At 31.8% G+C, this 60948-nt stretch overlaps 4 protein-coding genes and 1 long non-coding RNA gene across 5 annotated transcripts; 2 read left to right on the top strand and 3 right to left on the bottom strand.

Moving 5' to 3' along the window:
• Window positions 1-16223: 16223 nt before the first annotated feature.
• LOC11428860 (nudix hydrolase 1) lies at window positions 16224-17239 on the bottom strand. Its single transcript, XM_003614972.4, has 2 exons — window positions 17043-17239; window positions 16224-16959 (listed from the first exon to the last, which is right to left on the bottom strand). The coding sequence occupies exons 1-2, from the start codon at window positions 17197-17199 to the stop codon at window positions 16655-16657; spliced, it is 462 nt and encodes a 153-aa protein (XP_003615020.1). The 5' UTR covers window positions 17200-17239; the 3' UTR covers window positions 16224-16654.
• Window positions 17240-18983: 1744 nt separating this feature from the next.
• Window positions 18984-24502, bottom strand: LOC11427355 (probable beta-D-xylosidase 7). The gene is made up of 6 exons (XM_024783815.2): window positions 23982-24502; window positions 23169-23471; window positions 22398-22567; window positions 22190-22287; window positions 20114-20881; window positions 18984-19649 (listed from the first exon to the last, which is right to left on the bottom strand). Exons 1-6 carry the CDS (start codon window positions 24408-24410, stop codon window positions 19060-19062), a joined length of 2358 nt encoding a protein of 785 aa, XP_024639583.2. The 5' UTR covers window positions 24411-24502; the 3' UTR covers window positions 18984-19059.
• A 2839-nt stretch (window positions 24503-27341) lies between these two features.
• Window positions 27342-28748, top strand: LOC11436088 (uncharacterized). Its single transcript, XR_003012216.2, has 3 exons — window positions 27342-27502; window positions 27613-28227; window positions 28336-28748. It is a non-coding gene; the product is annotated as an uncharacterized lncRNA (long non-coding RNA).
• A 3169-nt stretch (window positions 28749-31917) lies between these two features.
• Window positions 31918-41094, bottom strand: LOC11431999 (uncharacterized). Its single transcript, XM_039834711.1, has 2 exons — window positions 41004-41094; window positions 31918-32195 (listed from the first exon to the last, which is right to left on the bottom strand). Exons 1-2 carry the CDS (start codon window positions 41077-41079, stop codon window positions 32089-32091), a joined length of 183 nt encoding a protein of 60 aa, XP_039690645.1. The 5' UTR covers window positions 41080-41094; the 3' UTR covers window positions 31918-32088.
• A 10029-nt stretch (window positions 41095-51123) lies between these two features.
• Window positions 51124-57043, top strand: LOC11436086 (probable beta-D-xylosidase 7). Its single transcript, XM_003614960.4, has 6 exons — window positions 51124-51576; window positions 52136-52438; window positions 53262-53431; window positions 53808-53905; window positions 54787-55551; window positions 56309-57043. The coding sequence occupies exons 1-6, from the start codon at window positions 51154-51156 to the stop codon at window positions 56896-56898; spliced, it is 2349 nt and encodes a 782-aa protein (XP_003615008.2). The 5' UTR covers window positions 51124-51153; the 3' UTR covers window positions 56899-57043.
• The last annotated feature ends 3905 nt before the right edge of the window (window positions 57044-60948 follow it).

Below are 60948 nucleotides of genomic sequence, written 5' to 3'. Positions count from 1 at the left end.
AATCATCAAATGTGTAAAAATTACAAAATCTTCTTCAAAACAAAATAGGATTCCATGCTTGTATCACAAAATAGGAAATTTGATAAAGTAATGAATGCACATTTTTCTTATTTTAATTAGTTGACTTATTTATCACTTTAATAAAGATAAAGCAAAACGATATTCATTCATTCAAATCGATAGAGTATATCAGATGCAAACATCGCTAAAAACGTAAAGGGTGAATCTGCAAACAAACTCACATCACCCAAGTTAATAGCATATAACGGCAAAATGCCTACAAATAATATGATAAAACTTAAGTCACGAAATACCCATGCTTCCGAATCTGCAACTTTGACGCCCAAATCATTGGTTGAATTTGTAGTTGACTGATGTTGATCTTTCAATAGGAACTAAACAAACACCGCGACAAGACGCGAAATTAAACGCCGCACAAGACGACGAACAACACAATACCGCACTTAGACGACGAAACCACAAAAACCACAAAAGGAAAAACTCGATAGATGTTAAAACCACTTATTTAGGTTGAAAACAAAGGGGAAAAAAGATGTAGAAGGGTAATTCCAGGTCAAAAAATGACCTGAAACCACCCATCCTCGATGAACGAAGGAGAAAGAAAGTTTAGAGAGAAGTTGGAGTTTCGCTCACTAGAAAACTAGGGCATTTTTACTTTTTCTTTGGTGGCCGAGGTTTGAACCCCGGACCTTGCATACATTATGCATTGTCTTAATCAATTGAGTTAAGCTCACGAAAACGATAATGTACTTTTCTTTTCAAACACTTTATTTATTTTTTTCTCATATTCAATTTTATGCATTTTACTTCTTGCATTTTACATTTCTGTGCACGTTTTTTTTATTCTGTTCAAATCTTAAACTTCAAGTTTATTACATTGCAAATGTTTTACATCAAAACAATATAATTTTCTGCATTTAAAACCTCCTGCAAAAATTCAAAGATAATTTTGACGTTGTCAATTTAGAGTGTATATGCGAACACTGAATCAACACATTAGATTTATATTTTTGAACTGTACCCACATAAAGTTTACTTTTCAACTTGTCGATATCACACATTTAACATTCTAATTGTTGATGATTGTCGATAGATATTTTTACTTCAATAATATAAAAACTAACAAAAACAAATTGACACGTCCAATGATAATTGTTTGAGTAAATTATATGTTCATAATCAAACATATTTTCATCCTGAGGAATGTTAGTTTTGCACAATTAAGGAACACTCTCATGTTCATTATACTACACTTTATATCTATGACAATAATCAATACTCAATGTTTTTTTTAAGAAGCTAAATTAACCCCATCAAATTGACATAAGAGAGAATCGAACCTGAGACCTTGAGGAGGAGAACACTCCCAAATTCCAAGCCAATATCATCAATACTCAATGTTTAATAAGAATAATTTGTAAAATTGTTACAATATTTTAACCATTTACAATTTTCTTTCAATACATGTACAATCAATTTGAGTGGCACTCAATATGATATTATGTGAAACCTAGCACGGATACAGACACAACACAGACACTGACATGTCAACACGGCTAAAAATTTAAAAAATCACATAATTTAGTGTAGTTATACAAATATCGATGTCGTGTATACGTCTAATCCAAAAAATATCCGTGCTTGTTTTTCATAATTCTTAACACCTTGGTCACTTGTCCAAGCACCATGCAAAGTGATGATGTAAGTCTATCTATTGTGGTAAGTGGGATACGCGTTATTTCCAGAATAACTGATTGTATGTGACGAACACTAATTTGGAGTCATTAATAAACCGTCACTAAAAGGAAAAAAACGGTTCATTTTGTACAGCAGTTATGTGGACTTTGAGTGTGATAAAAGTGTTAATTGGAGTCGTTGGTTGATTGAGAAATATTTAATTGGTGGGGCCTGTATTGATGTCACGGTTACGTATTACTATAAGGGTAGAAGATAGAAGAAAGGAAGCAACTAGGAAGAAAAGAGAGCAATTTTTAATTCTATTTTTATATATAGGAGAGCATTTTTTAGTCTTAATCCAATATAAAAATAAATGGACCCCTATGTGAGAGTAGGAGTGGAAATAAGTCTTGCCAAATCTCTTTTAAATGGAGATTTTAGTGTATCATAAAAAGTTAGAAGGGATTTTGTAGTTTTTTTTTTTTTTTTTAATAAGAAGAAGAATGGATTTTCTAGAGTTGTTTATTTATGGATGGTGATTTTTGTTGAAAAAATGAAAAAGTATAAGGCCTTGTGTTGTTGTTGTTGTTATTATTATTATTATTATTATTATTATTTTTACAACCAATACATTTGTAAATACTAGAGTTTTTTTAAATTAATTTAAAGATTTCACTAATACTTTGGTACTTTTCTTTTTCACATTTATTAAATTTTGATAAAAATTACATTTATAAATCAAAATAAATTAAAAATAAAAAATATTATAACATTAGCTAAGAACAACTATACCAAATTAGTTGATTTTTCAACGGTATCATAGAAATTATATTTTTTAAAAGTCTATTTGATGAAAAATATAAGGTTTTATGTCATCAAAAAACATTTGGTCTTGTTTGTGTAGTTTTTTCATTGGTTTGTAATTTTTTTTTTTTTTTGCCCTTGTCATTCCTATTATGTTTGGATCTTGTTTATTGATGTAATCCAAACTTAAGTTAAGAATTCTTTTATTGTGTGTTTGTGGGAGTCTATCAGAAGTATCGTGTTTTTTTTTTTTAAGAAATTAAACTAACCCATTAAAATTGGTATTAAGGAGAATTAAATATGAGATCTTGAGAAAGAGCGCACCACTATGTCATCCCAAGTGGTCTAATAGCAAAGTTAATTATAATTTAGTTAATTAATAGACAAAATTATATTAGTGATCTTTTAAGGTTGACTCTTATTTTAGATTGGTCATTTAAGTTTTTTTTTTTAATTGATCATATATGTGTCATTCATGGAGTGGTACATGCATAAAAGGCCCGACCCAATTATTTGATGGATCATCCAATAAAAATATGAGATTTACTTTTCCCTAACTGCCGCCTTCTCGCGCGCCCTGTAAAATTTACAAAAATACCCCTGGTTTGGATTATATAATCCGTAGCAGATTGTTAGTGATACCCGGAAAACGAAATCAGGATCAGATGTTATGTGGTTTTTTGTGTCTTTCTTTGATGTCAAGGGTCTCTGTTGACCGTTATATGAACCCCACACAAGCTGCAATGCAATTGCAAGGTTCATATGAACGGTCAACAATGACCGTGACACCACTGACACCCTTAAGAAACTAAAAACATTTGAAGAAAATGGAAGAAAAGAGGTGAAGTGAAGAATGAAGGTGTTGAAGATGGAAGCCTATTTATAACCTAAAACAAGTCCTAAGTCATTACTACAGTCAATGAAAACGTGTTAGTGGTTGTAATCGTCCAAACCTACATTAATGACTCTCTTTCAAAAGAATCCAATGTTGAAGCTTTCCCGATTATACATTCCGGAACTTCCTTAACCCTACAAGAAGTGCCAACTTTTTCCTCGTTCACCATTATCGTATTAATCTGGAAAATATATTCCGGAAAACAAAGGTACATTCCGGATTTTATTTTCCGGACTGCATCAGTGTCATGGCCGGTGGTTTGCACCACATGTTTTTGTCGGTGGTCAAGTCAAAAAACGTGTTTTACCACGTCTTTTTACTACATTTATGACCTCCTAACCGTTTTTGACCCACCCTCCCTTTAAATAGCCTTCCAAACCCCACCATCCTCTCCCACTCTCTTCTTCCTTCAACAACCATGGTTTTCCATCGTTGGCTTTTCATAGATAAGGGCCTCATTGAAAACTTTCAGGGTTTGTATGAACGGTCAATGAGGATGGAACCGCGCTGCAACGAAGTGCGGTTCATCTGGGGGTCATGTGGGTCAGTGTGGTTCTTAACTTGGCATGTCTGGGCGTAAGTTTGAGCACCCCCTACTTCCCTCAGGGGCATTTTTCTCTTCTTACCGCCCTCCTCTTCCCTCCTCCTCTGGTTGCCCTCCAATAGGGAACCTACTGCTATGTCCTATCACATACAAGTAGTTAGGCTCTTAGGAGATTAGAATTAGGCTCTTATGAGATTAGAAATAGATTTAGGATCTTATGTAATAAGCTTAAAAAGCTTGAAAATTATTGTAATGTATTGTTCGTATATTAATAAAATGAGTTGTTTTTATATTTGTGTCTTTTTATTTATGTTTTTTATTTTATTTGCATTTTATTTTACGAATTGTAAAACTTAAAATTGTAAAAGTTCTGGAAAAACACTATTCCGGATTTTAAAATCCAGATACATCTGCAAAATTCTAACAATGCAGTCCGGAAAAAGAAATCCAGACCAGGGGTAAAAATGAAAAAAAAATAGGGTGCGCGAGGAAAGGCATGGGTGGAAAAAGTAAAACTCTAAAAATATAACATGAAATCACACTAAAAGAATCAAATCCAAGTCCACTGAAGTTACCACCCCATCTTATTGCATAATGCATGAAATGAACACAACAACATTGTATCTCAGAACGACGCGCACCATTGGATAAGAATCTTTTGGGCCACCATAGAAACCACCTCGTTCCTACCTCATGAATGATCAAAGTGGTGATGCGCTCCCCCTCCTTGAGTATTAACAAAATTTTGAATAACTACTAGATTGCTCATACTTATAAGGACCTCATACCATCGGATGCATCACTATAAATAGGGGTCTCGCCGCCCAAGTATGATCACACAATAATTATCTCACTCACTCATGTTGTTGCATGCTAGAACTTGGGCATTAGAGTGTCTTTTGTTGGCACACTTCCTGCCACTTAATTGGAGAAGGTGCATATGATCAGACGCAGTGAGTTCGATCATCAACAAAAGGAGTACACCCTCTACTCAGGAGGCAAACTTGTGCATTGGAGTGTCATTTCTCCCATTCTCTTTTCTCTCCTCTAAAATATATTTTGGTCCCTATTTTTCTTATGAATTAAGAGTCAAAAAACTTTTTTAAAATAATCAAAACTTTAAAAATATAGAGTCAAAAACCTTTTTAAAATATTCATATTCTCATCTTTTTATCACATGGAATTTAACTTGATATCTCGAGTTTACAACACTCAAGCACCTTGCATATCACTCACTTGTGATAGACCTCGATGTTTTTTTCTTTGGGTCAGTAGACAAGTCACAATAACCACTTAAAACTAATACAAAATTGCGAAATCTTGGATTCAAATGCAGATGAAGGTGTTCGATTTAATAATATTGACATTTGTCAGTTGAGACAGGCCTTACATACATACCTTAGATTTTATTATTATCACTATTCTTAAATATATGCCTCATTCTCCCTCAAAAGAAAAAAGATATGACTCATTTGAAAAATAATTATTCCTAAATATATATGTCTTGCATGCATAACCTTGCCATTTTTTTTTAATTTCACATATTTATGTAAAAAAAAAAAAAAAACAAGAGGATTCAATTTCATATACAAAATGTACATATTAACTTTAAATTTAATTTATTTTTGGAAGGATTTAAATTTAATTTATTAGGACTTACAATATTTTTTCTGCATAGAGACGAAATAATAATAAATATTGAAAACTTACAAATATAAGTGAAGTAGTTGAGATTCGGATATTGTTCACGGCTCCAATAAGGCACAAATGCACTCATGGTAGATTAAGGGCGGTTGCCCCCACTACCATTCCCGTTATATTCGTTAAATATTTGGTATATTAATTATTATCCCCTCTTAAAATAATAGAATATTGCCCCAACCAAAGGGAAGTTTATACCATAAAAAGAATTTGTCTCATAAATTTTAAAAAATCAAATATGTAAATGCATTTGAGATAAAATTTTGAATGATTTTTTTATTCACATAATATTTTTGATAGAGTTGAAAATGGAAAAAAAAACTACCGTACTTTTTAAATATAAAGACATGTAAAAAATAATTTTAATTTGTATATGTTAAAAAGTATTTGATTTTTCTAATATATAATAGTATAGTGTTGATAAACTCAAGTATTTTGTTCAATGATAATGATGTTATTATAGACTATTTCTTGTTTCCACCCTGCTCTCTACTTGCGAGCCCTATGAATTTCAGATTTTATAATCACAACAATGTAAGCACCCTTCCAAACCCTCTAAAATGCGTTAAAATACCCCCATAAACCCTCAATTTTTTTAGGAATTTATAATTTGAATAAGGTACATGAGGAGTATGGTGGAAAATGAAATAGCTGTTATTATTTTATCATCACTTTTGCATTGCTAAAGATTTTGTATAAATATATAGGCTTAATTACACTTTTGGTCCTCGCATTTAAACCAACGTAACTCACGAAAATGGTCCTGCCTTTTTCAAATCGAACAAAGTAATCCCTATAGTATCATGTTTTTTGCACTGGTCCTTACCCCCATTTTAGTTCTCAAAAACGATGATGTGTCACATTTTTTGGTCTCTTCTCTCTTCTAATAAAAACGTTTTTGGGAGCTAAAATGAGGTAAAGACCAAAAGTGGAAAAACATTGGCGTTATTGGTCCTTACCTCATCAAAAAATGCGACACATCAGCATTTTTGGGAGTTAAAATGAAGTTATGGACCAAAAGTGAAAAAAACATGATAGTATGGGGACTGTTTTGTTCGATTCGAAAAAGGCATGACCAATTTCGTGAGTCGGTCTAAATGCGAGGACAAAAAATACAATTAAACCAAATATTTTATTATATAAAATCTTGCCCTGCAAGTCGAAATTTTTGGATCCATCACTAAGTCCGATATAACGATTTCGATATTTTGATCGACTGTGCTACAATTTGTTGACATTTTGGACATTGATTTATTAATAATGGTACTATGAAATTAATTATTTTTGCTTAGAATGAAAGTTGTAAGAAATATATTTAAGCAAGAGAACGTGGTATGTAATGGCACGTGGGGTGCGAGAAGAATGCTGCAATTGCGGCGCAGTAGGAATCAGGTCCCGATTGCGCCGAAGCGTAATGTTTGCTTCGTTTTAACTTTTATCTTTCGTTCATTTTACGTTCTTCTATTAACATTAGCGCAGACATTGCTGTTTTGCTAGTTAAGTTTGTTTATCAACTTGGTTCAGTCAAGAGAGAATCTCGATGTTACTCTTCACCCATTTTATCGACTTGGTTGAGTGTCCGTGAACATAACTCAGTTAACAATGATAATGTATTTTTATGTATGGAGATTGAGATTCGAACTTCAAACACTTCACCTATTTACGTTGTGAATTTTAGCCAATAAACTATTTGACAAAAAAATATATTTTTATTTCATTATTCGTACCTTGAGTTGTAAAAAAATAACTAAAAATACCATAATATCACTATTCTTATCAACATTTTTTTTAAAGAAATTCTTCTTTTTCTTATAAACATTTATGTGTGCTCCACTTAAGCATTTCATTTAAATAATTAACTATATTCCCTTCACATAAGTTGTTAATGTTCATCTTCCTTTTCCTATAAATTTAATATCAACAATAATAACTAAAGAAATTCAACTACTGCCAGACAATAATTTACTTCTTTGCTTTGACTTTATTTTTGTATATACAGACAGCCAAGCATGGCTATCAACAAATTTCTCACTATGTGTGTTTTTCTTTTTCAAATAAACTAATTTTGAGTAAGAGTGTATTATTAATATAGTCTCCATAATTGTAGTTGACAATGTTAATTTATTCCACAAAGTATTAATATGTCAAAGTAGTCTCTTTATTTTATTTTGTTTTATTGATAGTCTTTTCTATCAACCAATTTAATTTGTGAAATTGTTTACTGGTATTAATGTGATGAAAATTTTAAAATTAATGACTTGTCAAACCAACCTCAATGCCTTATGAACTTAAAATTTCAATAATTTGAGGTATAAAGTTGACAATATTATAGAATTTGAAAAACTAAGGCTTCCCTTATTTGCGAAATTATTTTATGTTTTCATCATCTAAAATATGTGTTCAATTGGACATGTTAATAAGAAAACGTGAAACTCTTAAAAAGAATAACTACGATTGAGAAATGATGAAATGCTAGATTGAAATTCTCTAAAATATGATGCATTTTTAGAAATAATGAAATCAATCTTGTTGGCATTTATATTGTTTCTAATAAATGTACACAATTGTAAATTTCAAAAGTCTCGTATCTCCTTATAACAAAGTAAAATTAACACAAAATAAACAAAATAAACAAGGCTTAAAATTCCAATTCATTGATTAAATTAAAAAAAATACCACTATGCATTTGTAAGATATGAATATTGATTTTAATGACATTTTATTACTACATTATCTATATTGATTTTGATGCCACTCTACATATGGTTAGGTCCTTAATTTCTTGTGTGACCAAAATTTCATAAGCAACCACGATCTCACTTAAAAACAAAGTTTATATATTTATTTTTAAATTTTGCGAATTAACTTGAACACCAGAGTGTTTACACATATATCAACACCATCCGTATATATGCAACGAAAGTTCCTTCCTTGACCTCCAATGTCATATGATCTCTCATAATCTCAACATCGTTAGTATTCATCTATGAAGGTTCATGTTCCCAAACTTTAATTAGCAATTATTAAAATTGTGATATTTAATAATCTAAAAACAAAGCGATTCTAATTAGAAAAAGAAATACTAATGTGATTAATTTTGAAACTAATTAAAATACGCATGATTAACGACATGGCACATGCATGAATATGAACGTGCACTCAATAAATATACATAATTCCAAAGTTTTATTTTTACTATTTTAAAAATAACCAACATGGCACATGTATATATTGAATGAATGAGAGCTGCATTTTTATCCCAAATAAATAAAGAGTTGCATTCACTCAATTATTTTCTATGACAAAGACATTGCGGGAATATCAATTTAACCATTTTACAGAATATTTTTCAAGTATCACACCAATGTGCAATGTAATGGCTTTCGATATCAATATTTTAGTTTATTTTTTTTAAGAGACTATCAATATTTTAGTTGAACCAAATGAAGGTAATAATGTATATATGATTCTCAATACATGTATCATGTATGCACTACCCCACAAAATATACATAGGTTGTGTTCCTCAATTGCTTACATCTCTACGACATAGAGCACATTTTCTTCATTGAAAGTAAAAAAATAACAAGTTCTTTATCTTCACGTCACAAACATGTATATTTTATGTAATCAATTGTATTTTCTTGTTTCTAAGGAATCCCAAACTTTGCTTGTCAAATGCATTTCAAAATCACAATTCATATATATGACGATAAAATGCTATAATTTTTTTTGGTATACGCCAAAAGAACTTTATTGAAGAGAGTAATGAGACAGAAAAACACCCTCCAGCGGTATAAATTCAACATTTTTTATGATTTTTTTTTTACGAGAAAGCTTATAGCATTTTGTTTATAATAATTTGTTAAATACATGTTATAATACTAATAAACAGTTAAACACCAGTTAAGAATGTGATTATTCTAGTTAAATTATGAGTTGCCTTATTAGTTTCTTTGATGAAATCAACATGAAGACTTTTTATAAGAGCATTGCCATTGCTCGTGAGAAATTTTGTCCCAAAAAGATCACGACACGACTATAGCTAAATAGCTTTGTTCCTGTCGAAAAACAAGGGAAGTGTTCTGGACTGGTCAAAGACCTGAGTTTAATTGTTTAGGCCCAATCAAACAAATCAAGTTCAAATGCTGCATCAAATTGGTTCATGATTTTACAAGATGCTTTGATTTTGGTCCCTAAGAATGTAAACATTTCTATTTGATCACCGACTCTCTAAAACGTTTCTCAAGTTCATCATTCTATTAATGTTTGTTATCATACGCCATTAAGATTGATGACATATGTGTAATGTTGACGACAAAAGCAATCCTATTTTTGTAGCAGTCTCAATTTGTTCCATAAAAACATGAACATTTCAATTTAATCCCCCAATCTGTAAAATGTTTCTCAAATTCATTATTCACAATTCTTATGTGTCTTTCCTTCATTTTTCTAATACTTTATCTTCATATTTGTAATTAGGGATGAAAATGGTTTTGCTTTTGAAGAAAACTGAACCGAGCCGAACCAAAGCGTTCCAATAGTTCAAAAAACCAAACTGAACTGTTTGAGGTTTGCGAGGAATCAAATCGAAGTTATGGTTTAATTAACCGTTTTGTTGTCTGCGAATCACACTGAACTGAACCTAAATCAAAATTTTGAATCAAAATGTATTTTCTTATCCTTTTGCGAACCAAATTGTTTTCTTGTCTTATTTCATAAATTGGTATTGTGCTACATGTATTAATAATTTTTATCCTCTCAAAATGTATTAAGACTTTTTATTAATTATATTCAAACTATGGCCAAATGCATTAAACCTTTTTAAAAATTAAATCACATCAATTATTAATTTTTTGTGGTTTTACTAATCTAGCGTTTTAGGAATTTCAACAACAAATTTCAATAATAATGTATGATGAAAGAGAAAATAAAACTTTATTATTAAAATATGAAGTTTGTACTTTACAAATGATTAAGTTTGGTGAAAAAAAGTTTTGTTCGATTCAAAACAATTTAGTTATAATTCAATAACCGTTATTAAATCATTACTTCAATTCAGAGAACACTAAACTGAATTGATTCATTTCAATTTGATTCGACGGTTCAATTTGATATTTGATTTTTTTATACACCTATAATAGTGAGCATTGTGAAGAAAATAATTATTGTTCATTGTTCAATTTGAAGCGATCAAAGAGGGATAAGGATTATCTTCTTTTTAGAATTTAAAGAATAATTGTAAAGTCAAAATTTGTCAAAAAAAAAAAAAATTTAAAGTCAAAATAGAACTTTCAACGCGGTTTCATTCCACTTTTCCCTGAGATATGCACGGTCAACGGGTCCTTTTTTGTTCTGTAGCCGCAAATTTATTACACGAGATTATCATTATTGGTGAGGTCTCTATCCCTTGAGAAATTGGGGATTCTTTTAGCTACAGTTATTTGATATTTCTTTGACAATTTGTTTATATATTATAATTTAGTGATGTATTTTTCTTTAAACCGGTGTGATTTACCTGTTAACCATGTTAGCTCCCTTAAATATAGAGATGATAAATGTTAGCTCCTTTAACCGATGTGACACTATTTTCGTTGGTTGGAAAAGATCTCAAAAAAAGTGGGTTAAACTTAACTGTGATGGAGCATACAGAGATTCGTCAGGTCTTGTTGGTTGTGGTGGACTCTTTAGAAACTAAGATGGCAGATGGATTAAAGGCTATTCGCAAAAAATTGGAACTTGTGACGCTCTTTGTGTTGAAATGTGGGGTGTGTACTTGGGAATGCAGCTTGCTTGGAGACAAGGTTTCCAGAATATTCAAATGGAAAGTGACTCAAAAACTTTGGTTGACATGATCACAATGAAGGTTAAAATTAATGGGAACCCACCCACTTTGATACGCCGCATACAAGACCTTTTAAAGTTGAACTGGCAGGTGCATTTCAATCATACCTGACGGGAGGGAAATAGAAGTGCTGATTGGATGGCTAATTTTAGCTTCTCTTTGGACTCTTTTAACATTCATGAGTGGGATCTTAAGTCTCATTTTTTATGACTTTTCTGGGACTTGCATGCCTAGAAATATTCGTGTAACTCATTAGCGTTTCTTCGTTTTTGGGCGTAAGCCCTCTTTTACTACCAAAAAAATAAATAAATTTAGAGATGATAATGGTTAATATCTCAAGGATGTGGAGCCACAATTTGAAAAATATATACAAATACCTAAATTATGAATATTTTTTAGATACCTTGATTTAGAATCAACCCAATATTGTAAAAATATGAGATATTTTTATCTACATACCAAACCTTTTTTGTTTATAAAAAACTATATGAAAGGTCTCTTCTACAAGGTTTTTGATCTTTGATTTTTTTTTTCTTTTTTGATGTTTTGGGAAAGTTTCAGAGCAATCTGATTAAATATTTCGAAAATCAAATTTTTAACTAGGATACGGTGGAAACAATTAACAACGACATAAAACACAAGGATGGGGTTAAGATGACTAGTATGGTCCTAAAATTGATCATTCATGTTACAAATAGACTCAATATTTGTGCTGATACGGTTCAGATTATATAATTCAAACTGTTTTTTCCCTTGAATTCTTAGCACAAGAGGGGTGTTTAGGGGGCTGTTCGGATTTTATAATCCGAAAAAAGCAAGGAACACATCCTATTTTTTGGGGTATTCGGATTATAAAATCCGAATTGGTGAAAAACTCATTTTTCCATCTCAAAACAAGGAAAAAACTCATTTCGGATTATAGAATCCGAAATTTTCATGGACATTTTCGGAAAAAAATAGGACGCACGAACAATGGATATGATGGAAAAAGTAAAAATCGTTTATTTTTATTTTTATATAATGCATGGCTCTAGTTTTTCCATGGCTGAATACCATAAGCCCATACCTATTTATCTTTGACCAAACAGAGGACCATCCCGAACTCAGGATGGGCTTTATGTGGTTCCATCTGGTATTTAATTCTTATAGGCCCTCCTTGGCCGTGTACATGCATGATTGGATGGATTGTTTAAAGGGTCGTAATAACTAATGTCGTGGATGCACACGTTAAGAAAATAAAAAGGATAACATTTATATTGAAAATAACATATTTTATGTTTTTAAGAGTTTGACTATACAAGTTCAAAGATATCTTTACTATATTTGTTTCTTTAACTAATAACTCGAAAACACTTGTTAGCATTTTCTTTGTTTAATAAACATACCTTTATCCATTTATTGACTATTTAAGTGGTTTAAATGGGTGTATTTAAGTGGTTATTTAATTCTGATGTAAGTTATTTGATCAACCCTTCTGAAAAACTACATGGGACAACCAAGATATACAAGACAATTTGAATACACAACGCTTTTTAATATATTTTTTCTTGCTTTGATTCTCCCTTGCCAATATCTAAATTGCCTCGTATATCTTAGTTGTACCATATAGTCATTCCAAAATATTTGTTGAAATAACATAATTGTTTAATTCTTATAGGCCCTTCTTGATTGAAACCTCATCTCTTGCGGCCAAAAAATAGGTCTACTGAATTAGGATTTCAAAGGATTTTTATTAGACTTTTATGAAGAAAGCCTAAACAGTCATCTCATTAATTGATTCCTAACTATAAACTGTCCCTAACTACAAAAGAGACGAGCAAGCCTAAACAGTCCCTAACTATAAATAGGTCTACTTAATCCAAAACAAAGACCAAATCAATTAATGAGAGACTTTTAGTGGCCCTCTAAATTTCCTTCTTTTCATAATACCTATATATCATGCATCTTCTCTCCTCCTACATTGTGAACCCTTGGACAGACCTAATTTGTATACATGGTCGTCGAACATATCAATGCTATTAAAACTACAGAAAGTTATAAAATGGTCTCAAGAACCAGGATTTAGAAAAGAAAGCATGACTGCAGGTGCAAAATTTACTCCTCTAAATATCTAAATAAGCACCGAAAACACACAAAGTCAATAGTCAAATTTCAGTTTGACTGACCACAATAGGTAATTGCTCCAAATTCATATTCATACAAACATTAAACTTTATTGCATGCATACTATAAAGTTCTGGGTACCACTGCATTTCCTGCAATAAATGGCACAGTAAAGAGGATCAAATGCCACTATATAGCTCTGACACAGCAACAATTTAGAATAAGAGAGACAAAATCTCTGTAATCCACACGATCTAAGGAAGCGAAAAATTGAAATGAAACTCCTTTGAAATCGAGCACAAACCAGAATTCTAATATGTTGAAATCTAGCACATATATGCTAGATATATTCAAGGTTCAAACAGATTCTGAGACAAAGCCATTATAAGTCTAGCAGATACGTGCTCGATTTCAATATATTCAAGGTTGAAACAGATTCTAAGACCAAGCCATAATAAGAGAAGTCAAATTTAAGGTACTTGATAGTTGATAAGAGTGCTAAACAATTAGAATTCAATATACGAGTAAACAATGATTTGTTTGATAAAAGTCAGCAATTTCATTAGATGAAAAGAAAGGCTACAAAATTGGGGGGGCAAAACCAAACCCAATGAAAGAAAGCATACAAAGGAACATGCGAAGCAAACACAAAAACCATCTAATGATTGCAAGAAAACCTAGAGTTAGGCAAGCCTAAACAGTCCCTAACTACAAAAGAGCTAACAAAATTAGGCAAGCTACTCCACCACTGAGCAGCTGTTAAGTTCAGGCCATGCCTAGCAAAAGCGTCCGCTGCATAGTTACCTTCTCTATGAATGTGAGTACAAATGACAGAGAGATTTAGCTACCAGCATGCAATTCCTCCACCTAGCTTGAATCCTCCAAGGAACTGCCACCTTCTCACTGTTGAAAGCACTAACTACAACCTGAGAATCACTCTCGATCCAACGCTTGGACCAATGCATTTCATTAGCTTTCTTTATAGCAAACATAACAGCAAAAAACTCTGCAAACAAAGCGTTAAAATAGCCAATATTCTCAGGAAGAGCACCTATGAGCTCAGCATTATGATCCCTGAAGATTACTCCAATGGCAGCAATGTTAGGTGAACCAATTGATGAGCCATCAGTGTCCACTTTTATCCATCTCCATCTAGAGGCTTCCATCTAACTTCGGTGATTCTATCAGACAATCTAGGCCTGCCAGTAACTTTGAAATGCTACAAAACAAAAAAATCTGACAGAAGCAGACATGACCCCTTTTGAAAGCTGGTCAATCATTCAACAATTGGAGTAATCCATAATATTACTAACAAAAGACACACTTGAGAATATTTTTGTGATTTCGATACATTCAACAATTGGAGTGAATACGCCTCACACGTTTAAAGACTGAAACAACTATTTACTCTACTCTAGTAATTCCTTAAGCTTCTTCCGTATCATGAAGATAGGTAATATTAAGACACTCATTTCATCAAAATAACAGACAATAACAAATAATATAACTGACTGGTGGTGGCTTGATGTCGAATACATATTGAAAACTATATACTCAAAAATAAAATATCGACAAAATATATTACAAACACATCAGGCTTAGTAGCTTATTGGTCAATCAACACTTGAATATATCCTATTCCTACAAAATAGTTCCATCGTTCTTCTAAGTTACGTAGCACTAACACTTTAGATTAAAGGTATGGCTAGTGTCTAACACGTGCCAGTGTCTACGATGCATTGACCAGATACAAACATCAGACACAACACAGACACGACATTGACGACACAAATAAAAATTTGGAAAAATGGAAGTGATTGAATGTAACTAACTACATGTGTCCGTCTCATGTTAAAGTGTGACACCGCCACAGTGCTCGTGATTTATAACACCAATACGACAACAACATATGTGGTTGCGTTGCATGTCTATGTGTTTGGTGTTTGTGCTACACAAAACTGCATTACTTATCGTTGGTTGCATATCAACAAGCTTTGGCTACAACTGCTTTTCCTGTTAAAAAGCTACTGTCAAGGAGATCCTATGCAACTAAATAACTGAGACAGTAATAATTTAGGATTAGAACTTGGTCAAAAAACGATTTAGAATTAGAAAGACAAAATCTCTGCAGTCCGCAGGAACTAAAATAGCAAAAAATTGAAATGAAACTCCTTTGAAATTGAGCAATTGAGCACCAAACAGGTTTCTATTATGTTGAAGTTCAGCACATATGGCCAGTATTTAATATGTTGAAAGTTGAAACCGACTCTAAGAAAAAGGCCAAACAAAGAGAAGTCAAAGTTTATGTACTTGATAGCAGTGCTAAACAGTTTGTACTTGCAGTGAGTACAATAGCAGAATCTAAGGTTTAGACTGTTTCCCGTTTCTCTGCTAGCTTAGGCATTAAGTTACTTGGGCCGAGATAAACATCGAGGCTTCTAGTTGCTTCTAGAAGATTTCGTAGGCGGTGCCCATGTAGAGGGCACCTAAGGCCATTTTGGCCCTTATGAAGGGTGCTAGTCCCATATCTGGATATCTCCGGTCCACAATTAGTATTCAGTATTCTTTAGGCATCTTCCATTTCATCAAAGTGAACAAAAATATAAAGTAACTACAAATAGTGAAGTCCTTAGGTTATACAAAAACCAAAAATACAAGCTATAAGCTATAAGCAATAGCTTATAATAACTTCTAACACACTCTCAACATACATACATATAACTGGCTGGTGGTGGGTTCATATCTAATACATATTGAAAATTATATATTCAAATCAAATAGCCCCAAAATAGATTACAAATACATCAAGTTTAGTTGCAAATTGAGCTATCAAGTACATGAACATGAATATATCCTACAAAATAGTTTCATATTTATATCTAGTCTTTGACACGTATTTAGTCTATGACATGTCAAACTGTGGTCTCATGTTTAATCTAAAGTGTCGGTGCAACATAGATCGATACTACAAATCAACACTGATACAAGTGGTTACATTCTTCGGTCACTTCTATTTTTCAAACTATTACCGACTTCTACATGTCAATGATTTAAAATACATATAATCAATTCAGAAAAGGATCAAAGCCTCCTTTAAGCATCTTTTCCAAAGGCCAAAACAAAGGGTTTGGCAAATTCTCCAATTCAAACCAATCCCAACCATAACACTTATCAGGTTCAACATTCTGAATCACATGCTCCTCTTGTGCATCCAACACCACTCTCATGAAGACAGTAACATAATGAGATTTCTTTGGCTGTTCCAAAAACACATTATTTGTAACAGTTAAAAACTCTATTTTATTTTCACCCAAATCTAACCCTGTTTCTTCTTTCACTTCTCTCGCTGCACATTCCTCAAAACTTTCACCTAAAAAAATTAGCAAAAATAAATATATTTTTATATATTAGAAAATGTTTAGAAAAAAGGGTGGGTAGGTGACTGAGAGATACCGAATTCAAGGTGGCCGCCGGGAAGAGCGAAGGTTGCGTCTCCGACGGAAGCACGACGGCGGCCGAGAAGGAACGATCTACCTTTCAAGAGAAATACGACAACAGCAACTCTAGGTTCCGGTGGCGGCGACACCATTTGCTTTTCTTTGTTCTCCATTTTTTGTTTATGTGTATCATTTTTTTTTCTTATTTATATATATTTGATGAAGTGCTTCCGTACAGTACAACACTGTCTTTTGGGATTTTCTTGGAAGCTGAATGTGCGTTGGCTCCAAGCAACGGTATTTTATTTTAAATTTAACTAGTGTCGTCATGACACATGGCACCGATGTTTTTGTTTTTGAAAGATCATTTTTTTGGAAGAGCATTTCCCATTTTTTTTAAGGGTTAATAGTGCTTTATCCCCTGTAATATAGGTCATTTCCGGGTTTACCCCCTGTAAAATATTTTTTTTGAATTTTATCCTTGAAATTTAAAGATTTTTTTGGTTTTGGACCTTCATGGAAAATTTCATCCCCTGTGATTTGAGCAAATATAGGTTTACCCCCCTTATAATTTGAGAAAAGTTCGGTTTAAACCCCTGTTAATTTGAGCAAATTTCGGTTTACCCCCTGCCATATCTTCGATTTTGTACTATCAAAATTCATGAAGGTCCAAAACCAAAAATCTTCAAATTACAAGGACGAAATCCAAAAAAAATATTTTACAGGGGGTAAAACCGAAAATGACCTATATTACAGGGGGTAAAACACTATTAACCCTTTTTTTTAAAGATGCGTGTCATTGAACAAACATTTGTGTCACAAATTTCGGAACAAATTTAAGTGTTATATACTCCTTCCGTCTTAAAATATAAGCAAAAATATATCATTTTCTTTGTCTCAAAATATAAGCAAAAAATACAAACTTTTATGCTATTTTTATGTTTTTTCAAACAAATCATCTTTTTCAATGTAAAATTAAATGCAAGTCATTTGCATTTAATTTGTTCTACTTTTTATTTTCTCCATAATTTTTAACCAATGAGAATTATTTTTACATCTTTCCATGAAACTTATTCCAAGGAGAACACAAAAAATTATACCTCAAATCACTAAGTGTTAGTTTTCTTAATAAGTGTGAATTATTCTTTTTTGCTTATAAATTAGGACGGAGGGAGTATTAAGTTCAGGTTTTTTTTTTTTTTTTTCAATAACAGTAAACGATATCCATTCATTCAAATTGATAAAGTACATCGATAAAATTTAAATCCAAAATCGCTAAAAATAAAAAGGATAAATCTGCGAAGAAACTCACAACATTCATGTTAATAGCATAAAACGACAAAGTATCTATGCCTACAAATATGACTATATTCAAGTTTCCGGAATATCCATGTCTCCGGATCTACAACGTTGACGACGCAAAAGTCATTGATCAGATCTGCACTTGCTCAAAACTAATCTTTCAACCTGAATCAAATAAACACTGCACTAAGACGAGAAATTAAAAACACAGCGCACAAAGACGAGAAATCAAAACAATCAGAGTCACGACGAAATCACAAAAACAAAGGAAAGAAAACTGAAAAATATGTAGAAATCACTTATTTAATTAGGATATAAGGAAAAACCAACTCGAATGGATGATTCTGGATCAAAATTGACCCTAAATCACCCTCTTTGATAGACAAGAAGAAGAAAGGGCCAACCGTTATGATGTGAGATATTAAGTTCAGAGTGGCTTTTAAATATTACTTAACCCTCTCCAAAAATAAATTGTTATTTCATAAAAAAATAGATTTTTACTAAATATTTTGATGTTAATTCACTCATAACTCAATTGAGGTTAGAAAATGGTAAGTCTCCTACAACATGACTAATAGCCAATGTTTGAATTTTGGATGAGAGTTTGTTTCCATAAAGGATAGAAAAATCTGAAAAAGAGCGGCAAGCTAGTAGAATAGAACAAATCACTTCAATAGCTAGCTAGTTTTTCTTATTTATTGATCGAAAACTCAATACATTTCATCAATTCATCAAAGAGTGATATTTATTGAGTACTCTAACTCTCCCACAAGAAACAAATAACCACCTTCTTCAATCACCTTAACACCACTCTCATTTGCTCTACTAAGATGCTCACAAACACTAACTTCAAATCCAACTTCACCTTTTCCACCCCCTTCTACCGTCACACTCTCAAACCCTACCAACTGTTTTACTGGATTTCCATTTCTACCTTTCTTTGGTTTCACAAACAGCAACACAGGATGTTTCCCAGCCATGCTTCCAGTATTTGTAATTCCCAATGTTACAGAAATTGACATGGTTTTACATGCTTTCTTCCCTAACTCCGAAACAAGTTTGTAATGGATTGTTTGAGATTTTTCGAGTATTGAATAAGTGGTTGATTGGTTGATGTGAAGGTTGTTATTTTTGACGGAAATGAAGTTGTAGGAATAATTTGAGTAGCTTAGACCATAGCCGAATTCGTAGACCTTTGGACCTGTGTAGAAACGGTAGGTTCTACCGGGATAGCCTGATGATGGATCAGCTCTCATTCTCATGTCTGTCATTGGTATTTTGATGAAATCTTTTGGGTACCATGTCATTGGTAGTCTCCCCCCTGCATTGCAGTGATTAATTAACAAAGCATCCCATTAGTTGATTAATAGTAGTTTTAGGAAAATATACTTGGATAAGTATAATTATAAATTTGGCATCAAGAAAAATATTACAGCATTATAATCAAAGTTTCAAATTATGGACCCTTTTTAGTCGCACTGTGATCAATGATATTCCAGAAAACTGTTGTTAAAGATATTTGACATGGCTGGAATCATGGTATAGAAAATAACATTTAGACGATTGCAGACTATTTTTATGGATCTACGTTGTGTGCAATCATAACTCCGTGATAGCTTGCAGTAAGCAACGTCTAGAGTATCCAATCAAGATTTCAAATTTAAACGGTCCACGTCTTAAGATGTTACTGGCTGCGTGTAGTCACACTGCGCACATTCCAAATCCAATTTTTTTTACCACATGCGGGTTTATTTTTTCATGGATAAAGCGTAGAAGAAAACTAACCAGGGTTATAGTCACCAAACACAACCTGAGCCAGAGCCATTCCACCAAGTTCACCAGGATAACCAGCCCACAAAATCCCTCCAATTTTGTCATCAACCTTAGCAAAAGAAATATCAACAGGGCCACCACAGAAAAGTACCAAAATAACCGGTCTTTTAGACGCTTTAGCAACACTATTAATAAGTTCCTGTTGTTTCCCTGGCAACTCTAAGTCATCTCTATCATGTCCTTCACTCTCTTGACTTTGATCCAATCCCATAACCAACACAACATAATCAACTACTTTAGCAACTTCAACAGCTCTGTCAATTTCAGCTGAAACACACTTTGTTCCATCGCTACATCCAGGATGATACAACAAGTTATCAGAATAGTTCTCAAAGCCTTGTAATATTGTTACCAAATTACAAGGACGGCCAAAATAATTTCCTAGAACAACTTGTGATGAAGAATTGGCATTCGGGCCTATAACTACAATGGAATCTGTCGATTTTGGAAGTGGGAGAATTGAGGCAGCGTTTTTTAAAAGTACAATGCCGCTTCTTGCAGCTTCTAGAGCTATGTTTAGGTTTTGTTTTGAACATACTCTATTTGGACCAATTTTACCATATTTCAGTTTGGTTGGATGTCCATCAAATAATCCTAGCCTTATTCTAATGGAGAATAGATTGTGTAGGGCACGGTCGATTTGAGATATTGGTACTTTTTTTTGTAACACTGCTGATTTGGAATGACTTGTGAAGTAATCACCACATTCTACATCCATTCCTGAAAATTGTGATTGCAGCAGAAGTAAATTGTCTCGGTTCATCAAAATTAAAATAGTACTAAATCTACTACATTCTGTTGCAAAATAAAAATAACTAAAGTGATTATAAAGCTTAGAGATAAAGAAGTTTGACATAGACTAAAACTATAACAAATAAAGTGATTGCAAATTTAAAGGTAGTAAACGGCTAAACTGAGTAACGGGGAGACAAGTAACGTGCTCATAAATCTTAGACTGTTCTTCAAAAAAAGAAAACTTAGAGAGTGTGTGTGAATGAATCTTGTTCCGGACTCAAGTTAGTTTGTGTGCTTTAGTTTTTACGCGAGCTCTCATATTTTTCTCCGTAGTTAGAAAATGCCTCAATGAGTTTAGGAGAATTAGTGTTATGAACATAAATTTGAGTCTCAAGTAATGTTAGACTTTTATGCACGCTAAGGCGCTAAATGGCTTGTCAACACTCGTGTGTGGCTTAGATCCTCATTCTAGCATCAATGTTCCGTCCTCATCGTGTTTCTAAGGTATTGCCAACTTTGGTTCTTAATTTATGTTGACCCTAAAAACTTTGTCTTTGGTTAAAAGGCATGTCCATGAGTTAAGGAGAGTGCTCAATTTCTAAGCAATGTCATGGTGTATCAGAACAAATTCTCAAAATACAAAAGAAGAAGGCATTCACAGCTTTAACTAAGTCAGAATTAAAACAACTAAAATAAGTAAAACTTGTATGAAATATTACTCTAATTTTTGGACTGATATTTAATTTGCTAATTGCCAAAAAAGACTATGATGGCCTACAATGACATGAAGATAAGTGGGGACTCTAATAAAAATGTGGGCTAATTTGTTAGTAATATGAAAGAAAAATGCAAGGGAGCTGAAACTTCTCTCATGCCACTATTACTTTGAATGTATACAATTGAAAAATTGTATATTTTGTATTGTTGCAAAATACACTCCTACACAAAATAGATGATCAATCCAAAAACATTTATAGTTTTTTTTTTATTAAAATAAGGAGTATGGAGAAAAAAGTTAATCCTAAAATGTAAACTGACCAAAATTATAAATTAAAAAAGCATCTTTCCTTTGGGAGTATTGACAGCCCTTTGCATTATCATTTTGAAGAAGCATTGTAGAAAATCAAAATAACATTGTCATTTTGATTTCTTTATATAATCATGATTAAATATTAATTAAGTACTATGTGATTATTATATAAACAAAGGACTGATGTTAATTTGAGAGAAAATAGGTTTTAAAAAATTTGAAACATATATATTTATAAAGGTGCAAATGCAATGCAAGTTTACCAGCTTGAAGTACATCTGCTACAGCATCCTCTGGTGCTTTTGCATAACCTTGCCTATCATGTATGATATCTACTGCTGAACAATCCGACGTAATATACCTTTTTTCACAGTCAAAAATGAAACATTTTGGTAAATGGTTGAATTGAAAATTAGTTTACTAAATAGGTGGTTAAATACTTATTTAACAAAAAAACTAATATATATATACCCATTGAAATTCCATTTTTTCCTTGCTGTATTGGTTAACAAATTGTAATCTGCACAGTTTGGAATTCCATTGACACGGTTGTAAGCACACATTATTCCACTAGACCGTCCTTGTACTATGCAACTATGAAATGGGGGTTGATACGTATCTGCCAAATCTTGCAAAGTGACCTAATTTAAATAGAATTAGATTATTCTTAAATAGCATATATCTAAAAGTTTGATAATATAAGAAACACACCAATAGTTAATAAGATTAAAATTAGGGGTTGATACGTATCTGCCAAATCTTGCAAAGTGACCTAATTTGAATAGAATTAGATTATTCTTAAATGACATAAATCCAAAAGTTTGATAATATAAGAAACACACCAATAGTTAATAAGATTAAAATTAGGGGTTGATACGTATCTGCCAAATCTTGCAAAGTGACCTAATTTGAATAGAATTAGATTATTCTTAAATGACATAAATCCAAAAGTTTGATAATATAAGAAACACACCAATAGTTAATAAGATTAAAATTAGGGGTTGATACGTATCTGCCAAATCTTGCAAAGTGACCTAATTTGAATAGAATTAGATTATAATTCTTAATTGGCAAAAATCCAAAAGTTTAACAATATAAGAAACACATCAATAATGAATAAGATTGTATTACAACTCTAAAATAAAAAGTCTTTTGACAACTATATTGCATTTTCTTAATTACGTAAAAATTTAAAATACACTTATTTTAAAACGGATGGAGTAGTTTAGAAAGAAAACTTACATTGGCATCAAAGTCAAAACGATCCACACCTTTCCAATTATCCAAATCATAGGCAGTAAAGTGTTTACAACAAGCAGAAGCTTTAAGACGATCTTCATTAAGTTTCCCACCTTCAAAGGAATCACCTTGAAGACCTCTCACAAAGGAAACAGCATACTTTGCACTTACCAAAGGATCTTCACCAGCTGTCTCTTGCCCTCTTCCCCATCTTGGGTCCCTAAATATGTTTATGTTTGGTGCCCAAAATGTCATCCCCTCTGCTTGTCCAGCATTGTACACTGCCCTTGCTTCGGTTCCAATCACCTTCACACACACAACGTTAACACTTGAAACAAAACTATAATTGCAAATACATGAATATATAGTTGGATAAATTTAATCTAATAAAAGTATCATTCATTATACACTTTTATTTTATTTTTTAAAATGATCAAATTGATCGTCGTAGAACGAAGAGAATATTAATTATTGAAATTACTTTGATATTAACAAAAACACATTTATTTGTCATATTATTTTTCATAGTCAAGTATAATTTTTTCAAATTAAATTAGTAATTATATATCTTAATTTTGATGATTTTCTTCTTCCTACGTATAGAAATAATTAAGGGAGTAAAAAAAAGGAAAAGAACAATAAATTTCAATATACTCAATATATAAGCTTTTACATCAGATAGTTGATAGAAATTTAATTCTAAATTTATTTGTTAAAAATATCCAACATGGGTTAAATTAGTTGAATTTCATCAGAGTATTTCAACCAAACATTTGATAAAATTTCAAACATAAATTTAAAAAGAGAGTGACCAACCTTACTGATCCGGTACCAAAGTTTGGAATCAAAAGAAGCAGCAGTGAGAATAACTTGAGGGAAAATAGTTGCAGCTTTAATAGTTACATTCCCATTCAATCTTATCCCTTTACCATAATCTGCAACACCGTGCAACGCTTCACTCCACCATTGGTAACTATGTATACCGAGTCGAGGAATGGCAGGAGCTGTATTAACGAGTTGAGCAAGTTTCTCATCTAATGTAAGCCGTGACACAATGTCTTTAGCTCTCTGAATGGTGGTAAGGTTGAGATTGCAGAAAGTATAGGATTTTGTAAGTGGGTTGGTGATATCACAAGAGTAAGGGGGAACAAGAGTTGGTGAATCGGCATGAACGAGTTGGTTGTAGCGAGTTAGGAAGAGAAAAATGAAAGAGATGAAAGTAATGGTGATAGGTAAGTAACCCATGTTGAGAGGGAAGGGCAAAAAGTGAAGGTAGTAGAACACTGATGTTTGCCTTGATCCTTGCCTTCACCATGCACCCTCAGGTTTCTGAATGAATACAAGTGTTTGCAAGAGTCTATATTTTATAGGCAAGTTTAGAAGAGTGGTGATACATGCACACTCATAGGTGGCATACACATTTAAACCTCCACACAAACATGTGACATGTGGCCTAGACCCCACAAACACTTTGTCTCTCTTCCTTTTCATCCATCTCTCTCCTCTCAAATATGTAGGGGTGTATGGGTGATATGAAATTATGAGTGGTCTACCAATCATTTTCCAGTTTAGAAGTGGGTTAACAAGTTTTTTCTACATTTTTTTCATTTTCTAATAGTTCTACTAATACCCCACCTTAAACTTAAAATGTTGCAAATTCTACAAAGCAACCCCAAACTTAGTTTCAAACTGCATCAACTACTCTAAAGAAATTAAACATATTTTGTATCAAGGGCTCAAAAGTTGTAACATTTATTTGTCACTAAAGACGGTTTAGAAGAGCAATTTATGCCTTATCTAACGAAGAACTCAACAAAGCCAATATACCTACAACACTCGTTCCAAGGGTGGTTGAGCGACACTTTTTTCTTTAGGGCCGTTTTTGGTTTTCCCATTGTTTTTTTCCTTTTCCTATTTTATTTCTTTCCCTTAGAGGGTTTTGATCCCCCCCTTACAGTTTTCTCCCTTTTTAATAAATGTTATGAGTTAGGCTGCAAAATATAGGGGTTTTTTGTATGGTGCGAACCTAGTTGGAATTTTTGAGTCTCCCCGTGATGTCTGTCATTTCTCCTGACTTATATATTAAAAAAGAAATATTGCATGGAGGTTCAAAGGGGTCTAGCATGAAGGTGAGAAAAACACAAGAAGGGAGGAGGGTTGGATTGTGTTGGTTTTTTATGATTTTTTTTAAATGTTTAAACAACAGAGCAAGCAAGATGATGAGAGAGAGAGTGAGAAGAGAGACAACACAAACAAATTATCCTGGTTCACCCCGGCCACAATCTGATGTTAGTTCAATCTCCTTGCATTTTCAAAGAATTTTCACTATAATCGCACAAGATTACAATTATTTAGACACACAAGTCTAAGATTTCATTGCCTTACACAAGAGGACTTCTACAATCAGAGTTTACAAAATTTGAATGTGTTTAAACTTTTGTACTCAAAGAGTGATAAACTAACTTTAATTTCAAGTAACTTCTAACACTAAGAAATTCTAAGATATAAAGTTTGTAAGAATTTTCTAAGTGTTTGTGCACTTTTAAATTTGACAGAGTTTTGACACTTGTAAAATATGTGAAGTCTCATAAGTTCTTCAAACTTCTCATGTCCTTATATAGGAGAGAAATAAGAGAGCCGTTGTTTGAAGAGTGTCAGCGCATCAAGTTCGTCATTGAGAAGCTTTGATCAAATTTGAAAACTTTGCCACTAATTGATAATGTCATTGAATAATACTAGATGAGTCCTTTGCTTCTTTTAGAATGATCTGGACCATTCCTTTTGCCTTTGAAGTTCTTTGTTTATTTCTGCACAAAGTCATAAGAAGACAAACAATACAATCATAATTTTGAAAGCGACATTTCTTTAGAAGAAGACAAAACTGGTCATAGTCTTCCAGTTTGCTAATGTGTCATTTATAACTTGTTTCCTTCATGGTATGATTCCATTGGAACTTGTTTTCATCATATTCTTTCAGGCTTGATGTATCTTTATGCTTGATGATATGAATAATTCTTGAGTGGACACAAGGATTAGGACCCTCTATTTGGTCACACACACAAAAAAGTGGACATGATATAATCATTTGAAAATTAATGATATTTAATTATTATTTCTTATACCTTTTTCCTTTTTATGTGTATGTGACCAAATAGAGGGTCCAAATCCTTGTGTCAATCCAAGAGTTTCTCTGATGATATTGAGCCTAAAATGTTAAGAGAGGTTAGTCCTATAGATGTTGAGAATAATACTCACACATGATGAGGGATTAAAATACTCAATTTACGTGACAAGTTGATGGATCCTAATAAATGCCGTGACAATACTTCTTCCAACCTAAAGAGGCTTTGAATAATACTCCTCTTGATAAGTTGTGATTTTACCACATGAAGACCTATTTAGAATACTAAACTCAAGAGGAAGAATTTCTTGATCTTTAGGAATCTAAAAGAGGTCCTTCTTGTTACCTATAGAGTGATTATAATACTCAACTCAAGAGACATGATTGTTAGATATTATCGAATATAGAAGTGGTTCTTGTAGTTGTCTCTTGAGGCATTATAATAAAAGGTTCGACATTGGGGGTGTTAAGAAGATCATAGATGGTACTTATTATGCTATAATGGAACAATATAACATACATATAGACTTGGTCCTGTTAAGATAATAAAAGGAGCATGTTGAGACTTGATCAAAGATGCGACTTCTATTGGTATGGTGGGACCTAACCCAAAACAAACAAGCCTTTTTATGTTCATTATACAAGAGTCTTGACAAGTCTTTGACAAAAAATATGAAATCTAAGAGTTGGTCATTAATAAATTTTGGCCAATTTGGTCATAGTGGATTAAGTCCTTCACTATTTTATGGATTTGTTGAGAACTAGTGAAAAAACTCTTGCGTATCTCTCTATGTAACCTCTCTTATGTCTTTATTTGCATCTGTTCAAGAAAATAACAAATATCCCTTTACTATCATGAAAGGTTTAAAAACTAAAGAAAAGTTAGTTAAAAAAAGAAGAAAAAAAAAAATACTTATGATTGACAAGTTTATCATGTGACCTCCTTCCTAGGTGCCTAAAATGGAAAATGTAATACATAATATTCTTATGAGATATTTCATAATAATTATAATATTATGAAGTTTTTTTATAACTTCAAAAGGGTGAAAAATATTTAATTATTTTTAAGAGAGAAATAACTTAAAACACTATAAATGATCAAACCATATTCTATTAGTTACATAAAAGAGGAAATATATGGATGAAATTCTCAAGTTTGTTTTTTGTATGATTATATTTCTTTCATTATTTCTTATCGCAACAAAAGTTGGTGGTGGTAAGCCATATTTTCATCCTTTTTATTATTTTCCTTCTTCACTTCACAAGTCATACACAATATTTTACCATATTTTAGTAACAACATTTTATGATATTTTTTCATTGCAGAACATAATGAATGTGAAACTGATGCTGATTGTCCAAAACATACGACCATATTTTTTGTTATGAAGTGTATCGATCACATATGTCGATGCATGAAAACTTCTATCTAATTCTACAAGTACAAGAGCCATGACAACACAAAAACAACCATGAGTTATTGTGCTATAAAAATAAATGTGAAATATACCTTGTGATAAAATATTAATTGAAATGTAAATTAGTGTAGTGATGCAACATACTTTTGTTTTTATTTTTTCCAATTGTACGGACCTTGAAGTTATGATTTTGTACTCCAAAATGATGGTAAGAAAATAAATATTATTATTTAGATTGTCTTCTTCCCTATTAATTTAGAAGGTATAATAATGGAATGCAATTCTAGAATATCATACCGTCTTTCTAACCCTACTAGCTTTAAAAATAACTTTTATAATTGAGTCGAATACAAATTTTAACATAAGCCTATGATTATATTTTTATGTGATAAAATTGCTACTCTATCATTTTCCAACACTTTAATTTACATTTCCTAACCTTTTAATTAGTTTTATAGCCTTATACTCCTTTTAATTGCTAGAGACTTGACTCGAAAGCTAACTATGTTGTGGAACACGTCAGGTAATCAGAGAATGATTTCACTTGTTAGAGGTTTTTTTGAATTTCAATTTGAAAACTATGAACATATGCTTACAATGTGGGATTTGGGCACTATTGACCTATAACCAGGTGTGCTATGTCTACGTTAATAGATAAAGGATTTCAAATATTATACTCAACATATATCAGACGCACACACAAGTTTTGATCAAACTCATGGAATTGCCTTAAATATAATGGTGCGACAGAACTCTTTTACGACTTATTTGATGAAGAAGCAGAAGAAACAACTCAATAATTTTAATTCCTACAACATTTGTTTCAATGGGGAACCGAAGGGTGGTTGAGCAACTCCTTTTTTCTTTAGGGTCACTTTTCTTTTTTGTTTTGTCTTATTTTAACTTGCTTTTGAGGATTTCGGTTTGTCCCCCATCTTGTACATACTTTCCCCCATTTTTAATATGTATTATGAGTGGATGACAAAGGATATGAATTTCTTGAAGATACCAACCGATTTGAGATATCTGAGTCTCTCCTTACTGTTTAAACCCACTCTTAACTTATAAAGAAGAAAAAAAACTAGTTTGCATTTAATATATTTTGTAATCATAGTGACATTGTTAGCTGGTATTTTCACCAGCCTCATTTAATGTGGTCAACATTAGTTGACTTTTACTCTTGCACGAATCAAAGTCTTTTCTCTAATCAAAGGAGTTCAACGAAATGTTGGATTTAGCGTGAAGAGTTTCGAAGCATTGAAGTTCGACAAGATACAGAGCAAGAAGCAAAGCTGTCGAAGTCAAAGCAACTGCCTTTGGAGCGGGAAAGATTCAAATTTCAAAGGAGAAGCGGTTTCCTCAAAGGAGCACGTAGGAGACAAGCGGTTGTCTACATGGAAGGAGTGTTGATCGTGAGATTAGTTTCTTTTCCACTTATTTCCGATGTATAAATAATAGTTTTCCATAGGTAAAACAGGTCGTAAATCGCTTATACATAATTCTAAAACACTCAAAGTACCGACAGAGAGAAAAGAGTCATAAAGAATGTATGTAAAAGATTTGTCGAACCAATTTTACTCTTAATGCACTTGCATCTGTAACTTTTTCTTTTTCCTTTAAGTTTCTGCAATTTAAACTTAATGTATTAAAACTTGTCAAAAGACGCCACATGGTCTCTTCCCGTTCGTTAAGCAACATACGAACTCGATGAACGCACACCAACAAAATGCATAAACATGTCCTAGGATCTCTGGTTTGATCCTGCTTGTTATAATCAATACTAGTCGATATCTGTTTGCCAAAAACACCGGCAACCAGACATATGTTTATTATGATTATATGTTTATTATTCTCAAGCAAAACTATGTGGTTTATAGTTATTCTACAATTTTTTTCAATCACCCCACAGACTAATAAATTTTAGAAATTACGAAAGGATTTTTTTTAGTAAGTTATTTAAATACTAATAGGTAAGATATGTATATTGTGGTCAAGATTGATTATGATTATTTAATAAATACTACTACATAAGTTATTTAATAAATACTATTATGACAATATATATTAAACACCCACTAGTATATAACATAGTTATAAATAATCTTAGTCCATAGAGTCATTGTACCAAAAAAAAAAAATATCTAATTAAAGGAGCTCCTTCAAAGTTGTTTGGGCTCCAGTGGTAAGGAGCTCCTTCAAAGGACGTACTCGGGGAATATCAGGTTTGATTTTCAAGGGAAACAACACTTGGCCAGTGCGCATGAGCCGGATTAGTCGTCCACCTTTGGTGGGTCGAAAATCGATGCGAAAGGAAAAAAAATAAGACTTATATATATAATCTACACATTCTAACCTTTCCAAAAAAATGTTTATTTACTCAAATCCGACATTGGTTCATATTTTAATTAAATTGTCGAATTTGTTGTCTAACTATTGAAAAACAGGATTTTTGGGACTATTTGTGTAACATTGCATGAACATAAGTTGTTTGAAGGATTTATTGTCATAGTATTATGTTATGATGATAATATATGAAAGATTAAACCTAAGCCCATAAGCTAATGTTGAGTAAATGAAAGTATGCTGATATAAGCCAGATGATTATGTTTAGTATGAGGCTATTGAATTAAGTGTATAAGAAGTTGATATGATGATATGAGAAATGGTATAAATTGACTTTGAAGTTTTAAGGCTTACTTTGAATATCAACGTTATTATGCATAATGTATATTATATATCTAAAGTATACGAGGTATCTAAGTGGTAATTATGAAATTCACCCTAGCTAGGTGGATACACCGTCTACGACGGAATGTGTAAGAAGGGATAAACGAGACACTGCTTATCGGAGTTAATCTATCTCCACCTTATCAAATGATTTATTATAGATAACTGACTTGTCAGTGATTGTTCTAATGTAATGAACATTTATGTTCACAAATCAGTTAGTTTAGGTTATCAAGGTCTTCCCACTTTCGGTACTTATATTATTTAGGCTTAAGTGCAGTTTTGCCTCCTATTTTGACTTAAACACGGAGTTTTACCCCCCCCCCCCCCCCGTTTTACATTTTCCAGGATTTTGCCGCCCAAGTCAAATTTAAACTCATTTATGTTGATGTGGCATTGCTATGTGAATTTTAAAATATTATCTTATTATCCGCCTAATTAATTATTTAAAATAATGTAAAAAAATCATTAATCACTTAAATTAATTTTTGTAATTACAAAATTTGGAATAATTTTTTAAAAAATACCATAAAATCCAGAAGAAGAAAAAAGCAGGAATTATAAAACCGAGAGGAGAAAAAAGAAGTAAAAAAGCATAGAAAATACTGGAACATTGAGATAAAGGGTAGGAAAATATCATAATAAACAAAAGAAAATCCCATTTAAAATACATGGAAGGAAATATAAGTAAAATATTTTTATTTTTTTGAGCAAAGTAAAATGATTTTTTAGATTTTGGATTTTGTGTCCGTATAAGCAAAATGATTTTACACCAAAAAAAAAACAAAATGATTTTTTGAAGAAAATATAAGCAAAATGATGATGATTATTATTATTATTATTTTAAGTTACATTTTTTATTTATTGATTTTTTTAATTCAGAATATTTAATATAAATAATTTAAATAGGTGGATACTTTTTTAATATTATTTAAGTCACATCAGCACCACCACATAAGCCAAATCCTGACAAATATTAAATTGGGGGGGCGGGGGGTGTAAAATTCTGATTTTTAAAATAGGGGGCAAAACTCCGAAAAACATTAAACTGGGGGGGTGAAATTCAGAGTTTTAAAATAGAGGGGGTAAAACTCCGTTTGAGTCAAAATAGGGGGGGGGGGCAAAGCTACACTTAAGCCTATTATTTATAAGTTATAAGGTTAAGAGTAAGTGATTGAATAATAATATTTATTGTAATGAAATAAATTAATGTCTTTTAATTGATGATTTAATTTTTTTATTATGTTCGCATATTATGAAAAATCTCCTTCAATGACAAGATTGTGTTTTATCTCATGTTGGGAAGTTCACTGAGATAATTAATATCTCACCTCAGAGGTCGGATCACAATCAGAGTCTAGTTTAAGATCTATTCATCCATTATATTTTAAAACGAGTGTCATTTATATATTTATAAATATTTTGTAAATGTTTCTTGTAATGAAAGTTATTCAAGGTCATTTAGTTAAAGTTTTATGTTAAAATCTTAAAGTAAAATCCCATTTGAGATGAAAATGTTTTGAATTCTTATAATTCAAATTGAGATGTTACATATAAATTTATTAGGTGCTAGCGCAATAACTAAATGACAACTCATGCAATATTCTATCATAAGGTATATTGCACACTTATTTTGCTAGCACAACAACCCATGGAATCAAAGAGGCCTTTCAGAAGGTACACATATGTTGTCAATGCATTGAATAATAAAAAATTCGGACCAATGTTCTTGACAGTCTTTATCACTTTCACACTCAACATTTGCTGTAATGAAAAAATATGATATAAGATTGTGTAGAATTACAAAGTAAAGAAGGATAAAAAATTGAAAAGGATTAAAATTTGCTCACCACGACGGCCAACTTCCATTGCAACAACAAATAAGGGAAGAAAAAGTATCATAGCATAAACACATTTGAGAATTTTAGTCATATTTTCTTTTTCTTTTTGCATGTAAAAACTAGAATTGGACTCAACCTATTTATAGTGTATATGAAGTTGTATTTAGCATGTATGAAGTTGTAAAAACCCTTTTATAAAATATTGTCATTATTTAAAAAAAACATAGTAAATATTAAACATCTCTTAACTATATACGTATCTTGTGTTTGTCCTTTAGCATACCTAGTAAGGAGGTCACAAAAAAAACTTGCTAATCATAAAAATTCATTTTATTTTAAATAACTGTATTAATTTTTAGGTTAATTAAGTTTTTAGTCCTTATAAATATTTACAGTTTTGTTTTTAGTCTTTACAAAATAAAATTACATTTTTTAGTCCTTATAAAATTTTCCCTCAACATTTTTAATCCCTATAAATTTTTACATCAACACTTTTAGTCATTCTCAAAAAATTTCATCAACAGTTTTGGTCCCTTAAATGCTTAGGGAAAATGTCACATAGACTAAAAAATGTGATTTTATTTTGTAGGGAATAAAAACAAAACTGTGAATATTTATTGGAACTAAAAACTTAATTAACCCTTAATTTTTTAACCTTTCATGGTAATAAAGGAAAGAATGTCTCGTTTGAACCATGGTAAGGTTATTTTTATGCACAAGTTTAACATATTGTAGAATCAAATTTTTTTGTTGATAATAACATTGAATAAAAAATTGCGTATATAATTTTGTGATTTCATGATTAATTATACATTATTATTCACATCAATTATATAATTAATATTTATTTATGAAATAATTTATATTGAATGTAACCAAAATTGTTTCTTGAAATGATTCATATGTCTTATGGAATTATATATTATGTAGATATAAAGTGGAAGTGGAACATCTGTTTGAATATTATTATAAACTTTAAATTAAGAATTTCTCACATTTATAAAGAAAAGAATGTATTCCTTCAACAAAAAAAGAAAGAATGTATGTGCTAATATAATTGTTAATGCAGGATTATTAGCAGATGACTTAATTTGGTGGGATACCCTTGTTAATTGCTCTAGAGAAGTTTGTTTTAGACATGGAATTGAATAGCCTAATTAACACCTTTCTTAACTTTGTTTTGGTGGATTTGGTTTATGCCCCGCACCATTGTTTTTTTTTAATTATGAGTAATTTTTAGAGGTGTTGTTGGTGGTACAATATAGTTGGAATGTCAATGTATCACATTGATAAAATAAAACTTCTAATTTTGATTAAAAAAATGTATATATAAAATGAATGTAGAACAAAAAAGTGTATATTTTTCCTTGATTGGTAATGAACGTATAAATTATAATAAAAACCTATTTTTTTATTTAAAAATAATTTTCCGTTTAAATACTCAACCTAATTAAGTGACATTTATTTATAAAAACCTTTTGGAGCGATAAGATAAGAAGACACACCAATTGTCGACGCTTGAAAACACTCATTTATAAAACGACTGATCAAGTGATAATCTAAATATCCTAACCGATAATTTGAAAGAAAAAAAAAATCTTAAAATATTTGAACTGAAATAATTATTATATTCATGTTAGATTTTGATAAGGTATGTATTATAATGTTTGTTTATTAATGTTTTATGCATAACCTTTTAAATTGTTTTGCATATTCCTATATGTCATTTGGTTTTTCAGAAACTTAGCAACACGATAAGGTGCATTGGACGTGAGTTTTTTCCTATAACTCTCTAGCCCCTATATTATAGAAAGCTCATACAGACAATATTTTCTCGATTTTAAAATAAGGGAAATGCTGACTACTAACCGGTGTCTCTGGAACTGGTTAAGGAAGTCAAAAGTGAGAATTTTAAATCAAAAAGAATATTTTTTAAACTCTTAATGCATTAATTACACAACTTTCGATGTAAAATATTACTACTACTCCCTCCGTCCCATATTAAGTGACATAGTTGACTCTGTCACATATATCAATGTATATATTTTTTATCTTTATTATCTTTAATTTTCTATTAGTAGTTTTATTTTGAAAATAATATCTTATATGATATTATTTATCTTTGTATATCAGTAGAAAAATATGGTTAAAGAATGTTAAGTCAAGAGTGCACATTGTCAACCAGGTCATCTATTGTAGGACGGAAGAAGTATTTAATATAAGGGTCATGTTAACCGGTGCCCGGAGACACCGGTTAAGGAAGCCAAAAGAGGAAATTTTAAATCAAGGGAAATGTTAACCGGTTCCCCGAGACACTAGTTAAAGAATCAAATATTGTAATATTTTACATTGAAAGTATAATTTTTGTTTTAAGAGGCACTGGTTAGCATGAGCCTTTAAATAATTCATATTACCACAATAAGAAGAGGTTCATCTTAGAACCTTAATCAAATAGGCTTAGTTGTACATGATAACCGACATCATTACAAAATAATAAAAAAATATACCTTAAATAGAACAAGAGGAGGAGGAAAATCATTTTGCCTTGAAGATATGATCCTTAACCTTTTCCTTGTATCGTTAGCTTTTTGAATAAATAAAGGTTTAAATACGCCTTTAGTCCTTGCACTTTCATCAGATTTTGGCATTGGTCCCTATACTTTTTTTTGTTTGGAATTGGTCCTTGCACTTTGTAAAAATATTGGTATTGGTCCCTCTATTAAATTTCTGTTAAAAAAAAACACAAAACTATTGGTATTGATCCCTGCACTTTGTAAAAATATTGGTATTGGTCCCTGCACTTTGTAAAAATATTGATATTGGTGCCACGCGGCGTGAAATGATTGGGCCACGTGGCACTCCGTTGGTTTTATGTTTTTTTTAACAGAAAGTTAACAGAGGGACCAATACCAATATTTTTACAAAGTGCAGGGACCAATGCCAAACAAAAAAAAGTGCAGGGACCAATGCCAAAATCTGATGAAAGTGCAGGGACCAATGTCACATTTAAACCATAAATAAAAGTGTATAGTCTATATTTATAGTGCATCATTCCTTAGGGTTTAATGAATGAGAAATGTGCTTTTTTCACCGACCCTACTTGAAAAACAAGCAAAAATGCAATTTTTCTCGTACTCGTGCGCAAGGGCACACAGGATGGTGTGCAGTGTAACGCTCCTATTTCTATTAAAGCAATTAATCATGCGAATAATACAATTATTTAAGAAATAGAGGCTACGCCACATTCAAAATTCAAAAACCAATAAACATGTATATAAACCTCAACAGTTGCAGCGGAATATAAACCAGAGTAATTAAAATATGTACATGTCATGAATCAATAAATTACATCACATAGATGCATCTCAAAAATCCCAAACAAAACGGGTAATCTCCAACAAAACAAAATCCAAAAATAACCTAATCTAGACCGACACAACAAGCCTAGATCAGAGCCGACTCAACACCGATACCGCAGAAAACTCCCGATATCACCAAGCACAAACTCACCAAGCACTACTCCTGCACAACGTCTACCCATCCATACAGACAGGTTGGTGGTCCATCACAGATCCACTGGGGGTAAGTATTACATTATCATAATCCAAATAACAGTTAACATGGATATTTCAATTTAAACATCATGCACTTGATCAATAATAATCACACATTAATACTTACATCACACCCTAATATCTCACATTAATAATCAATCAATCATATGAACAATTATCAATTCACAATTATTCATTCACAAACACCAATCACATTTATCATGAATAATAATTAATCACATTTCATGAACAATCACCAATTACATGTATCATGAACAAATATCAATTCACAAATATTCATTCACAATCACCAATCGCAAATATTCATGAACAATCATTAATCACATTTCATGAACAATCACCAATCACATATGAAATGAATGAATGAATGATATTTTCTTAAGACACTCATTAGGTATAACCTTTAATGGGCCTAACCTAGTTTCTAGTGGGCTTAACCCATTTCTATTCAAACCAAAAATATTTCTACACTCCAAACGATATTTAACTAATAGCGGTAAAATGTCACTAACGGCCACTAAACGGTAAAATCTCAATTTACTCTAGTAACTTAATGAAATAACTATTCTCACTAAACACTAAAAGTAATTCTCACCCAAAACTATAATTTTACCCGTTCTCACAAAATGACCAAAATACCCTTAAGTCTAAAATGACTAAACCCTTCTAACACGGAAACCCATGAAAATGTACCCAATGATGATTAATCACACACAAACACATAAAACACATAATAAAAGTAATTAAAATAAATCTTGCTAAAAATCGAGTTGTTACATGCAGGGGTGCATGGGACAACATTCAGGGTTGTCTCATGCGCATGAGCGTATTGGCCATGCGCAGGGGTGCATTAGGTAGTAGCCTGGGTGCGAATTCTTCATATTTATTCCATTTTCGAGCGTTCTTCCGTCTTGAAATACATTGAAACTTTAGATGAATTTTTACTAACTTGTATTGATTCAAAAAAAATTCTAAGAACCATTGATATTTAATCTTCAATATCTTTGATCTTCCACGTGATGTATTATTTTGTGATTTACATGATTTCTTACTAAAAAGACTCAACTCCTATATATTTGCATGTTTTAGGATAAAACTGAATTACTGTAAGTTCAGATTGTAACCTAAGAGGGGGGTTGAATTAGGTTTCTAGCAATATTGGTCAATTTTTAAGAGTTTCGAGTTGTTGATTATTTTTTCCGGTAAATAATGATGAAGGTATGAATGCGGAAAAAGAAAAGAGTAAGGGAAGAAGAAAAGACACAAGAGAGTTATAGTGGTTCCCCTCTAAACCTTAAGGTACTCCACTCCCTTCACACCCCGCGAAGGATTTCACTATGTAAAGAATCTTTGTTACAAAGTAACTTTAATCCCAAAGGCCCCTAACAATATTTCTCTACACACCAAGATAGCACCCCACTATCTTTTACAACAAGAATCTTCACCAAACCTATGATGAAATTCTCACACACAAACAAGATAGCTCTCTACTGTCTTTTACTACAATTCCCATAAAAAAGGTGTTTATAAAGCAATACTATTTTTTTCAAAAAGAGTTACCAATAAATAGAAGCATATTTGAAATGGCACCTATTCATAAAAATGAGTATAAATTTGCATTTTAAAAAACTGGCCGTTAAGACACAATGTAATAATTTTGGCAATATGTAATCTTAAAAAATGATAACATGCAAAAAACAAATTTGGTTACAATGCAAATTGTAATGATAAGAAATAATCCGTTGGGAATATTAATACCCGTTGGTAATAAACCAAGAAACAAGAAGGTTCCATTTTAATCCATTCAAAATGATAGTCACTGGAGTATTAAAATTTTCTTTAATTGCAACGGTAACAAAATTTTCATGCATAAACATTTTTTAAACTAATAATCAATTATGCAATTTTCGAAATTAAATATAGTTTTTCTAGCAAAAAGTGTTTTTATGCAAATTCACATTTATATGAAAATCATTATGGGTGTGTGATTTATTTTCATGAGATTTTAGCATTGCTTCATATGATGATTTAGAAAAATGTATGCGATTCAACAGGTGGTTGACAAGATTAAGTCGACAACTTTCATATGGTTGAAAGAGAAATACGCCAATCTTCCGTTCAATTATTATGGTTGGTGGCTTAGTCCGTTCACCATTCTAGGCATTGGTTAATTGTTATGATCTTTCTCTTGTCTTTTCCGCTTGTGCGGTTTGACTTTGCCTTGTAATTATTTTACTGTAACTGTTTGGATTTTGGTGTTACTTCTTTAGCACAACTTGTGCTAGGAAGGCCATTTTAAGGTGGTAATATAAGTTCATTTTAGCCTCTTCAAAAAGAAAATGTATCCGATTATTTTCTGAGTATTCTAAGTTGTTCCATAAGTTAATAATCATAAATAAAGATAAAGACAATACTTACAAAAATATAACAATGAAGCCTAAGTTCCATTATCTTCATTCTTCAACTTGAGCCTCCATAAGCTTTCTTCTTTTTATGATGTGGTGTTGTTATCGTCAAAACCTAGCCAAGTCTAAGAAGGAAATCTTCTTCACAATTACAACGACTCGATTGAAAATAATATAAAATGCTCCTCAAACCATTGACAACTCTTCTAAATAATCTCTTATTTATCTTCAATTACAAAATAAATAACTAAAAACATAGTCTAAGATATCTTATGATGCTCTCTCATCACAATACAAAGTCTTTTGTGCTATATAAAATTTGAACTTGGACTTACATCAAAGTGGTCCTGCTAGAATGTTGCAACCTCATAAGTTGGCTGAGCATAGGCTCCGTATAGATTTGTAGCTCCAAGCTCAAGAAGTGAAATGATGTCAAGATTTAAAAAAGGATAGTTTCACGTAGAGGAGAAAGTTTTACATTTTTTAACCTCAAATTTATACTTTTTCCACGAAAATTAAAATCTAGGTTGTTTGGTCCATTTACTAGTATATCATCTGATCACTATTATAAACAAAAATCAATATTTTAAGTTCATTCAATTAATAATATATATGTTGTATATGGTATTTATTTTAAACCACATACATCATTTAATAAATAAATTTAATATGTTGATTTTTGCTTATAATAATGAATGAAATGTGTATTTCATAAAACTACACCCATGAAGATGCGAGTTTAAAAGAAAATTCTAGAATAATAGACTTCAAAGTGAATTCTCAAAGGATTAAATACTATTTTGGGGAGTTAAGATTCTCTCCATTTAGGATCCTCTCCATTTTTTTCATTTAGAGAGATAAAGATACAATTTTTTTGGAAAAAAAATAAAAAGTAATTAATGAAGGTGTGACTCACTTAATAGTAGGACTCAAAATTTATTGGGTCATGTTATCTTGTACCCTGAGGGCACAAATTAAAGAACTAAAAAAAATAAAAAAAAATTTGCATTGAAAATATAAATTCTTAAACTCTTACATTATTGAATTCACAAGTTCCAAAAAAAACTTCTAATTTTAGCTTATTAACTTGTGTCTTAAGAGTACAAGTTAACATTTCTCAAATTTATTTTATGTGTCTATCGCTCTCCAAATTACATACTTCATTTATTTAACTAAATGGGGAGAGTCTAAGTTATTCAACAAGACCTCCACGGTTTACTAAAAGACAAGCGGTCAATGGAAGCAGCCCTTAATAATGGAAATGTTTACCTTCACGGTTTTTTTTTTTTTTTTTGCTTAATTGCACTTTTCCCTCCTATAGTTTGTTAATTATGCGATTTTGCATCCCATAGTTTTAAACGAGCGATTTTGCCCCCTATAGTTTTCCCCCCTTTCTGATTTTATGGAACGAGCGATTTTGCCCCCTATAGTTTTCCCCCTTTCTGATTTTATGGTCCCCATGATATATAGTGCTGATATGTTTGTTTTTTTATCAATTAATGTGTGTCACGTGTGTAATTCCATTTTTTAAAAAATAAAAAAAATGGTATTTTTTAGATTTTGAGAGAAGGAGGCACGTGATATTTCTTCTTAAAATCTGAAAAAAAATCACGTGCCCCCTTCTCTCAAAATCTGAAAAATACCATTTTTTATTTTTTAAAAACTGGAAGTACACACGTGGCATACATTAATTGATAAAAAAACCAGTACTAAATGTCATGCATGGGGACCATAAAATCAGAAAGGGTGAAAACTATAGGGGGCAAAATCGCTCGTTTAAAACTATAGGGTGCAAAATCGCACAATTGACAAACTATAGGGGAAAAAAATGCAATTAAGCCTTTTTTTCTTTTCATAACAAACGCTTTTTGTATGTTTTTCATTTGCGGTTCCAATGTTAAAGCATTTGATTGAGTTAAAATCATCTCTATTTATGTTCCTCTCTATTTATTTCTTTATGATGAATTCTCAGAAGAACCATAAATCTAACGCACAACGTCACTCTTTATTATGCAGAATTGAAGCTCTAAACAGCCTTTTTTTAACATGAAAGTGGAAACTAAGTTCTTCACTTTTTATTACAAGATCAACGTCAAAACCATTTCAACGCTCCATAAGTGGATTGATAGAGTTCAAATTGGTACTATCTTATAAATAATCCTTTTTTTTTAATCATATAAATAATCCTTTTATAATCCATTAAAACCGATAATTTTTGTTTACAATAAAGAAATGACCCGTTGGAGTCTCCTTTTAAGAGAAAATGATTTCTTTAGACATAACTATTAAAGATATCTTGATATTTGGTAGGGTTTGAAAGAAAATATGATATGACTAAGTTAAGGATATGTAGATATATCCAAAATAAAGAAAGAAGAAAACAATCTAATCATAATATTCTTTAATGTCTTATTATACTACAAACATTTTAGATTACAAAGCCATTATTGCAAAGTTCTTAAAATTAAAAAATAAAAATAAAAAATACAATTACTAGAAGGAGATTTTTTTGAAAAATTATGTTGCATAGCTGTTTCGCTTGTGTATGTAGTCATATATACATCGGTAATTATTACACTTCATTGCAAAAATTGTTGATTCACTTTTTGGACAATCTGCATCTGTTTTGCATTTAATATATACTGTAACGAAAAAAGATAATTAAAAATAATCTTAACAAAAAAAAAAAAAATATTGTGGACGAACAATAAATAAAGAAGGAAAATTGGAAAGTATCAAAAAATAGTTTACCGGCATCGTTCTTTGCAATAAAAAACAGGGAAATAAATGAAATTAAGGTATACATATATTTGAGAGTTTTATCCATATTTTTCTCTCTTTCAGGTAACAAATAGCCAATAATTTGATCACTTTATAGTGTTAAAAAGCATGTCATACTAAATAATTGAATATTTTAGCTTTTAAGGAGTTGTAGAAAGCACTCCTTAAAACTAATATTATTGTTGTTGTTGTTATTATTTATATTATTAAATGTCGCTTTAGCACACCTATTAAAGGGGTAACATAAAAATAATTAATCATTATAATTAACTTTTTAACCTTTGATAAAAGAAAAGGGAGATTTAAAAATAAATAGTTTTTTTGTTACAATTTAAAAAATAAATAGTTGGAACATGGCAAAGTTATTACTACAAATAATACTCAAACAGTGTGACAATATAGTCATGCACAAGTTGAATGTAACTTAGGATGTTTTCTTTTTTTAAATAATTTTTATCATGGGCAATAAGTTTAAAATTTTGTGGTTTTATCATTTGTTGAACATTCTCATTTCCATAAGTTCTTCGATTCACACTTTTAATAAAAATATATTAGGATTTATGGGATGACTCTACATTTTAAAAAAAAAAAAAAAATGTTAACGAGTGATTCCGAAACATTCTCAGAACATTCTTTAAGTATTTTTTTAAGTAAATTTTTAAGTATTTTAATAGGTGCTCCGTGTTGTTTACCAAATCGTGATCAGTTTACCAGTATTATAATGTCTAAGCATACAACTAGAATAACTCTTCTAGATTTATCAAGATCTGGCTAACTATTATTACTTGAATTGAGTATTATTTCATCTGCCTAACCAGGAATGAAATAGTATTATATTATTTGCCTAATTTATTTATGGATTAAAAGTATGACCTATGAGAAATTACCACACTCAAGCAAGAGAATTAATAGAGTAAAACACCTAGTTATACTTCCGTCTAGTAAGGAAAATAGAGTCAAAACACTTTTCACCTCTTTGAAGGGAAGAAAATAAAGAAAAAGAAAATAGAGAGGGGAGAAGGAAGAAAACAGAAACACATTCTCCTTATAATGTATATCGATCTTGAACTTTGAAATCTACCAAATTCACCATTAAAATCATCATCATTCCCCATTAGATTAGCAAAAGTACAAGAAGAAGAAAAAGAGTCAAAGAGAAGACCAAATGAATAGAAAATGATGAGGCGAAAATCTACAAGGGAGAGAGGCATCAAAGAAGTAGATATGGAGTTCATCATCAACACCATCTCCATATTAAAATAAATGTGGGATGCCCTTTTCTCTCCCCATATGCATCACTGTAAGGTGAAATTAGAATGACCATTTTCTATACTGCAACAACAACCAAGTCTTATCTCACTATGTGGAGTCGGCTACATGAATCAAATTACAACGTAGTGTTATGTCATAAACTATATTTGAATTCAACTCAGTGATCTCTAAAAAATTTCTAATAGTTTCTCTTATAGTTAGTCTAGGTATTCCTTTACCTCTTGTAATATGGCTATGTTTAATCTGATCTACTCTCCTTACTACATAACCAACAAATTTTCTCTCTATATGCTCAAACCACCTAAACCTTTCTTCCACCATTTTTTCTACTATAGATGCTACAAGAATCCCCCCCCTTTCTTCCACCCTTTTTTCTACTATAGATGCTACAAGAATTCCCCCCCGCCAATGTTGTCATTCTAATTTTATCCCACACCCAGTGCAATGTCCTCATATTCGTTATGCTTTGTGTTGATTCTTAACCATCTAACACTCCATTACAACAACATTTCTATTTCTTTGTCAATTTGTGCTATGGACCCAAGATATTTAATTTGTGTAATTTGGGGAATGATATGATCTCCAACTTTCACCTTTTAAGGTAGAAATACTTCTCCTTTTGCTGAAATTACTCTTCATATACTTTGTCTTGATTTTACTCAGGTGTAACCCATACCCTTGTAATGCTTGTCTCCAACGTCTCATACAATTCCTCCCTCGACTCTCCAAGCAAAACTATATCATCTACAAAAAAGTTACATCTCGGTGCTAACACTTGGATGTATCCCATAAGTACATAAAAAAACTAAAGTATAAATACAAGGACTTAGGATTGATCCTTGGTGCAATCCTATTTATATGATAAAATTGTCGGTAACTCCATCCTACATTCTTACACTAGTCGAATCTCCAACACACGTATCCTTAATCACTTTAATATAAGCATTCATAACCTTTTTCTTCTCTAGGGTTTTTTCACAAAATATTTATACGCCCTCTATCATACACCTTCTTTAAATCTATGAAAGTTAAGTGCAAGTCTTTTTATCCACACGTCGAAGTAAGTAGATAGCATCCACAATCAACCTTCACTCATAAAACCAAATTGGTTATCAGAAAATCGAGTCTCATTTCGTAGTCTTCGCTCAATTAACCTTTTCCCATAACTTCATGGTATGAATCATAAGTTTAATTGTCCTATAATTTGTGCAATTTTTGGGTATCCCCTTTGTTTTCATAATATCAGAATTGAAGTGTTCCTTTTCCACTCATCTAACATTTTCTTTGTTTGCATAATTTTATTTTAAAAGTTTTGTGAGCCACCCAATTCCTCTATCCCCATGACGGTCAGAAAAACACAAGAGGCGGGGCAGGGAGGGTATCGATTAACAAGTCAGAGTCAGCGTGCAGCAGATAAAATCAAACACAAGGATATATATATATATATATATATATATATATATATATATAGAGAGAGAGAGAGAGAGAGAGCATACACAAATTAATTATATTGGTTCCTCCTACAATCCAAGAGTAGTTTAGTCCCCTTGCATTTCCAAGGAATTTTCACTGTAATCAATTGATCAAGGACACAACCAAGAGACTTCATGTGCTCAAGCATACAAGCAAGGGAATTCCAAATGCTCAATCACAACTGAAAGAGAATTCAAAGATTTTACACATAAAAGAATGTTTTTTTTACACTTGATATACAATCAGAGGTGTAAGCAATTACAAAATGAAATAACACTCTTAAGACTCGGAATTTCTAAGATATGAACTTAATAAGAAATTCTTAGGTGTTCTATGCGCTTTTGAATTTGACAAGCATAGTTAAAATTGTAGAGTCTTGTTTTATTCTTCAAGTCTTCAGCTCCTTATATAGGCAAGGATTTGAGAGACGTTGGAGAGGTGCCAACGCATTAAGAGTCCTTGAGAAGCATCAAATCAAAGACGTTAGAATTTGTATGATATGGTTAATGTTGTTAGAAAAAACATTTGAAATCCATTGCTGCCAATAGAATTATTCGTTTCATTCCTTTTGTCCTTAAAAGTGATCCTTCTCAGAAGAAGATAAAGATGACTTGGCTTCTGGGTCCCTCAAAGTCTAGAAGCCACAGAGTCTCGGTGGCTCCAAGTTTGAGTGACTCAGAACCTGATGATCCAGAGTCTGGTCTTCACTAGCTTCTGGGCGACTTCTTCTCTTTTGACCAACATGTTAACTTCTGGTTAACCTTTCTTCACATCTTCTACTAAGTCTTTTACCTTCTCTTGGGCTTCTGATGCTACTATATATATTTAGATCGTATTAAATTTTAATCTACGGTCCTTCATACTATATCTGATTGTTCTTTAATAGTTTGCTATCATCAAAACCTTAGAGGTACTGTACAAATCCAATTTTGTTCCAACAATCTCCCCTTTTTTGATGATGACAAACATAAGTATTTAAAACAAATGTTGTTAATCTAATTAACAAGTTGACTTCAGGATTTGAGGTTTGTAAGCTCCCCCTGAGTTAGATAATCCAAAGGTTGAGGTTTGTAAGCTCCCCCTAAGTCTTATCTTGGTTAATTAAATTCATTTTTAATCAATAAACGTTTATCAAAACCTGATTACAACCTACTTAAGCTGGTTAAACAACTTTCATATGAGCTCGCGTCTGAGTCTGATTAACTATAACTTAGCATAAATTACTTCAATTGAAAAGCCAATAAATTATTAGTTCCTTTTCTTTTTGCGTTTAGACTCAGGACCTTAAATACTTATACTACTACTCCCTTTTTTTTTCATCAACAAAACTAGGAGAGAATTCATGCAATCAATTTTGAGAAAAACATTCATTCTTCATAGGCATAGAATATAGTGCAAGCAAAAATTATGTTACAAAACCAAAATATGTCAAAAGACAAGTGCAAAACAAAATAAAACTTTAGGGAGTAAAAATTCTAAGAGTGTGTTTGGATGGGGGAATGTTTTGAGGGAATGTAATGTTATGAGGAAATTCAAATACTTTGAGGTGAATTCCATTGTTTGGATGGGGGAATGTAATGTAATGTTAATGAAATGTAATGTTATGAGGGAATTCAAATACTTTGAGATAATTGCCTAGAATTTTAAATTCTTTAAAATTTCTAAATTACCTCATCCAAACACACTCTAAGGCTTCTGTGTAAGCAACCGCGGCAGGGTCCTGATATTTGCACTCATCTCATCTTGCTGAATCTTCATCTCATTCTGCCTTGTATCACACTGTCCAATTGCATACCCCTCTGAATGTTCTGCCTTTCTTCTTGATTCTTATCCAAACTCTCCAACTTAGCTTCTAAAACCTCTTACTTTACTCTATGAGAATCCAATTCTTCCTTGAGTGCTTCCATAGCAGGACTAAAATTGTTAGTAGTAAAAAGAAGAAACAAAAGAAAAAGCACAACAAAAATAAAAAGAAAGAAAAAAAAAATTTCGATTAGAAACAACTAAAGCAAGGTAAAAACTACCTGATAATAACTTAACTAGACCCCCTAATCATGACTCAATAAAACAAAACTTTTTTTTTTTTTTTTTGTATTTTTAGAATAATTGAAACGAAAAATTAAAAGACAGAAAAATAAAATGCAAAAATTTAAATGACATTTACGAATAAGTAATTTAATTAACTTAGTCGAAAATATTAATAATCTCTGACAACTACACCAAAAACTTGATGGTCGGATTTAGGCAAGTGTACCAATGTATATTAGGGTACCTAAATTCTCAGTATTCTAAAGGTACCCTCGTTTATTGAATCTTAGGAGAACATCAACATATTTCCCTCTCAATAGTTCTACAAATGGGCAACCTTATCTTGTCTGCCTTACGAAGTATGAAAAAAGAATAAAGTTATAATGGCGATTAAAGTCAAGAAGTCACTATGTTTCCCTAATCACTGTTAATCGTTGTCTTAGTAGGTTTTCATCAATATTATGTATGTAACCTTCCTCAGTATCGATATCTCAGGCTGGTTCGCTTCAGAGGATACAAATCTTATGCAGTAGTAAAATTAAATAGGATTCGACAAAATAACTGGATAAATAACTTAAATTAAATAATCAAACAAATAGAATAGATGTTCATTTTATAATCCTAACCTAAAAAGGTTTAGTTACCTTGGGTAACTAAAGAAAAATTAAAAAAGAAAAAAAATACACTCTAGAAACTTAGAGTGAGGAGAAAGACTCCTCCCTTAAAGTTCATAGTGCTAGCCTTCCTCTTGAACCGTTTCATTCTGAATGAGAAAATATGAATGATAGGAGATGTATTTATAAGGGGAATTTCCACCTGAAATTGAGCTTAAAAACTGGTTTTTTCACTTAAAAGTACCAAAAGCAGTTCTGACTCGCTCCAGCACACTTGGGCCGCTTTCCTGGGCGCATAGGTGTATTTTCAAGCGCCTTAAGTGTGCCATGACACTTGGGGCGCATGGCAGATACTTGAGGCACTTTCCAGGCACTTGGGGTGTGACACCTAATCCCAAAATAATGTACTTCATATTAATACAGTTTAAGTCACTTCAAACCGTTAAAATTATAGATTTAAAAGAAAATGTGACAAGGACATCACTACCTATACATACAATTCATATTCAATTATTTGAAAAATTAATAAAAAGAAAACTCTAGGACTAAAATTTGAAAATTACAAAGGTTGTACAAATTTGATTACAAGTATTGAGCTTAAATAGGAATTTAATCCTAACCCGATGTTATTTATCAGAGTGAACCATTTTTCCTAAATAATAGACGAACACAACTCAAGTCTTCTTATAAAGCATGCACTTGACTCCAAGACGCATAACCTATAGAACTTCGATTTCGCAACCGCATGACTAAGTCAGCGAGCACAAACAACGAATGAGTGAGTTTCGACAACAAACATTAGTAAAAAAATAAATGAGAAGAACACGCAAGAAATTAAGTCAAAATTGTATCACATCATAAACATAATATTCATAGCCATAAAGAATATACTTCACATTAGTCAAGAAAATCATTACAACAAAAGAATCAAAATCTTCACATACATAATGTTACAATTCAATCCAGAATAGTCACAACAAAGATAGTCACAAATAATAATCAAGGAAGTTAAGGACATATTTTCACAAGGTAATCAAGAGTCTTCACAGTGGAATAGTCACAATTCAGACGATGATAAAAATAGTCACAAATGACATTCAAGACAGTCAATAGCGTACTCTCACGAGATAATCTGCATCATTCTCAACTTTCACCAATCATAAGTATAGATGTATATGCAATACATCTCATCTCTTTATTATTAATGCATGTGGTATTAATCTACTCACCAATTTTGTATGTCAGAGTTATGTTACTGAACAATACATTCACCAATCTCACCAATACTCCTATCTCTAATATATATATATATATATATATATATATATATATATATATTGCATGAGAAGCCACAACCATATTTATCTCACCAACAACAACATACCGTATAATAATAATAATAATAATAATAATAATAATAATAATAATAATGGCTTCATATTCCTCTGCACAGTGTCAACAAGATACTCACCAATAGATCATTTCACATCACACCATTCACACAAGTATATATAGGGGTGTTTGCGGTTCGATTTGGATCGATTTTGAGGCAAAAACTCATCCGATTCAAAGATAAAATTATATGCGGTTCGGTTCTGAATGATTAATTTTAAAAAACAGATCTGATCCGATCCAATTTAATGCGGTAATTTAATTTGGATTGGTTTTTGGATATCCAAATTACAAATTGTAACTTTTTTTTATTAATAATAATCTTATAAAAATATGATAAAATAATAGGTTTGATACGGAATATAACATATGATTTATAAAAAAATTAATAGTACAAAATAAAAATGATTGATTATCTTTGAAACATAAGAAATAGAAACAAAATTGATTAAATTAAACTCATATGTAGTATCAAAAGAATTAAAAAGAAAATTAATAATAGCTTAATATAATATATTATACTTATAAAAATGGAAATATATATTAAAATATATGTAAGCGGTTCTGTTTGGTTTGGTTTGGTTTTGAAAATTCAATCCAAAATCCGATCCAATCCGAGCGGTTTTCATAAAATGTTATCCAAACACATCCAATATTTTTTTTGGATCGATTTGTGGTTTTAATTTGGATCGGTTTGGATTTGAACACCCCTAAGTATATCACCACCTCACAATTATATATACCTTCATCAAATAATTGAATAAATCAAGTACTTGCAACAAATCATGAATACCATCAAATTTATTAATTATATCAATTACCACACAACCAACATAATTTAAATCAAACAACACCTTAATCAAGTTTTTAAATCCTTTTTAACCTCGCACTTCTATATTTTCATATTAATTTAATTATTCTCTTAAAGGCTACACCTGTCACAGTGAGCCTCGAATGAATTGTGGGAAATATGACCATTCATCCCAATTATTTTACACTCATGTACTCGAACTCTTCTCCCTCACCCCATACATTTTTTATTTTTTATTTTTTATTTCATTTTTTGTTTTCACCATGCTAATACACGTCTTTAAACGGGAAACATCTGCCCTTTCGACTCCTCATACTCCAATTGGTTCAACTCAACAAATTATTGTTGAAGGTAAAAAAATAAAATGTGAGAATACACTCTAAAATGCAATTTCGAAATTACGTCAAGACACTTACCCAAAATTAGATAATTAACCTTCAGATGATATACGTAATATTCTCGCGAAAGTTTTGATATTGTTTTCATTAAAATCGAACCTTCCGTGAAGAAGAACATAACAAAATAACGAAATCCATAAACGCAAAAAGTAGAGCTTTTTGTAAAGGTATTGGGAAGGCTAAAATTTTGTAAAAGTGATTTTGATATACTAACACAACGAGAGAAACAACATACTAAATTTTGAGGATAATTGGAAAATGTTTTCTGGACAGCTGATTAGCATCGGGATGTGATTTCCCTTGAGTTTTACTTATCTCCCTCTTAGGTTAGGGTTTGAAGTCTCTCTTATTCCAAATACATTGCGCATTGGCCAATCCATTCTAACACTCATTGGTTCATATCTTCTCTTCTATTAATTAGGTCCACTTAACTATATACACCCACCCATTTATTCTCTTCACCCACTAATAATAAAAACTAATTTTATTTTACTCACTCATAACTAATATTGTCCCAAAAATACTCATAGTAAATACTATCCTTTTTCTAAAATGATTAAAATAATAAATCAATAAAGAAATATAACCTCTTTTATTACTTCTAAATCAAATAATTATTAAACCAAAACAACTACAGATGTAAGAAAAAATAATCAAAATATTACAAAGGCACCGATATAGTTATTTATAAAATAAATAATTAAATAAGATGTTAGTTAAAAATAATTAAAATAAAATATGCACACAGTTCTTATTAATTCACTTGATGTCAGAATAATAAGCAACATACATGTATAGATAAAATCACTTAAAATAATAACTAGATATTTATACAATGAATATATATATATATATATATATATATATATATATATATATATATATATTCAAACAGAATTACAAAGAAAATTGTTTGAAGTTGAACAGTTGATATACAATCAGTGATGTTCACAATACAAATCAGATAAAGACTCTAAAGACTCTAGAATTTCTAAGATATGAGCTTTGATAAGAAATTCTAAGTGAACTTTGAAGTGGAGAATAATTTCAACAGAGTTTTGGCTTAGCTAATGCTTGGTATTGTTCTTGTGAAACTCTGAGTCTTCACTCCTTTATATAGAGGTGTGAAAGAGACGTTGAATTGCCAGCACATTCAAAATAGAGTCGTTGAAGCTTTTGATCAATCACCAATAATTCTTTGCCTGATATGGTTATTGTCCTATGAATGATCAATTTCAAATGTATTCACATTGAGAAGAAACATTGTTGTAGGCAGAGCTGTTTTTCTTGTCTTGTAGCAGAGACAAAAACAGAGTAGTAGAGATAGTGGTTGTACAATTCGTACAAACGTACTATGTCAACGCTCTTTGAAAAATAAGCATCCAATGCCTTCTAAATTAGCCGTTGTTATACTTTTCCAGTCTTATGCAATCTTTAGACGAGTTTGAATCCTTTAAACAACTTTTGAAGCTTTAAGTTGCATCTCCTGATGAATTGCAGCTTCTGGTGATTCACAGCTTCTGGTGACGTCATCACTTCAGAAGCACTTTGTCTTCAGGAGCACTTTTAACTTCAAGAGCAGTTTTCTTCAGACGCTTTAACCTTCCATTTTTGTTGATGTATTTGCTCTTTACTTGTTCTTTCAAGACTTTTTAAGATGTCAAATTTTTGTCTATAGTCATGTACACTTGAACAAATATTAACATATCCAATTGACAATTTTTAATACTTTATTATTATCAAAACTCTTAAGGTTATTATTGCTAAACACATTTTCTTCCAACAGTTTGAAATACAATTTAAAAAAAAAATCCATATTCTCACTATTTGTATTTCATATTATCATAAAAAATAATGAATGTTCTCGATTATGAGTGATAAAAATTCAAAATATAATAATTTTATTTTGTTGACATTTTTTATGAATAAGATTTAATTATTATAATTATAAATGATAAAAAATAACTTATTTAACTATTAATTTAAAGAGTGGGTATACCCGTACACTCAAATATATTGGGTGTACCATAGAATTTGCCAAAAAAACAAATCTATTATTGTATATCCAAATCTAAAACAGACGCACATATCTCTATAAAAACACGCGCTCTGTTCTTACAACCCCTCACAGCATGGGTCACTTTTCCATCACCATTACCTTCATCTCTTTCATTTTTCTCTTCCTAACTCGCTACCACCGACTCGTTCATGCCGATTCACCAACTCATGTACCTCCATACTCCTGTGACACCACCAACCCACTTACAAAATCCTTACCCTTCTGCAATCTCAACCTTACCATCACTCAAAGAGCCAAAGACATTGTGTCACGGCTCACATTGGATGAGAAAATCTCTCAACTCGTTAACACAGCTCCTTCCATTCCTCGACTCGGTATACCGAGTTACCAATGGTGGGATGAAGCGTTGCACGGTGTTGCTAATGCTGGTAAAGGGATAAGATTGAATGGCAGTGTTGCAGGTGCTACTAGTTTCCCTCAAGTTATTCTTACGGCTGCTTCTTTTGATTCTAAACTTTGGTACCAAATCAGTAAGGTCAGTAACTCTTTTAATCCATGTTTAAAATTCATTTTTAGTACTTCTCATTTTTTTTTTGGTTGCCGGGGTTCAAACTCCAACCTTATGTATTATTATGTATTGTCCATATCAATTGAGTTAAGCTCACGAGGACGGTACTTCTCATTTCTTATCATAATAAGAATTTTTTGTATTTTTATCTAATTTAAAGATTTTAGTTTTTTTTGGATTATTTTAAGATATATTAATTACTTGATTTCAGTTTTTATAATAAGAAAACATATTATATTAGTGAATTTTTATCATCACTGGAGATGACTTGGTCTGGTGGTATAGGCTTGAGACCTTCGAGTATACAATTCTAATGGTCTCGGGTTTGAATAGTCTATACAAAATTTTGCTATAACTTTTAATAGACCCATTGTTAGTGAGGAAAATACTTGGGTGACTTTGAGATTTGGGTGATTTTAATTGTGAAGGGTGGAATTGATCCTCCACAATATTTGGTCATTGAGCTGATGTTTGGTTTTCAAAAAAAAAAAATTATGCTTTTTTATCTTAATTAAATTGTATGTAGGTGATTGGAACTGAGGCTAGAGGAGTGTACAATGCTGGACAAGCTCAAGGGATGACGTTTTGGGCACCAAACATAAACATATTTAGGGACCCAAGATGGGGAAGAGGACAAGAAACAGCTGGTGAAGATCCTTTGGTGAATTCAAAGTATGGTGTTTCCTATGTAAGAGGACTTCAAGGAGATTCCTTTGAAGGTGGAAAACTGATTGGAGATCGTCTTAAAGCTTCTGCTTGTTGCAAACATTTTACTGCCTATGATTTGGATAATTGGAAGGGTTTGGACCGTTTTGATTTTGATGCCAAAGTAAGTTTTCTTTTCTCTATGGCATATAGTCCTTGGATGATTAATTATGCGGTGAACATGTGAGATAAATCTTGCATCATGCACAAACTAATTTTCACCATTAGATCAATAAATCTTATCGTTAAATTGAAAGATGTATAAAGTGATTTATTAGTCAAATGTAGAAAAGATATTTGTGCATGATACAAAACCATTTTATTTGTGCTTATTAGACAAAGCCGTCGTTGGATTTGTCTTTTAGTTTTGCTTGTTGTGCTGTGCAGCAGAGCATGTTTTGTCTGTTTGTTATTTTTATTTTGAATTTCCTTGTTTTATGTCAGTTGATGAATGCTTGGAACTTGAATCATTTCTTGCATAATACAGCTCCAATTATCTTACTGCATCAATATAATTTAGTTATAGTAGGTATTATTGGCAAAAGAATACTTAATTTAATAATGAAATTAAAATATGATAAATAGGTAATAGCAAAATTTTGAAAAAAATTGATACCTGAATAAAAACAGAGAAAGTAACCAAGTTCTTGTTTGTTTACTTATATATGAAGACGTTGGATTGTCTTTTTGTTTTGTTTGTTGAGTTGTGCATATCATGTTTTGTCTTTTTGTTTTACATTTTGAATTGCCTTGTTTTATGCCGTTGATCAATGCTTGGAACTTGAACAATGTCTTACATAGCTTTGGATCATGAGGTGGTTTTGGATACATTTGATCATAATATGATATTACTATTAAATCTTGTTACGCTAATGATTCTTATTCTTATATTCTTCAACTTTAAAAATTTTCCATTAAAATAATCCAAATCCGTTATAATAATTCAGGTTACTTTGCAAGATTTGGCGGATACGTATCAACCACCATTTCATAGTTGCATAGTACAAGGACGATCCAGTGGAATAATGTGTGCTTACAACCGTGTCAATGGAGTTCCAAACTGTGCAGATTACAATCTGTTAACCAAAACTGCTAGACAAAAATGGAATTTCAATGGGTATATATATTTCAACTTTGTTTTTTTTAATACTTTTATCTACTTTTTAGTTCATACAAATTACAAAATTGGAAACACAAAATATGTAGTTTTGTATTTTTTAGATATTTAAAAATGAGTACAAAAATGTAAATTTTATAAGAATTAAACAATATATTTAACAATATATCCTTTATGAAACAATGTTTTTTACTCTATTGAAGGTGTGAGCAATGGCCTACTTAGTTGGTGAAACTTAGTTTTCAATTCAAACTTTTCAGTTCTCTCTCTTTTTGAAGCTACATATTTATAATGTATCATTCACCAAAATGTGAAAGTGAACTTTTACTTTTTTTTTACTTGATTAATAAAAATGACTTTGGGTGTTCAAAATCAGGTATATTACGTCGGATTGTGAAGCAGTACGAATCATATATGATAATCAAGGTTATGCAAAAACACCAGAGGATGCTGTAGCCGATGTACTTCAAGCTGGTATACTTTCACTCTTCCTTTGTTAATTTCATAATCACATATTAGTATTTATAAATCAAGGTTGTTGAACTCTATTCTAAAGCAAACTTTGTTTCTTTTGAGTAAATTCTAATCAAACTAGTGAAGTCTATATAAACTTGATTTGTAAACTCAATAATCACATAATAATATTTATAAACTAGTGTAATTATCATTATCTAACTCTATATCAATGGTTCCAATGGAAGGTACTTTTCTCACTTTGTATTTTGGTCACTTTAGTTTCCAATTTTTGCTCATGTTACTAACAAAGTCACATGGTTTACCCACATTTTCATTAGAGTCCCCACATATATGCCCCACGCCAAGCAAATTAAATAGCATACTCCAAAAATTCACAGCTGGACTTAAGTTGTGTGTCAAAGACTGTACTTGTTTTAATGTCTATCATTGGACCTGAGTACAGCCTAAAATTTATTTCAATTAGAGATTTACTATACATGCACTTTACCTCATACTTATTTCTTTGAGAGGTGTTCATTTATGCCTTTTAATGAGGAAGATTTGCAAGTGTCCAAGATAATTAAGATTGATCCATGCACTCTAAGTTTTATGGTTAAATTACTTGTCTTAATTTTAGTCAATGTGGACATTTACTACCTCTAAACTTTATAATCACACTTTATTTGCCTTAGTTTTAGCTTAGGTCAAAGTTCTTTACCTCTAAGCTCTATAACCACTTTAGTTATATTTATTTTGCAACAAAACAGAACATGACTTTACTCTTTAGATTTAATGCATGTTTAGATTGACGATGAATAGTTATCTTTATTTTGCAACAAAACATACACAAGTACTATTATAATCAAGCGAATTACATGTTGTGTAATCAAACTTTTCAGGGATGGACGTAGAGTGTGGTGATTACTTGACAAAGCATGCAAAGGCAGCAGTATTACAAAAAAAAGTACCTATATCTCAAATCGACCGTGCCCTACACAATCTGTTTACCATTAGAATAAGACTAGGCTTGTTTGATGGGAATCCAACAAAACTCCAATATGGCAGAATTGGTCCAAATCAAGTATGCTCTAAAGAAAACCTAGACCTTGCTCTTGAAGCTGCAAGAAGTGGCATTGTACTTTTAAAAAACACTGCCTCAATTCTCCCACTTCCAAGAGTAAATACCCTCGGAGTTATAGGCCCTAATGCCAATAAATCATCTAAGGTTGTTTTAGGAAACTACTTTGGCCGTCCTTGTAGATTAGTACCAATATTAAAAGGCTTTTACACTTATGCTAGCCAAACACATTATCGTTCTGGATGTCTTGATGGAACAAAGTGTGCTTCAGCTGAAATTGACCGAGCAGTTGAAGTTGCTAAAATAAGTGATTATGTTATTTTGGTTATGGGATTGGACCAAAGTCAAGAGAGGGAATCACGTGATAGAGATGATTTAGAGTTGCCTGGTAAGCAACAGGAACTTATTAACAGTGTTGCTAAAGCTTCTAAGAAGCCTGTTATTTTGGTGCTTTTGTGTGGTGGTCCTGTTGATATTACTTTTGCTAAGAATAATGACAAAATTGGAGGGATTATTTGGGCTGGTTATCCTGGTGAACTTGGTGGAAGGGCTCTTGCTCAGGTTGTGTTTGGTGACTATAACCCAGGTTTGTTTTCTTCTATGCTTTATCCATTGACAAATAAACACACATGTGATAAAATAAATGGATTTGGATTGTGTGCAGTGTTACTGCACACAGTTAGGTAACATCTGGAGATTGGACAGTTCAGAATTCAATGACGATTTGATTTTGCAACACTTGAAATTTAAACTGCTCAATCTTGATCGGATGGTTCAGATATTGCTAACTGCATGCAATGTAGTTGCAGCTGCGCACGACCAAGATCCTTAAAACATGTATAAGATAATATTTAGTTAAGCAAAAAGGGAATTTCATATTTTATATTTTATATTTTATATTGGGAGACAAGGGAAAGAGTCGCTTCGGTCCCATGCAACCATTTAGTAAACGCAACTAAATCTGAATTACTGGATGCGGAATGAACCTTGAACAAATGACAGAGATTATGAACCTTGAACTGAGTAGATGGTAGCAGAGGATCCAGATTCAAAGAAAATAGTCAAGGTCGCAACCACAATAGCAGCCAGAGTCTTTATGTCAATGGTTTTTAAAAATAGTCTGCAACTGTGATTGTGACCATAAAATGAAGACTATTTTCTATACGAGGGTTGTAGCAACGTCAAATATATTTAGCAAATGTTTTCTACAATATCATCCATGTCAATGCAACTTAAAAGTGTCCACAATTTAAAATATTGCTTATAGTGCTGTAAACTATATTTTTCAAGTATAGTTTCCTAAAACTACTATTACTCAACTAATGGGATGCTTTGTTATTTAGGGGGGAGACTACCAATGACATGGTACCCAAAAGATTTCATCAAAATACCAATGACAGACATGAGAATGAGAGCTGATCCCTCATCAGGCTATCCCGGTAGAACCTACCGTTTCTACACAGGTCCAAAGGTCTACGAATTCGGCTATGGTCTAAGCTACTCAAATTATTCCTACAACTTTATTTCCGTCAAAAACAACAACCTTCACATCAACCAATCAACCACTCATTCGATACTCGAAAACTCTGAAACAATCTATTACAAACTTGTTTCAGAGTTAGGTGAAGAAACATGTAAAACCATGTCAATTTCTGTCACATTGGGAATTACAAATACTGGAAGCATGGCTGGGAAACATCCTGTGTTGCTGTTTGTGAAGCCAAAGAAAGGTAGAAATGGAAATCCAGTAAAACAGTTGGTAGGGTTTGAGAGTGTGACGGTAGAAGGAGGAGGAAAAGGTGAAGTTGGATTTGAAGTTAGTGTTTGTGAGCATCTTAGTAGAGCAAATGAGAGTGGTGTTAAGGTGATTGAAGAAGGTGGTCATTTGTTGGTTGTGGGAGAGGAAGAGTACTCAATTAATATCACTCTTTGATGAAATGTAGTATTGAGAAATTATCAATCAAGTAACGAATAACCAATGGAAAGCTTGATGAGTTAATTGCAATGTGAGTCTACTTATGTAATGGAAAGCTTGATTGGCCCTGATAATATAATCATGATAATATATTTTTAGTATACGCTATCCTCCATCTTATGTCTTCAAAGGTTATGTATATTTTTAAAAAAACCAATGAGTAAATTAATTTAAGGCTAAATTGCATTTTTGGTTCAAAACTATTTATGTAGTATTGTTTTGGTCCCTTAATTAAAATTCAATTTATTTTGGTCTCTTAATTTCTCTCCGTTACATATTTTGGTCATTTCCGTTAGTTTTAATTCAAAAACGTTAAGTTTTCTTCATTTTCTTTTGGAATATTTTCTGGGATTCTTGTTGTTAAAGGTTGATGGAGATGATATGAAGATGGAAAAGAGGAGAAGAAGATGAAGAAAACCTAACGTTTTTGAATTAAAACTAACAGAAATGGTAAAAATGTATAACGGAGAGAAGTTAAGAGACCAAAATAAATCGAATTTTAATTAAAGGACCAAACCGATACTACCTAAATAGTTAAGGGATCAAAAATACAATTTAACTTTAATTTAATGATAATTTAAATTCATTTATTAAAATATCCTTATTAATATTATGCATGTCAGTCTATTTTCAAGTAAGCGAGTAGATAACATATTAGCATTATATATAGGGATTGTTATAATCTAAGACTTTCTAACATCTTGAAAAGTTTGTCGAGTAGGCTCAATAAGAGACCACTAATGCAATAAGTCCTGATAAATTGAGTATCATATATATAGGGATTGTTATTCCAACTAGCCAATTCGTGTAATTTATTTATAACAATAAATAAAATAAATAAACAATAAAATAAAAAAAAGGGTTGTGCAATTTGATCTATTTGCTCAGAGCAAGAGTTTAGGAGTAACATGTTTATGATTGCAAAATGTTAGCGGCTGTTAAGATTTTTAGAATCTCATTTATTCATTTGTCGGAATTAATTAATGGTCAAACATTATTCAGATATTGGTTAAATGTATTCTATTTAAGTGATGAGTTTGTGGAGTTTTATTTTCCTACATGCTGTCAAGTTGCACCTACTGATCGCATTGGTTTGCGTGTGTGAGGCCTTACTCTCTCATAGGTCATATGTTTTACTCCCCTCCAGCTATCGAGTTGCATCCTTACACTAGAGTTTCTACACGGGTTCATGCTTAGGGTCGTCAATCTTATAGGGGGATGCTCCCTAGCACGTAGATGTAGATGTATATGTGGGTTCTTACTCTTTCAAAGATAATTGAAACACAAACTTAAACTAGGGTTTCCTAAATTCTTAAGGTCCTAAAGGTTCTCTCGTATATGAATCTTAGACGTTCATCAACATACTCTCCTCGGTAGTTCTACAAACAAGAAGCCATATATCCCCTACCTTACCAAGGATGTAAGAAGATTATAGTTATTATGCTAGTTCCTAGGTTCAATTACCATTATTACTATTATTTCCCTAATTCGGGTGGTTAAACAGTTATATAAGTTATTACTTGGTTCATGTAGGTTATTATCGAATATTAGGTTATGTCACTTCCCTAGTTATTGTTATCTCTAGGTTGGTTCACTTGGGTGAAACTAAGAATTTGCATAATAAAATTAAATAGAATTCATAAAATAACAGAATAAAAAACTTAAATTAAAATAATCCAACAAATATGTGAGAGTTAACTTAAAATCAGGTTTCTGCAGAATCGTGGCACGATGGTTGGACAACGTGGCACGATGGAGGTTTCAGTTTTTTGAGGCAAGGCACTGGAAAAATCGTGGCACGATGGTGCGCTGACAGCGAATAACAGAAACGTATTTTTGGGTGCAGATTTGTTCCAAATTTTAAGCGATACTTTTACTATAAATATAGACCTTGTATCAGAGCAAACTTTGAGATAGAGGGGGCTGAAACAAGGGTTTAGAAAGACAACAACAAAACTAGGGTTTGTATAGAGTTTGTCTCTTTGGAACAAACACTAGGGTTTGTGGGTTGATTCACCTTGTGAAACACTATTAGGATTGAGTCTCTTGGTTACGGGAAGAGGCTGGGACTCTGGGTAGAATTAGGCGGAAGACTTATTCTTGTAACCCATTGATTTCTCTTTTGTAACGTTACTCATCATATAGTGGAACGGAGAGCTGCTCTCTCCCCCAGACTAGGTCAATTTGGACCGAACTGGGTCAACAAATTCTTTTGTGTTCTTCTCTTCTTTGTGTTCTTCTCGCCGTTGTTTTCTACTTTTGGCTTGTATTTAATTGTTCCATACACTTTATTTTGGTTGCTTGATTATCCCTTGCTCCACACATCAAGTTGTTATTGGTGTGATTCTCAACGAATTCAAAACAAAATAAAATAGAAGTTCATCTTAGAACCCTACCCTGATAGGATTTAGTTACTCATGGTAACTAAAGACAAATTACAAAAGTAATAAGACATACCATAGAGACATAGAGTGAGGAGAGAGATTCCTCCCTTAAAGCTCTTAGTTGTTGCCTTCCTCTTGAACCGCTTTGTTTCTAATGAAAAATATGAATGAGAGGAGTTGTATTTATAGGCAAAGTTTCCACCAGGGTTTGGGCCTTGAAATTGGGTTTTCCCGTTAAAAAGTAGCAAAAAGCAATTATTTCTCAGGCGCGCACATAACACACTTGGGGGGCTCATGGAAGACACCCGGGGCACATGAGTGCAATTTTACACACTTGGGGTGCCTGGATCACATCAAGAGGAGCACTAATGACAGATCATCTTACGTTATTCTTAGCATATTTTTTTGTCATTTTCAGTAGGATTTACCAGCAAAACGGATGAGTATTAGAGCAATTGCCTATGATTTCGGGACAATTGTAAGGCTTTCTATATTTGAGTTTGTAATCTATTCTTCCCGAAACATAACAATTCCAGGGTGTTTTGGATGTAATTCACGAAGAAATCATGCAAATTGAAAAACAAGAACATCCAAAGATTAGTAAAGACCTTGGGATGATCAAGAATGAAGATTCAAGAGACCTCATAAGACTTTACAGAGGGAGAAATTATGTTCCCAGATCCCAAGACATCTTATATGGAAGCAAACATCCAAAAAGATAAAAAAAAAATGGAAAGAACGGATCCATAACACACTCACATGCATGCGCCTAGGGCACGTTTCATGCACTTACGTAGCGACAAATCCAGAAAAAGATATAACTTGAAGAACAAGCACATATGCTCTCTAATCAAAGACCATTAGTGTGGACAAAGTTATAACCAACTCAACAACATTATCCACTGTTTTATGAAACTGATTTTTCTATGAAATCGAGAGCATTATAGTTTCAATTTTTATAATAATGTAAAATGTACAATGACTAATTAATAACGACCAAAAATTCCAATTTATAATAAAAGAAAGTAACGAAAAACATGAATGGGAGTAGATCTGACTAACATAAGCACAAAACATGCATACCTTCAAGGCTCAAAATTATAGTTCTCCATATATCAAATCATTAATTGAAAGACGGAAATAAAAAGATATGGTTGAGAATACACCTGTTATGGTAAGTAGGAATATTTTGCTTCTCTTTTGAACCTTTGAAACTGCAAATATTATTCATTGTCTCCGGATGTAGATAGATATCCACTTGAATGCCACATTTACTAGATAGGTGAGAGACATCGGAAATTTGCAGAACTAGTATATGGCCACGTCTAAACAACTATACATTACCTATAACTTTAAAATGTAGGGTTAACAGTGTTTTATCTCATGTAATATAGGTCATTTTTTATTTTCCACTCTGTAAAATTTTTTGTTTGGTTTTCGTCCTTGTAATTTGAAGATTTTTTGGTTTTGGACCTTCATGGCAAATTTTGCCGTCTATAATTTGATAAAATTTCGGTTTACCCCCGTGTAATTTGAGCAAATTTCGGTTTACTCCCTGTTAATTTGAGCGAATTTTGGTTTAGCCCCTTGCCATGTCGTCGAATGTTGTACTATCTAAATTCAT

This window comes from Medicago truncatula, chromosome 5, assembly GCF_003473485.1.
Source record: "Medicago truncatula cultivar Jemalong A17 chromosome 5, MtrunA17r5.0-ANR, whole genome shotgun sequence".
Taxonomy (NCBI): domain Eukaryota; kingdom Viridiplantae; phylum Streptophyta; class Magnoliopsida; order Fabales; family Fabaceae; genus Medicago; species Medicago truncatula.
This window is presented reverse-complemented; position numbering and strand designations above follow the sequence as displayed.

Bases quoted from the DNA above. Each gene is read 5' to 3' on its own strand.
- LOC11428860 (XM_003614972.4), bottom strand. From the start codon at position 17,199: ATGGAGAACAAAGAAAAGCAAATGGTGTCGCCGCCACCGGAACCTAGA. The intron at 16,960-17,042 runs GTATCTCTCAGT...TAATTTTTTTAG, and splicing joins CGGCGGCCACCTTGAATTCG to GTGAAAGTTTTGAGGAATGT.
- LOC11427355 (XM_024783815.2), bottom strand. From the start codon at position 24,410: ATGGGTTACTTACCTATCACCATTACTTTCATCTCTTTCATTTTTCTC. The intron at 22,288-22,397 runs GTATATATATAT...CTGTGAAAAAAG, and splicing joins AAAAAATGGAATTTCAATGG to GTATATTACGTCGGATTGTT. The intron at 20,882-22,189 runs GTAAACTTGCAT...CACAATTTTCAG, and splicing joins AGCAGATGTACTTCAAGCTG to GAATGGATGTAGAATGTGGT.
- LOC11431999 (XM_039834711.1), bottom strand. From the start codon at position 41,079: ATGGATAAAACTCTCAAATATATGTATACCTTAATTTCATTTATTTCC. The intron at 32,196-41,003 runs GTAAACTATTTT...TTTTCATTACAG, and splicing joins TATTGCAAAGAACGATGCCG to CAAATGTTGAGTGTGAAAGT.
- LOC11436086 (XM_003614960.4), top strand. From the start codon at position 51,154: ATGGGTCACTTTTCCATCACCATTACCTTCATCTCTTTCATTTTTCTC. The intron at 53,432-53,807 runs GTATATATATTT...GTTCAAAATCAG, and splicing joins CAAAAATGGAATTTCAATGG to GTATATTACGTCGGATTGTG. The intron at 53,906-54,786 runs GTATACTTTCAC...CAAACTTTTCAG, and splicing joins AGCCGATGTACTTCAAGCTG to GGATGGACGTAGAGTGTGGT.